This window comes from Xenopus laevis, chromosome 5L (assembly GCF_017654675.1).
Source record: "Xenopus laevis strain J_2021 chromosome 5L, Xenopus_laevis_v10.1, whole genome shotgun sequence".
Taxonomy (NCBI): domain Eukaryota; kingdom Metazoa; phylum Chordata; class Amphibia; order Anura; family Pipidae; genus Xenopus; species Xenopus laevis.
The window spans coordinates 1,938,558-1,999,505 of NC_054379.1; the positions used below are offsets into that span (position 1 = coordinate 1,938,558).

General features: G+C 38.8%; 1 protein-coding gene across 2 annotated transcripts; it reads left to right on the top strand.

Annotated features, from left to right (window-relative positions):
- The first annotated feature begins 20,800 nt into the window (after positions 1–20,800).
- fermt1.L (FERM domain containing kindlin 1 L homeolog) lies at positions 20,801–60,706 on the top strand. 2 transcript variants are annotated; one of them, XM_018262494.2, is made up of 15 exons: positions 20,810–21,098; positions 30,986–31,137; positions 36,436–36,669; positions 46,195–46,335; positions 46,886–47,099; positions 47,872–47,974; positions 49,032–49,139; positions 50,192–50,323; positions 52,758–52,807; positions 53,268–53,392; positions 56,607–56,713; positions 58,891–59,112; positions 59,211–59,335; positions 59,840–59,981; positions 60,230–60,706. In XM_018262494.2, the coding sequence occupies exons 2-15, from the start codon at positions 30,987–30,989 to the stop codon at positions 60,401–60,403; spliced, it is 2,028 nt and encodes a 675-aa protein (XP_018117983.1). In that variant the 5' UTR covers positions 20,810–21,098; position 30,986; the 3' UTR covers positions 60,404–60,706. The 2 variants fall into 2 exon arrangements, with proteins under 2 accessions (XP_018117984.1, XP_018117983.1); XM_018262495.2 differs by lacking the exon at positions 60,230–60,706 and having other exon boundaries at positions 20,801–21,098; positions 59,752–59,887.
- Positions 60,707–60,948: the final 242 nt, after the last annotated feature.

Genomic DNA, 60,948 nt, shown 5'->3' on the forward strand with positions numbered 1-60,948 from the left:
CTGCCAAACGCATCTGCTACTTGGACTTTGTCTGCTTCTCTAACTCCAGTGCTCTACTTCCTTCTAAGCCCTTACTACATGGTTCCAACAGCCCTGTAGCCCTGACATAGTTTTAGTATCTGTATCGGGCATACGAGCAATACATGAAAGCTTAGCACATTTTCCATTAGCACAGGTCAGCACAGACAATTTTGACCTCATGGAGAGCTGACGTAGTCCACTTCCTTCAAAGATGAGAAATATAATGGATAATAGATAATAATGCTAAAGTACTGTATTTGCAACACCTTGTTGCAAGTGATTGCTAAGCTGAAACCCTATCATAGTATGTTGAACACATGGGGATTGATTTCTTTATTTACTTAAGAAAATATCTGAACAAAAAGACCCAATAGGGTGCAACAAACTATTCATTAAAAATAATTTTAATTATTCAAACGTAAGAAAAAAAAGCCTTGGCTTAGAAAGTCAAAGACATCTTGTAGATATGACATTCTGGTTTCACTCTTCCAAGGTCAGATAAACCCTTCATGTTACCCTTGGCAAGCTGTTCCCACTACTCCACAGAAAATATAGCATAGTGTACAGTAACAATAATTGTGATGCCGTCAGATTTCCTAAACATGCTTTATTGTACCTACTTATAAAGAATCAACCATGAGTTTTGTGATCATATTCAAACTAACTGGAATACACTGGTCTCTTCCAAAGAGCTCATGCAAGACCTACATGTCTCTTTACAATCAATGAACTGATTGTGATACATAAATGAAAGCATACATGTGTAAATAGAATCAGCGTCGGCCTGGGGGGATCTTGTCCCACCGAGACTGCGGGGATCGGGTCTGGGCCCAGTCCGAATTTAGAATCGATTTACAGACCAAAATATTAACATTTTAAAAACCTTAAATACTTTTAAATATTATTATAATAATAGAGGTAAGGGATCCGTTATCTGGAACCCCATTATCCAGAACTACAGAAATCCCATCTCCCATAGATTCCATTATTATCAATTAATCCAAACTTTAATTCCAATAATTTACATTTTTAGAAAATGATTTCTCTTTTCTGTGTAATAATAAAACAGTCGCTCGTACTTGATCCCAACTAAGATATAATTAATCCTTATTGGAAGCAAAACCAGCCTATTGGGTTTATTTACTATTTACATGATTTTCTAGTAAATTAAAGGTATGAAGATCCAAATTACAGAAAGATCCATTATCTGGAAAACCCCCAGGTCCCATACCTGTATATTCCATTATATTGTTTCTGCATATAATGTAATAGAAGCTGTAGCTGGTCTAATGTGCTCCATGAATACAGCACTGCCTAAGTTTTCCTGCATTGTATTCATGAAGGGTGGGCACAGGGAGGCATAGCGACATCAACTTCTCCTCCAACTCCATCCAGATCCAGAAGAAATTAGGGAGGCTGTAAAGAGGCCTCTACTTAACCATCTACTGTGGATTTCCAATCCAAATGATCCCTAAGGACCAATTAGTGCTCTAGTACTTCATCTGGGATCATAGTGAATGAGCCCTAATACAACACAAGCCTTTGGACATTAGATGTTGCATTTTATGAAGAAATTGAGATACATCAAGCAGTAAATCAAGTGCTACAGTACACACCTACTGACATTTCTGTACGTTAAAAATCTTTTGAATTGTTTCTTGTAACCCTGCAGATGTAAAAGTAGCATTTGGCTTTTTCTACTCTAGGGTTAGAGTCCAAACGTGCCACCAACGATTTCAGCCTGTTGTTCTAAACTCAATAGCTTGTAACCTCCATCATGACTTGTCTTTTACATAGTGAAAAATGGCCCAGTTAGATTGAGATTTATATATGAGGGAAGTGTTTTATGTGATGTGCCCTCATTTATCAGAATGGGAATAAGACTTGAAAATGATTTTGTAGCAGCTAAGAATAAATAGGAATTGGCAAGCCTGACAAATTACCCTAAAGTTCAAATGATCCCACGAGGACTGGCAAGATGTTTGCACCCGGGCCATAATTGAACCCAAGGGGGACTAGTTCAAAGAAAAGTGAAAAAATGTCCTGTCTGAATTTGTAATGATTTTAACGAGGCTGATCATTAGTGAAGACGAGGAGTAGTTGAAAGTTTTACATGAGAACATCAATTTCGACTTTCATTTCGACGTTCATTAATTTGACAAATGTAATGGCCATTTACACATAGGCTACAAAGAGGAATAATGTCCCATAACAAAAGGGTTTTAAAGGACAGTGATTATCAGAATAATTGTTGGGTGTAGAGCTGGGCCGTCTGAAATGGAAGAAGAAAAATTATCCAAATTCCCCAGGAGAAGCCATGAAGAACACAAAGAAAGCAAGAAAATGTGACAACAATATGGTGGAAGGACGGGCAAAAATTCGGGTCACCCATTTAATAAAAGTATAGCTACAATGAGAGGAGATTCTAAGAGCTTCATTTCAGCAGTTTGTCCAGTATTCGCTTGGCATGACAGAGGTGTAATTTTGGATCCAACTCCCATCTCAGCTTCTAAAGAATTTCAGAAACCCTGTTAACAGGAAGTGTGGACATTTTCATGTTTGCCCGTTCAGGTATGGGATCCATTATCCGGGAAACCTGTTATCCAGAAAGCTCCAAGTCATGGGAAGGCCATCTCCCATAGATTCAGTTTTAACTGATTTCCTTTTTCTGTGTTATAATAAAACAGTAGCTTGTACTTGATCCCAACTAAGATATCATTAATCCTTACTGGAAGCAAAACAATCCTTTTGGATTTATTTAGGGGGTTATTTAGCAAAAGTCCAAATTTATCTCAATATTTTCTGCTACAAACTCCGATCAAATCCGCTCGGGTTTTTTACACTAATTTATTATGAAATTTTCCCGAAAATTAGCTTGGCGGGAAAAAAACATCTGATTTTCACAATTGTTTCGGATGTTTTCATCCGATTTTCAACATTTTTTCAGAATTTTCACCTGAAAACTTCGGGGTATTGCACGAAACCCAGCGCACATCAAAAAATCATTGGGACTTCTCCTATTGAATTATATGCAACCTCCAAATGATATGTCCGATTTTCAGATTCTGACATTTCCATCCTCGGGGTTTAATAAATTATTTTATTTTATTATATTTTAGTTGGGATCAAGTACAAGCTACTGTTTTATTATCACACAGAAAAAGGAAATCTTTTTTTAAAAACTGGAATAATTTGATTAAAATTAAGTCTATGAGAGACGGCCTTCCCAATTTGCATTCATAATTATATGATGAGAAGAGGGTTATTATGCAGTTCATGTGCCCTCCACCTTTAAACACCAAATGTGCTCCATCTGTTACAGCAGTGTTATAGTGAGATCTAATTCTAGTGGGGAACTGAAATAATGAACAGAAAACAATGAGAGAAATGTGTTACGACCCATCTTCCTTTGCTTAATGACTAACAATTTGATCAGTGGATCATTGGAGTATCAATGTTTTTACCCACATTTGCACAATGGCAGAAACATCCTCTGGCACCCGCTGTTTGTATTGTTGTGTTACTGCAAAATCCTATAAACCCTCAAGTGAATGCAGATAATAGCAGCCTACAGCCGACATCACGCAGGAGAATTCATATGGCAAGCAAATGTTCAATGCTAATGGGCCTCCTTGCAGAAACACCTAGAGGCCGTGCTTCAGAGCAGAAGTATTGCCCGGATGAGACAGATCATTATTAATGGCAAAGGCATGCCCTCATTCTACTCTTGGAGGGTGGCAGATAACAGACAAGACATTCAAGTAGCTGACAGAGTAACCTATAAGTGCCTGTCCTGTGCAATCTACTTGTCAGCTTTTCAGTTCAGAGAGGAGACGTGTGCCGGAGCTGTCAGCTTTGTGTCATCTTTCCCCTCGGCCTTTCAGCACATTTGCCTCAATGAAAGGACTCAATGTTATGCCTACAGACTTCATTATTCTTCTACTAGACAACCGACACAAGAATCCATTTTCCATTACATGTACTGCATGGAAAGTTGGGTATAATGACCCGTGTACTTATGGCAAATATAGTGAAAACTGGTTATTGCCTTCCACAAGTTCTGCTTTATTTCCAAAGGCACCTTGAAACAGTGTCGGACTGGTCTGGGCCACCGGCCTAGTCCAACCCTGCCCTCAAATATTGAAAAGCACATTAGTGCCATATTAAACATGAATAAAGTCTTTCAACAACACCCTTGCTTTTGTCATTTAGTCGGAGTCATTCCACCTGCTTTTCCAAACCTGATGGCAGGAATACAGGGTTATGGGAAATAGCTCATAGTACAAGTTGATCCAGGGACTAGTACGATTGCCATTTTGGCGTCAGGAAGGAATTTTTCCCCCTCTAAGGCAAATTGGAGAGGCTTCAGATGGGTTTTTTTTGCCTTCCTCTGGATCAACTGGCAGATAGGTAGTTAATAAAAAAAAAAAAGTTGAACTCGATGGACATGTGTCTTTTTTTCAACCTTACTTACTATGTTACTATGTAAGAACATGTAATGTATTAAAAACTTCTCACTTGCCAGTGGAACAGGGACAGTGGGGTCAGAAGTGAGTGACTGACCCATAAGTGGAGGGGTCTTTATTGTGCACCAAATCTGTTCATAAAACATTTGATTTCCTGTTGGGAGGCACTAGATTAAATAAGGTCTTAAGTTTCCATGAAAACCACAAAAAACCACCACAGAGTTCTTCCTCTTAAAACATGAGGGGAGCTGTGTCCTCTACTATGAGCACAGGACTGGCCTACTGACCATGGCGTTTGTAACTATGAAAGGAAAAAGCAGATAGAAAGCTCCATGGCGACTGGGTCTGAAATGGTTTAACTGAATGAGGTGATTCTCTATGAATAAAGTATAATATACACAGTATCTAGTAGAGTCAAGTCTAAAGCAATTGGACTTTCTTCTTGAAAGTTTTTTTAAGGTTGAACTGAAGAACAACTTGGATGAGGGTGAAACATTTCCAAGACAAGTTCAGTTGCTTTAGACTTAACTCTACTGGATACTGTACTGTATACCGTGACCTGGATGAGTGAAAATCTTCATAGACAAAATACAATCTATGTTTTGCTAATTAGTTTCAGGGTGAGCAACCATTATTTTAAGAGATACCTTCTCTAACCACATACAAGATACTCTTCTAAACTCCCTGTGTGAGAGTCCAATACAATTACAAAACACACAGAATTAAAGACACACAAGTACCATTCTTTTCTATTAATAGGCAACTAAAAGGAAAAAGCATCTGGAGGGACATGGCGATGCCATTGAACTGCCCCTGCTGTGCCCACATGTCTGGAGACAGAGAATATCAGCTATTTAGTTATCATCTTCATCTTTCTATTTATCTTCTATATGTCTATCATCTATCATCTATTTATCATCTATCTGTCTATCTATCTATCTATTATCTATCTATTATCTATCTATCTATTATCTATCTATCTATTATCTATCTATCTATTATCTATCTATTATCTATCTATCTATCTATCTATCTATCTATTTATTATCTATCTATCTATCTATTTATTATCTATATATCTATCTATCTATTATCTATCTATTATCTATCTATCTATATATCTATCTATCTATTATCTATCTATTATCTATCTATCTATCTATTTATTATCTATCTATCTATCTATCTATCTATCTATCTATTTATTATCTATATATCTATCTATCTATTATCTATCTATCTATATATCTATCTATCTATTATCTATCTATTATCTATCTATCTAATTATCTATCTCTATCTATCTATCTATCCATCTATCTATCTATTATCTATCTATCTATTATCTATCTATCTATCTATCTATCTATCTATCTATCTATTATCTATCTATCTATCATCTATCTATTATCTATCTATTTATTATCTATCTATCTATCTATCTATCTATCTATCATCTATCTATTTATTATCTATCTATCTATTATCTATCTATCTATCTATCTATCTATCTATCTATCTATCTATCATCTATCTATATATCTATCTATCTATTATCTATCTATTATCTATCTATCTATCTATCTATCTATTTATTATTTATCTATCTATCTATTATCTATCTATCTATCTATCTATTATATATCTGTCTGTCTGTCTGTCTGTCTATCTATCTATCTATCTATCTATCATCTATCTATCTATTATCTATCTATCTATCTATCTATCTATCTATTTATTATCTATCTATCTATTTATTATCTATATATCTATCTATCTATTATCTATCTATTATCTATCTATCTATCTATCTATCTATCTATCTATCTATTATCTATCTATTATCTATCTATCTATTTATTATCTATCTATCTATCTATCTATTTATTATCTATATATCTATCTATCTATTATCTATCTATCTATATATCTATCTATCTATTATCTATCTATCTATCTATCTATTTATTATCTATCTATCTATCTATCTATTATCTATCTATTTATTATCTATCTATCTATCTATCTATCTATATATCTATCTATCTATTATCTATCTATTTATATATCTATCTATCTATTATCTATCTATCTATCTATCTATTATCTATCTATTATCTATCTATCTATCATCTATCTATATATCTATCTATCTATTTATTATCTATCTATCATCTATCTATCTATCTATCTATCTATCTATCTATTTATCTATCTATTATCTATCTATCTATCTATCTATCTATCTATCTATCTATTATCTATCTATCTATCATCTATCTATTATCTATCTATTTATTATCTATCTATCTATCTATATATCTATCTATCTATTATCTATCTATTATCTATCTATCTATATATCTATCTATCTATTATCTATCTATCTATCTATCTATTATCTATCTATTATCTATCTATCTATCTATCTATCTATCTATTTATTATCTATCTATCTATCTATCTATCTATCTATCTATCTATCTATCTATCTATCTATTATCTATCTATCTATCTATCTATCTATCTATTATCTATCTATCTATCATCTATCTGTCTGTCTGTCTGTCTGTCTGTCTGTCTGTCTGTCTGTCTGTCTGTCTATCTATCTATCTATCTATCCATCTATCTCTCTAATCTATCCATCTAACCTATTTGGATTTTTTTTCCAATAAATCACTTATTTGCACTATTTCCTGATGTGTGCAGTACCTTTTTTTAGTATATATATATATATATATATATATATATATATATATATATATATATATATATAAGCTAAGCATGAACACTGTGTGATAAACATGAACTTTATGTATATTTATCTCTTTAATTTGTTTAGGAAGCACTTTGCCCTTTATAACACATGCTGCATGCATCCAATTTATTACTGACCTTTTATCCAATATTAAAGGATACAAGTTGTCTTTATAATCTCTAGATTGAGGGTATGGATTGACATTATAGCTCATGGGGTAAAATTAGTATGGTTTTTATGTGCATTATTATATCATTATATCAATACACTGTATAATCATTACACGTGCTTCAATATATATGTATATATATATATATATATATATATATATATATATATATATATATATATATATATATATATATATATATATATATATAATACACAAAAGCCATGAATATCCTGTAAATTATATCCTTATAAACGGTAAGTTCTGATGTCATCAGTTATAAACGGTGAGTTCTGATGTCATTTCTGTCACATGACTCACTGAAACTTGTGTATTATAATAAATAAAGTTCCCCCAGTTGTAAAATATAAGGATATTAGAAGTTACCTCGGAGTTCCATGACCTGTATAAAAACACTCAGCCTTCGGCCTCGTGTTTTTATATGGTCATGAAACTCCTCGGTAACTTATAATATCCTTATATTTTACAAGAGGGGGGTACTTTATTCACTAGAGGGGGTACTTTATTCACTATATATATATATATATATATATATATATATATATATATATATATATACGTGTATGTTTGCAAGTGCAGTGAGCAAAGTACAATTTCTGAAATAACCAGTGTTTCACTTCTTTCTGCCTCTACTTTAGGTGCAAGTGGAGTGAGGGGATGGGTGCACAGCACTGCGGGGACCCTGGTTCAGAGATGGGGGGTACAATTATATGGAAGTGCACAGGCTCTTTAATGAAAGAGGTTTTATACAACAGACTGAAGGACAATTGCACCTGTGGACATACATGAGCCCTGTTAGAACAATGTAGAGCTCTTTGGTATTCTGAAAGACTCACTTCCAAATGCAGCCGCAAGTGCAGTTGTGCTACAATGGATGCAAATGTTTCACATATTGATAATTCATTAAAAGTCCTTGCATCCAAACACACTCCTTGCACTAAGCACTAATGCATTCGCCCCCCATGATGAATCCTGAGCTTGTGCACCTATTGGGGAGCGAGCATCACTGTAATAGTGGTAAGAGGCAATTTGGGAGCAATCGCAGTGGATGAAACTCATGTTTGTCCACAACAGTCCTGGAATTTTGAGAAACAAATATTGCACTGAAGGAAAACAACTGGGTGATTTGCATCTGTGAGTTACACTTTGCCCGTTGTACTGCTTTTGGAAATAACATTTTTATTCTATCAGCTTTATTTATCATCATCTATGGAAGCACCTTGCTGCAGCCAGAAAGAACAGCAATACAATGCATGTGGTTTCCATAGCATATAGGGACTATTTATTAAAATCCGAATGCCAAAAACTCAAAAAAATTGAGGGTTTTTTTTACAATAAAATTCGAACTTTTTGTGGGAAAAAACCTTGATTTTTTTCGAGATTTATTATACCCCGACGCTGCAACAAGTCTGAATCCGAAAATCCAGCATCTCACACCTACTGAGATTGTATATAAGTCAATGGGAGAGGTCCTTATCCTATTTGGAATTTTCTGTGGTCTGCACTGGAATTAGGCCAAAAATCTGACTATTTTGGACAAAAATCCAAAAAATTTGTGCTTTTCGGGAAAAATCCCTAAAAAATCGAGCGATTCTGGAAAATACTTGCTCAATGTCTTCATGTTTGCCCCCAATCCAATTAAATCATGATTTTTTTAATCATAAATAAGCTCCAATCGTGGATTCTAGTTTGGTCAGACATTTTTTATTAAAATACTTCGAAAAATTGGGATATTGATAAAAAAAAGGCCCATAATGTTGTTTTAATGCAAATAAAATAAACCTTACCTGATTATGGGCTTTAGACGTTAAGCTTGAATGCATAATGACTGAGCTCAAATAAAGGGACTAATGGTCCTTGACCGAACTGTATAAATATTTTGCTATTTTTAACCTGTTGTTTTATTTTTTGGGGGCAATGAAGATAATGACAGTGATTATTTGAGCTAAATACCCCCTCTCCAATCTCTCGCTGTCATTCCCCCAAGTGTTTCTGCTTCCCCTCAGTGACAATGTTTTGCCTTTGCTGCTCCCATATATTATTTCAAAGGCAAGAAGAAAAAAACAAGAATACCCAAAGCTCTGTAATTACCACAACTGGGATAAGAAACACGCGGCATCAAAAAATAGATAAATTATCAGAACATTAAGCTGATAAAGCATATTTAGAGCGTTAATCTGGAGTGTTTGTTATTCAGGCCTTTGCCTTTTAAGATGACAGCATGTGATCAATTGCTTCCTTAAAGGTTGCCAGCTCTCCTGCACCCGCATTTACATTCTTTTTCATGTCCTCGGCTTTGTGGGAATGTTTGTGAACTACCGTACGGATACAGAGCCATGATTAAAATAATTTGTGCATCTGCTTATAATTAGAGAGGCGCTTGCAGGTAACGACAAGCTTATCTGAAGACTGGCAGAGCTAACCTCTCCTGGAAAGACCGGGGGTTATAATGTATCACTTGGATCGTGCGTTTCATCTCCTCGTTTCCTCAACACTGGACAATGGTGCTGATTGACATTGTACCTGTGGGCATGGTGGCAATTTTACAAGGACAGGTCAGGTGGAATTTGGATTGGTAGAGCAAATAAATTTGTTGTGGATCTCTACTGGGCCAAAACAAAGAATTCATTATCATGACACAAATGAATGATAAACTTTTAGAAGAGGCCCAGTCCAGAATGAAGATCATTTGAGGTGAGATTTCTGCTTAGTTTGTGAGAAATTTGAGGTACTCAATATTCTTTGAGCTATGGCTGACTGGTTGATGAGCCTATTTATGTCAAATCACCCAATGAACTTATCAGTCTCCCCAGAAAAAACATTTGAGCCAAAGAATATTGACAAGAACGTCTTCCACTTCTTCCACTCCATTAGACATTGATAGGATGTAGAGAACTTCAAAAACGTACTTCTGAGAAGCTTATTGAACTTTAATGGATTGTTCAAGCCACATGAATTAAGTAAGATTAATCTTTATTTGGCCATTAACCAATAAATGCGAGACCTGGGAATGCAATACGCCATGCATTAAAAGTCCAGTTACCTGAGAGACCAAAGACAATGAATCACTGGCTGAAAATCAGGGACAAATGGGCCAACTCAATTCAACTCTAACCTATAGAAACCTCTCATTTGTTCCTATCGGAGGAGGATTTAGTGTGGTTTGTTTGTGAGTCAAGTAGGGTTCAACCAATCCAGGATTCAGGGCCGCTTCTGCCATGAGGCAAGGTGAGACTGTTGCCTCAGGCGGCAGTAAGCGGCTAGTTACAAGGGGCGGTATAAAGCCACCTCTTGTAACTTTAAGAGCCGAACTTCTGGGTTTTAACCTGGAAATTCGGCTCCGCTAGTGCAGAGAGCGCTATTGCGCTTAATGCACTAGCAATACTGCCCCCTTAGACCTGCTCCGACGCTAATTTTTAAGCGTTGAGCGGGAGAGGAGGGGGGCGGCATCTGGGCTGCTGCCTCAGGTGGCAGCAGCCCTGGAATCGGCGCTGCCAAGATTCAGTCAATCCGGGATTCAACTGAATTGCGCCACTTTCTACAGGGTTCAGATTTGACCAAATCCTTCATGTTCAACCAAAACCCTTAAATTAATATGAAGATTCTTCTCAGATTTGAATACATAAACTACTGGTTTGAATCTGTATTCGGCCAAATCTTTTATGGAAGGTTTGTTATATTTCCATATAACCGATCTCTAGGAGCTACCCATAGTGCAATGAACATCTTACACCTAGAATCAGATTTATAAATTCTCCCCCTTTTGCAGGAATTATACTTTGGCTAATTTCATTCTAAAAGGATCTTTATGTTTTGGCTGTGTCAACTCATGTCATTTAGTTAGTCATTAATGCCATTTCTGAGAAGCTGATATTAATTGGTAATTAATTCACTGCTTATTTAAATACTGATCCTTGAGTGTGATGGGCTGTGTGCTATATTTCTTATACAGTGAAACCTCAATTTTAAGTCCCCTGATTTTAAGTTTCTCCGTATTTTACATTTCTTATTTGTGGTCCCACCAATTTATAATGCATTTCGATGGGTGCATATTCCTGATTTTAAGTAATGTTTTACCAGATTTTGCATAAAAATTTTTTTCCACTGTGAATGTTATGAGTGAAATAGAGGTTTAAAATACTAACCAGGTGTATAATTACCATGGTTCTGCCTGTAAATGGTGAATTGCAATGCTGACTTAGAATATGATCCATAAAGCTTTACTAAAAATGAATGTAAACAAGGCTCCAGGGCCTGATGGCATACACCCCCGGGTTCTATGAGAGCTTAGTTCAGTTTTACACCGGCCCCTATTTCTGATTTTCTCAGATTCGCTTTCACCTGGTATGGTACCTATGGATTGGAGCAGGGGTGCCCAAACTTTCGAATTCGAAAACTTTCAAAAATTCGAATATCAGAGGATTATTCGATGGTCGAATTTCGAAGTATTTTCCACTTCAAAATTTGACCCTTGATAAATCTGCCTCTAAGTCTACTAGAAAATCATGTAAACATTAATTAAACCCAATAGGCTGGTTTTGCTTCCAATAAGAATTAATTATATCTTAGTTGGGATCAAGTTTTTTAAACATTTGGATTATTTGAAATAAAATTAGTCTGTGGAAAACGGCCTTCCCATACCATAGCTTTCTGAATATCAGGTTTCCAGATAATAGTTACCATACTTGTTTTATGTAAAAGAGTGATTATTAGCCTCGCTGTGAATTTCAAGGAGTCTATTTCTAAGCATCAAATTGCAAAAATGGTCAAAATTTGAAAAAACAGGTATGGGACCCATTATTCAGAAAACTGTTATCCAAAAAGCTCCAAATTACGGGAAGGCTACTTTCATAGACTCAATTTTATCCAAATAATCCAAGTTTTAAAACTGATTTCCTTTTTCTGTGTAATAATAAAACAGTAGCTTGTACTTGATCCCAACTAAGATATAATTAATCCTTATTGAAGGCAAAACCAGCCTATTGGCTTTATGTAATGTTTATATGATTTTCTAGTAGACTTAAGGTATGAAGATCCAAATTACAGAAAGATCAGTTATCTGGTAAACCCCAGGTCCTGAGCATTCTGGATAACAGGTCCCATACCTGTAATAATAAAACAGTAACTTGTACTTGATCCCAACTAAGATATAATTAATCCTTATTGGAGGCAAAACCAGCCTATTGGCTTTATTTCATGTTTATATGATTTTCTAGTAGACTTAAGGTATGAAGATCTAAATTATGGAAAGATCTGTTATCCGGAAACCCATTATCCAGAAAGTTCCGAATTATGAAAAAACCATTTCCAATAGACTCCATTATAATCAAATAATCCAAATTTTTAAAAATGATTTCCTTTTTCTGTGTAATAATAAAACAGTCGCTTGTACTTGATCCCAACTAAGATATAATTAATCCTTATTGGAGGCAAAACCAGCCTATTGGCTTTATTTCATGTTTATATGATTTTCTATAGACTTAAGGGATCAAGATCCAAATTATGGAAAGATCCATTATCCAGAAACCCCCAGGTCCCAAACATTCTGGATAACAGGTCCCATACCTGTATTAATAAAACAGTCGCTTGTACTTGATCCCAACTAAGATATAATTAATCCTTATTGGAGGCAAAACCAGCCTATTGGCTTTATTTCATGTTTATATGATTTTCTAGTAGAATTAAGGTATGAAGATCCAAATTATGGATAACAGGTCCCATACCTGTATCACAAATCTTGTGAACATTTGTCTATTTATAAAACTTTATCTTTGAGTTAAATGGCCTTGATGCAAGGTCAACTTTTTCCGATATTTTGAGAGCCTCCCTAACAAAAATATTCCGTACATTTGTTTGTCAGCTCAGACCTCAGAACATTCCATTATTTGCCATGGGAGAGTGAAGAAATTAAAGACTTGGGTAACTTCCTAATTCCGGTCCTCCTTAAAAGGGATGTTCACCTTTAAATTAACTGTTAGCGGCAGATTTATTAAGGGTCAAATTTCGAAGTGGAAAATACTTTGAAATTCGACCATCGAATAGAATCCTCCGACATTCGAATTCAAAGTCGGAGGATTTTATTCATCGTACGATCATATTCCAATCGTAGTACGATTGTACGTCGAATCGTGTGATTCGAAAGATTTTATCGTACGATTTTCCTTCAAATATAATAAACTTTGAAAATTGCTCTGGAAGTTCCCCATACATAGCACTTCGGCAGGTTTAAGTTGGCGAAGTATTGAAGTCGAAGTTTTTTTAAAGAGACAGTACTTCGATTAGCGAATGGTCGAATAGTCGAAACGATTTTTACTTCGAATCGAAGTCTAAGTAAATTTGAAGTCGTAGTATCCTAGTCGATGGTCTAAGTATCCAAAAAATCACTTTGAATTTTGAATTTTTTTACTTCGAAAATTCCCTCTAATTCACTTCGACCCTTGATAAATCTGCCCCTTAGTGTGATGCAGAGAGGGATATTCAGTGACAATTTGCAGTTGGTTTTCATTATTTATTATTTGTGGTTTTTGATTTATTCAGCGGCTAATCCTAAAAGTGTAGCCTTACAGAGCACTTGTTTTTTTAGATGGGGTCATTGACCCCCATTTGAAAGTTGGAAAGTGTCAGAAGAAGAATGCAAATAATTCTAAAAACTGTATATAAAAAAATTAAGGCCAATTGAAAGGTTGCTTAGAATGAGCCATTCTATAAGATACTAAAAGTTTATTTAAAGGTAAAACTCCCTTTTAAAATATCTGAAATAATAGATTTTAAAAGCAAATATCCACAACTAAAGAAACAACTACTTGAATGTCTGATGGAAACTTTTGAAGCTTTATAAATAGACATTTCCAGCATCAATAGAAACTGGCAAATAGTAAACAGCGTTCCTTCTGTGCTGTATAAACAGAGCCCTTAGTGTATGTACCAATTGAGACGTCTGAATAAAATCCACAAACTCTGATTTAAAGAAACCATTGGTTTCAACTGTTTCTCACATGACTGCTCGAATGTGCTCTGATTTGTGTTGTGTAGTGTGTGAAGAGCAGTACTCCACTGCAGTCTGTGTATTGTTATATGAGGTCTCTACTACCCTTAAACAAAAGGTAAAATCACTCCGTCGGCTGAAAATTAACTTCCTGAGAGAGAAAGGAGTTGAAATATCAGATGATTCTTCTCTGTGCAGGACTAATGGTACAGCACAGCAGTAGAAATGCAGAGAAGTAGACTGAAGCCCAGCCCAATCAATTTTTTCGCTACATTTTTTTTATTTTTTATGAAGTTGTTGAATGTTGGCAAGTAAAAGCAGTTGAGGTCCTATTGGTGAGTTATTGTGAGTTTTGGAGGTTTTTGGATTATTTATTTTTTGCTAGTGCATCATTCATCCTTTATTTCATTTGTGATTTTTGTGTTTTGATCTTTTGATAAATGATAAGGCATTTGTGATTTTAATGGTAGCTTTAAAAATCCTAAAACCACTAAAATAAGAATGTAGATAAATGTGTATTAGGGATAAGGTCAGTTCTGCAGGAAAAAGTTCCTGGGCCCCCAAAAAAAAGTATTTCTGTAAAAAGCGGTGCTATCGGGGGGTCCCCAGTTAGACCCTACCAAGTGTGAACCAGGGTTTCCAAATGAAACAGAAACATAAATAACATTTTCTAAGCAGAGCAGCATCTGATTTATTCAAAAAAATCCATTAGTAGATTAGTGTAGCCATCCAACATGACCAGCAGGTGGCAGTGTTATATGGAATTCATTAAGTTACAGTTCATCATCATCATCATCACCATTTATTTCTATAGCGCTGAGAAGATACGCACTGCTTTAAAGGTACAGTTCATCATGATTTGTCATAAAGGCCTATGTATATGTAGGAAATAAAATTTACTGTTCATTTTTGCAGTTTGATGCCATTTAGTATTTCTTAAGGTGCAAAAGGCAAATCTACCCTCCTCCTGGGCAAGTGAATTCCCAGTTTACCTGCTCCAATCCCAGGCACCTTGTCAATATTCCAATAATATTCAGTGACAGATGCTCAAGTCACAACAAGTCACAACTGAGCCCAGTGATGTTACTCAGCTCCGACATGGTTCTGGGGAATTAATAAGAACAGGGGATACACTTTTATGTGCAATAAGGGTAAAAAAGAAACACAGAGCTGCTCTATCTACTGAATATAGGGTTAAGTGCGTAGAAAGTGCAGGTTTGACCTTCTAAGAGAACTATTGAGCCAAAAGACTGATATTAGCAGTTACAAACTGCTAATATATCACAAACCACTAAATATATGAAGATTTTTACATCAGTTTATTTTTTAGGTCCCCCTTTAACAAGCATGTGCCCCCAGGCTTACAGGCAACTGCCATTGAAAGGAACGAGGGTCGAGTCTGAGCGTTGTGTCCCCCCTCTCTCACTATTAATCAGTGCAAGCGACAAAGTCATCAAAATCACCCCATGTGACATTCCTGAAAATTATATCAGCACTTTTCAGTTGAAACCCCCAAAGCTGCATCACTACTACTGCCTAGTGCTTATGTGTAACAATTGTTTATAGGAGCTTAATGTCCATGATGGATTAGTCTATCCTACTAGGGATACACCTAATGATGGGCGAATTTTTCCCATTTCGTTTCGCCTAAAAATTTCGTGAAAAAAATTTGCTAAAAAACGTCAACAAATTCACGAAAAAGTTGTGAAACGCGAAAATTGACGCCTGTGTTAATTTTGGACAAATGTCTGAAAAGTCACTTGCATCAGTTTTGATGGCAGCAATAAAGTCAATTAAATTTAGACTCCGGAGAATTTATTCGATGATGGCAAAACGTGGAAATTTGCCACTAATTTAAGCCACGCAAATGTATTCGCCCATCACGAGATGCACCAATTCGGCTGAATACTGAACCGAATCCTAATTTGCACATTTTTTACTTGCTTGTTTCACACGATTTCCCTCCCGCCCATAATTTGCATATGCAAATTCGTATTTGGTTCGGCCAGGCAGAAGGATTCAGCCGAATCCGAATCCTGCTGAAAAAGTCCGAATCCTGGCCGAATCCTGGATTTGCCGGTGGTGAAACACGGAAATTCGCCGCCATTTCAAGCCAGATGAATTTATACGCCCATCACTAGGTGCACCAAATCCACTATTTTGAATTTGGAATGTAAGGAGTGGATCCATTGCTGGGAATTAGCCCTTAAGTGAAGGGGTAACAAAGAAACCCTAACTACTAAAGTCATCAAACTTCCAATAGAACCAGAGTTATTTTGCATTCAGAGTTATTTAATATATATATGTGTGTAAAATATAACGCTTAGGGGCACATTCACTAAGCTCGGGTGAATGAATAGAGGGAAAAAAAGCCAGAATTTCGAGCAATTTTTTGTGCTCCTCGACTATCGAATTGGCGTAAATTCGCCTGAGTAGAATGATTCGAATAGATCGAGCGCAAAAACGCTGCGAATATTCGCCCATTCGATAGTCGAAGTACTGTCTCTTTTAAAAATCATTCGACTGCCTACTTCGCCAGATTAAACCTACCGAATTACTTTAAAAGTCTATGGGAAAGTCCCATAGGCTTGTTTTCTAAGTTTTTGATTGAATAAAAAAAGGCATTCGATCTAATGAAAATCCTTCAATCAAATATTCGATCGTGCGACTATTCGCCCATTCGACTATTCGCCAGCGCGTAAATTCGCCTGAATTCCCTATTCGATTCTATTCCCCAGTCGAATTTCGAGGGATTTAACCCCTCGAAATTCGACCCTTGATACATCTGCCCCTTAATATCAGTGTCACAATATTTAGGTAAATATAGTTGTTATACTAATCATGTCATTACTCATCTGAAGCAATTTTTTATGGAATCAGTAGAATTTAGTAATGATTTTAAAATCAATGGCTCCACCTGCTGGCCCTTGGCTATATCTGCCATGTAATACAGGTATATTCATCACTCCACAACTCATTCATATAATAATGCATGGGATGTGTTACCCAACTGCTTGAAAGATTCACTTCAATGTTTCTGTTTATTCCCACAACCTTTCCTAAATGATCGACAGACATGGGATCTGTTATCCAGATAATGGGAAGGCCGTCTCCCATAGACTCCATATTATCCAAATAATCCAAATTTTTAAAGTATTTATTGGGTTTATTTAATGTTTACATGATTTTATAGTAGACTTAAGGTATGAAGATCCAAACTACAGAAATATCCCTTATTCAGAAAACCAGAGGTCACAAGCATTCTGGATAACAGGTCTCATACTTGTACTACACTTATATATAAAGTTTAAAGGTTCCGCATCTTTATAGTTATAATGATCCAGGCCTTCAAAGTTGTCATAGGAGTTTCCCATCTTAGATTTTGTTAGAGTTAGAGTGTCAGTGACACTGCACATGCTCAGTGGGCTCTGGGAGGCTGTTGAGAAGCTTAGCTTAGGGGTTGTTGCAAATTATGCAGCAGAAAATGAGGTTTGACTATCATATAAGCTCATGCTACTGGGCTGTCTTTTAAATTCTGATGCTGGTTACATTCTTGTGCTGGTTTCTGAGCTGCCATGTACCAAAATTATGAATTGCAAAATTATAAATAGCAGTGCAGAAAGAATTTTAATTTTCTGGCAGCAGTATCTCTTCAAGTTCGAGTTTTCCTTTAATATCTGTAACGTAAAGGGAATGTGAACCCCCAAAAAACATTTTTTGATAATAAAAGAAAACATACAGTAATTCTAAGCAACTTTGCACTATACTTGTATTACATATTTTACATAGTATGTAAGTTTTTTGTATATAGTATATATATATTTATATGGAAAGCAGTGTCTGCCCCTTTCTCTGCATTGCTGGTTCAGACTGTTGATACATTGTAAGACAAGGCAGCTGATTAACAGACCTGTCTTTGCTGCTGGGGAACTAAGACTTTTGCAACATTGTTTAAAAGCAGGAGTTAAAGGAGACATATAGGATACATGAAAAACCCCTAATAGTGTAGGCAGTTATGAGTAATATATGGTGTTGCTTTTAAATGGTGCTAAAAATTAATATTATCTTTACAAATAACCCCTTTATTGGAGCTATAGATATTCTCTGGTCCCTGTTTCAAATCAGGGGTAGGTGTGTCCTATTGGTACCTGCCAGAAGCACAATAGGAGGGAAACAGCCAATCACAGCCCTGCAGTCACACAAGCACAGACAGGCTTCAGTTCCCTATCAGGTCCTGCTAGCTGCTGATTGGTTCCTGTCCTACAGTGCAGTGAGCTGAGTGCACAGCCTGGGAATTCAGGGAGCAGCAAGCGGAAGAGAAGGGAGGGATTATTAGGGTTTTTTGCAGAAATATTCAATAAATCAGCCTGAAATACTACTTTTTTAAGCACAATTCATCTGTATTTAAATGAGTATAAGACCGGTACATTTGTATTTTTAAAAAAATTCTTCTTTAAGTAAATACTGCTTTCAGTATCAATTGTTTTTACTAATAACTTTAAAAGCACTGACAATTTTTAATAAATGTATATTAGAAAGTTGCTTAGAATTGTGTTTTTTTTTTAATTGGGCACATTTTCATTTTGAGGTTGACTTGCCCTTTAATGGAGGAAACATTTTTGGTTGATAACTTTGAACCCAATGGAAAATGTTCTATTGGAACACTAAATGCTGGTCACATAACAAAGCTGTGAGTATAGCAGGAGGGGAACCCTTGGTACAGCATTTTGGCTGGAAGCGCTGCTGGAATGTGGCACTGGCATGTACCTGAGACTGGGAATTTATCATCTTACCCTTTACAAAACACCCAGTAGGTGTCAGCATAATAACTTGGGTTTTGTGCAGCAGCAACTGGACTTCATTTCACCAAGCGCATATACTTAGTGGCCCATTTATTAAACCTCAAATTTATCTGGTCATGATTTTTCAGGGGAAAACTTGAATATTTTGTAAAAAGATTTTTAGAGATTTATTAATAAAATAAAAATCTGAACCTGAAAATACGCCATCTCAAACCTGTTGAGTTCATATAGAAGCCACTGGCAGATGTCCCTGAAGTTGTTTCTTGACATCGTGATCTCTGCTGGATATTTCGAAAAGGTCAGGGTTTCGTCTGATAATCCAAAAAGTTGACTTTTTTGCAGTGAAAATTCAATAAAATTGAGTTTTTGGAGCGTTAATTGTGCTACATGAATCGGCGCTCGATTATGTTTCAATGTTTTGTTGCTCCAACTTTTTCGAGAAAAATGATTGATAAATGACTTCAATTCGTGGAAGGGAGTTTGTTCGACTTTGTTTTCATAAAAAACTGAATTTATTTGAGTTTTAGTAAATAAACCCCATAGAGTGCAGTGTCACACTAGCAATAGGTTGTGAACACTCTACTGTGATTTAGAAAACAGAAGAATCGATATGTTTTGGGGGTGCTTGTACGTATAAGGGTTGTTGGGGTTACAAACATATCTGGACCCCAATGGCAAAAATAACTGGAGGTTTCAGCAGAAAGGGAAAAAGAATAAGTGAGGGGCTCGGCTGGAGAGAGAAGGAGCTTTACCAGCGCTCTTTTAAAATGCATTTTCAGTGTTTGCCTTTTTTATAACAAATATAGAAGTTATATAAGGAACAAATTCTAATGCAGACACTCTTGCCATTTAGAAACTCTCCGTTTCACTACAGAAGCACAGACTTTATAATAATGTAGATCCACTCAAAACATAAAACCAGCTCACAACGTACGCATACTTTTTAGGAGCTCACAGTTCCACAGTCACACAGTTCTGTGGTTCTACTGTAAGTGCAGTGATTGTGGCACCAGCCTGGTACTTCTGTCCCCCTGCACCTACACACAACTGCCTCACACACCTCTTTGCCCTCACACACAACTGCCTCACACTTCCTCCTGCCCTCACACCTCTTTGCCCTCACACACCCTCCTGCCCTCACACACAACTGCCTCACACACAACTGCCTCACACACCTCTTTGCCCTCACACACAACTGCCTCACACTTCCTCCTGCCCTCACACCTCTTTGCCCTCACACACCTCTCCTGCCCTCTCACACAACTGCCTCAGTCACACAACAGTCAGGTTGGGGCCAAATCAGTAGAAATGTCATGTAAAGATTCTCATTCAAGCCTTGTGAATGAAAATGGACTTGTGAACTCAGGACTGAGAAAATGAGTCGGCCCTCGGGGCGTTTGTTTTCCCTGGGCCTCCGGGCGACTATTTCCTTGAACACGTGACTCACTGGCGCCTTGTCGCGCCCCAAATCCCTTCCCCGCCGCTGGTAGAAAGAAGGAATGCGCCGGGATGAACCATTTACCTGGACACACGGGGGGAGGTGTTTGTGTATGGCTGGGAATTAGGGAAGTGGCGCAGGGATAAGGGAGCGTCACGCACAACTGCTGCTTCTGCTGCTGACAAGTTTCTACCTGCGCTTCTTATCAGTCCCTCCCTCCGGTGCCACACAGACTGGGCGGGGCCCCATTGTACCTCAAGCAAAGTGAGTCTCCGCCCCCTCGGCCTGATTCACGTTTCGTCGCTGACTGACTGTAGTGGGCGTGGCTTGAGTTCTTGTGCTTCTCCTCCTCACGCGCTTTTACTTCTGTCCATTACTTTTTTATCCGGCGGGGAAGCAGGTGCTGCAGAAGCGCATTCCTCTCACACAGAGACACAGGTGAGACAAAGACCCTCAGCAGCAGCAGCAGCAGCAGCATTATTATTATTACTATTATTATTATTGTATCATTACTATAACTACACACTGATAGACTGTACAAGTCTTTGTTATTGTTCCTATCACTTATTATTCCTCACACACAGACTCTTATTTATAGAGGACTTTATATTCACTGTTACTGTGTAATACACTCACCTCATCTAAACACCCGCCCATTGCTCTTTATTATTTCTTTTTTATACTTTTATTTGCCTCCTTCTTCTTCTCACTCTTTCCAACTTTCAAATGGGGGTCACTGACCCCATCTAAAAAACAAATGCTCTGTAAGGCTACAAATGTATTGTTATTGTTACTTTTTATTCCTCCTCTTTCTATTCAGGCCTCTCCTATTCATATTCCAGTCTCTTATTCAAATCAGTGCATGGTTGCTAGGGGGATTTGGACCTTAGCAACCAGATTTGTGAAATTGCAAACTGGAGAGCTGCTGAATAAAAAGCTAAATAAGTCAAAAACCACAAATAATAAAAAAGGAAAACCAATTGCAAATTGTCTCAGAATATCCCTCTCTACATCATACTAACAGTTAATTTAAAGGGGAACATCCCCTGTTACTATAACTGACTGGAAATCATGGGGGTTATTCCCTAGTTTTCATGACACACACAGCACTGACCAGTGGGGGATTATTAACTTGTTCTTATAATTAACTAGTTCATTATAATTCACTGACCAGTGGGGGATTATTAACTAGTTCTTATAATTAACTAGTTCATTATAATTCACTGACCAGTGGGGGATTATTAACTAGTTCTTATAATTAACTAGTTCCTTATAATTCACTGACCAGTGGGGGATTATTAACTAGTTCTTATAATTAACTAGTTCCTTATAATTCACTGACCAGTGGGGGATTATTAACTAGTTTTTATAATTAACTAGTTCCTTATAATTCACTGACCAGTGGGGGATTATTAACTAGTTCTTATAATTAACTAGTTCATTATAATTCACTGACCAGTGGGGGATTATTAACTAGTTTTTATAATTAACTAGTTCCTTATAATTCACTGACCAGTGGGGGATTATTAACTAGTTCTTATAATTCCTGGGGTAATATTTACCAGTTACTGTCCCTCATTGCATTGAACAGAAATGATATTTTGTAACTAGTTTCCATCACTCATTCCACTGAAGTAACTGGTTATTGTTTACTAGTTGGCAGGAAGAATGGCGCAGCACAGGGTACAATGTCATTATGGGTGGGTAATGTGTTGCTGAATAGGTATCAGCTCAGAATAGAGTGGCTATTATAAAGTATTAATATCTGTAGAAATAAGTCAAATCAACTTCACTAGTCATCCAACTAGCATTCTCAATTTAGAACGGGAAAGTCACTTGGATGACTTGTCCAGTTGATTTGACTTATTTCTACAGATATAACATGACCTGGATAAAGGAGAATCTTCTCAAACATGGGAAGTATTTATCAACTGAAAGGAGTAGGTGTTGCTGATTCCAAATCTGGCAGCACCTAAAAACACTCCAAATCAGTGAGTCTAGTTAAACACAGTGGGTGACAGTTATACACAATGGCTGACAGTTGTTATACACTGTACCAGTTATACACAGTGGGTGACAGTTATACACAGTGGGTGACAGTTGTTATACACCGTGGGTGACAGTTGTTATACACAGTGGCAGTTATACACAGTGGGTGACAGTTGTTATACGCAGTACCAGTTATACACAATGGCTGACAGTTGTTATACACAGTGCCAGTTATACACAGTGGGTGACAGTTGTTATACACAGTGCCAGTTATACACAGTGGGTGACAGTTGTTATACACAGTACCAGTTATGACAGTTGTTATACACAGTGCCAGTTATACACAATGGCTGACAGTTGTTATGCACAGTGCCAGTTATACACAGTGGGTGACAGTTGTTATACACAGTGCCAGTTATACACAGTGGGTGACAGTTGTTATACACAGTGGGTGACAGTTGTTATACACAGTGCCAGTTATACACAGTGAGTGACAGTTGTTATACACAGTACCAGTTATAGACAGTGGGTGACAGTTGTTATACACAGTACCAGTTATAGACAGTGGGTGACAGTTGTTATACACAGTGCCAGTTATACACAATTGCTGACAGTTGTTATAAACAGTGCCAGTTATACACAATGGCTGACAGTTGTTATACACAGTGCCAGCTATACACAGTGGCTGACAGTTGTTATACACAGTGCCAGTTATACACAGTGGGTGACAGTTGTTATACACAGTACCAGTTATGACAGTTGTTATACACAGTGCCAGTTATACACAATGGCTGACAGTTGTTATGCACAGTGCCAGTTATACACAGTGGGTGACAGTTGTTATACACAGTACCAGTTATTCACAGTGGGTGACAGTTGTTATACACAGTGCCAGTTATACACAGTGGGTGACAGTTGTTATACACAGTGGGTGACAGTTGTTATACACAGTGCCAGTTATACACAGTGGGTGACAGTTGTTATACACAGTACCAGTTATAGACAGTGGGTGACAGTTGTTATACACAGTACCAGTTATAGACAGTGGGTGACAGTTGTTATACACAGTGCCAGTTATACACAATTGCTGACAGTTGTTATAAACAGTGCCAGTTATACACAATGGCTGACAGTTGTTATACACAGTGCCAGCTATACACAGTGGCTGACAGTTGTTATACACTGTACCAGTTATACACAGTGGGTGACAGTTGTTATACACAGTGCCAGCTATACACAGTGGCTGACAGTTGTTATACACAGTACCAGTTATACACAGTGGGTGACAGTTGTTATACACAGTGCCAGTTATACACAGTGGGTGACAGTTGTTATACACAGTGCCAGTTATACACAGTGGGTGACAGTTGTTATACACAGTGCCAGTTATACACAATGGCTGACAGTTGTTATACACGGTGCCAGTTGTACACAGTGGCTGACAGTTGTTATACACAGTACCAGTTATACACAGTGGGTGACAGTTTTTGGCAGTGCTGATTATTTCTATTGATTATGTGAATGTGGCACAGAGAAGGGGGAGGCCTAAGCACATAATGAATTGCATTGTATTACTACACATATTCATGTACATATTACACATATTACAGTATAGGTATGGAACCTGTTATCCAGAATGATCAGGACCTGAGGCTTTCGGGGTAAGGGATCTGTCCATAATTGAGATGTTCATACCTTAAGTCTACTAGAAAATCATATGAACATTAAATAAACCTAATTGGCTGGTTTTGCTTCCAATAAGGATTAATTATATCTTAGTTGGGATCAAGTATGGGACCTGTTATCCAGAATATTTGGGAACCGGGGTTTTCCAGATAATGGATCTTTCTGTAATTTCGATCTTCAATACTTGGGACCCGGGGTTTTCCAGATAACGGATCTTTCTGTAATTTGGATCTTCATACCTTAAGTCTACAAGAAAATCATATAAACATGAAATAAAGCCAATAGTCTGGTTTTGCCTCCAATAAGGATTAATTATATCTTAGTTGGGATCAAGTACAAGCGACTGTTTTATTATTACAGGTATGGGACCTGTTATCCAGAATGCTTTGGACCTGGGGTTTTCCGGATAATGGATCTTTCCATAATTTGGATCTTCATACCTTAAGTCTACTAGAAAATCATATAAACATGAAATAAAGCCAATAGTCTGGTTTTGCCTCCAATAAGGATTAATTATATCTTAGTTGGGATCAAGTACAAGTTACTGTTTTATTATTAAGGCTCTTAGTGACGAGCGGTTGAAGCTGCGCTCCCCTGCGTTCCGTTTTTTCTGCGTTCAGCCGCAGGGGAGCGCAGGAATAGACGCATTTAGCTTTTTCCAATGGGGCTGTACTCACACAGGCGTGTTTAGGCACCAAACGCAGCATGTTGCGTCTCAACCTGCGCTCGGCGTCTACACGCGCCTGTGTGAGTACAGCACCATTGAAAAAAGCTAAATGCGTCTATTCCTGCGCTCCCCTGCGGCTGAACGCAGAAAAACAGAACGCAGGGGAGCGCAGCTTCAAGCGCTCGTCACTAAGAGCCCTTACACAGAAAAAGGAAATCAGTTTTAAACATTTGGATTATTAGGATAAATGGAGTCTATGGGAGACTTTTGGTAATTTGGAGCTTTCTGGATAGCCTATAACAGCTCCCATACCTGTACACATATTACATTCTGGAAAACAGGTCCCATACCTGTATTGAGTAGTAATTAACAGAAATTGGCCCATTTGCTGACTGATAACATTTGTGCAGTGTTGGTATTTTTTACAAGCTCCTGGCACTGGGCTTAAAGGGCATCATTCATTTGTTACACTGATTAGAGTGGGTATCATTCAGTAGCTTTTAACCCTGGCAACACTGAGCAGAGAGGCCATACCTCCCAACTGTCCCGTTTTCAGAGGGACAGTCCCTCTTTTGACAGCTCAACCCGCATTCCCTCGTCTGTACTGAAAAGTCCAGACTTTCTCTGCACTGTACAGCCAGAAAAAGAAACAAAGTTTCTAACTGAATTGGCTTTTGGCAGAGAGCCCAGAATAGCCACAGCAGCAAAAAAGATACTGTTGTAACAATTTTGAGATAAGCAAATAAGTTATTGTAACAATTTAGATAAGGAGGTCCCTTGGGAAAAGTTAGACTCACCTTCATAAGCAAAACTGTAATAACTGGAAAAAAAAACACAGAAATATGTTCAAACTTTCATAACCTGCTAAATTTTGTAAAATGAACATGGTAATTAGGGGGTGTGGTCACATTCTTTTGTCCCTCTTTTTATTTCCAAAATGTTAGGAGGTATGAGGGCATCTATTACCCACTTAATTGGGGGGCGTGAAGGGGGTTCTATTTGGATTACAACCTGTTTAATTTGTGCCCAGCGTCCCTGGCAAGGAGAGACCTGTGCTGATGAAAACACCGTTACCCATGGGCAGCCCCTTCCTATGAATTTGCCAGGCAGATGCCAGTGACATCAGGAGGGCATTGATCTAGAAAGCAGAATGTATTGTTTCCAGAGTCCGGCATAGGCAATGAATTCCCCATTCAAGTGAACAAAAAGCAGTGGGCATGGCCCTTTTAATAACCATATTTTCCCTAAAAGGACAGCACTGATTCAAATGTAAATACATTTATAATATGAAACTCTCCTTTCTTATTGGCCCTTTGAATGGAATGCTGTGCAGGTGAGCAAATAGGACTTTTTTTTATTGGAACCAAATGATTGTACCTGGCCACGTTGTGAGGCTCAATAAATTCAACGAGATGCAGGAGAATGTGGGATAAAGGGAAAATATAGTTTGTTTATGAGTGTTCCTCGTGTCCTATAAATGGTAAATCAGGCCAGACCTATGACAACGCCCATTTATATGTTACATGTATGAAGAGGCAGAGAGTGGAGCCAACTGGGTTTACTCACTAAATCATTAGCACTCACCTTGATTATGTCTGGGCTGCTGTACTGATCACCAGCTACAGAAGCCCAAAGTCTTTCCCACCCCTATCTGCCTCCATACGAACCCCGTACAGTAATGTCATGCTCATGTCTCCATCAGTACACAATGGTAACCTGCAACCTGAAGCGCTGCCCCAGCCCATGTGCTTCTGCATAGAGGGGGGAGGTTGCAGTAAAGCAATGAGCATAGCTTAGTCTGCATAGGACTACAATACCCAGAGATAGGAACATCAGCTATGTCCATAGTAGTATGACATTTTCCATAATACATAGTAATATAGTAAATTAGGTTGAAAAAAGACACACGTCGATCAAGTTCAACCTTTTAAATTCATATAAAACCTAAAACTGCTAGTTAAAGGGATTCTGTCATGATTTTTTATCGTGTAGTTTTTAGTAGTTACAGTAAGTTACACTGCAAATAATTCACTCTACCATGTAACATTTCATTCCTGAAGCAGCCAGTGTATTTAGTTGTAATGTTGGTGTGTAGGTGCATCTCAGCTCATTTTGCCTGGTCATGTGATTTCAGAAAGAGCCAGCACTTTAGGATGGAACTGCTTTCTGGCAGCCTGTTGTTTCTCCTACTCAATGTAACTGAATGTGTCTCAGTGGGACCTGGATTTTTACAACTGAGCGGTGTTCTTATATCTGGTTACCTTCCCATTGTTCTGTTGTTAGACTGCTGGGAGGAGGAAGGGGGTGATATCACTCCAATTTGCAGTAAAGAGTGACTGAAGTTTATCAGAGCACAAGTCACGTGATGGAGGGCTCCTGGGAAACTGACAATATGTCTAGCCCCATGTCAGATTTCAAAATTAATTATAAAAAAATCAGTTTGCTCTTTTGGAAAACAGATTTCAGTGCAGAATTCTGCTGGAGCAGCACTATTAACTGATGTGTTTTGACAGTATCCCTTTAATGAAAGCAAAGGGAATTCTAAGCATGTTTCCAATATATATTCATTACTATCCTATTACTAATGTACTGTATTATCCAACCAGAGTTCTGGCTCTATTAGCTTGCACCTCTGGTGGGGTAAAAGAAAAGGGGTGACTGTATATATATATATATATATATATATATATATATATATATATATACAGTATATATATATATATATATATATATATATATATATATATATATATATATATATATATATATATATATATATATATAAATTTTGCTGCTGACTTTGGCCTCTGATTTTTCCTGGCTCATTCCTTATTATTTAGTTATAAAAAAACAGTTATATTCTGCGTCTCTGTTTCTGTACAATAGATTCTAGACGTTGGAACTCTGCAGTAACTTATTTTGTTGGGAGTTGTAGTTTGAGAACAGCTGAAGGGCCACGGCTCAGCCCTCCTACCTGATATCAGTATTTTCTTTGTTGTCCTGCAGTGTGTGTGTAAACCAGTAGAAGCGATTGCAAACGTGGATGTTGTTATTGTCACTCACACAATATTACACTCAAACATTCTAAACAAATCATTTTCTGATCACACTACAACCAAACTGTACCCGTGACTTATAACTGCCCCTTCTTTAGCTTCCTGATACTTTTGAAGTTGTTGCCCTCAGAGCTGTGTGATTTATACAACTAGAGCGCTAGCTTCTGCCCCACAAGCCGGAACTTGCTGCAGAGCTGCCTGTACAAAGTCCTCTCCCTGAGGAAAGGGATCTTGGGAGCTGAGCAACAGGAATGCAGCGCAACCTGATGTGGTGTTGAAGATTAGCTCTGAAATTCCAAATATTGATGTTTTCAGGAATCATCTGCTGCCATGCCTCACAGTTTCATGCACAATGTGAAATGTAATCTTTCTTTGTTTTACACAAATATCACAGGCATCTGTAGTGGCTAGGGGCCAGAGTATTTATATGGTTATAATACACAAAAGCCATGAATATCTTGTAAATTACATCCTTATAAACGGTGAGTTCTGATGTCATCAGTTATAAACGGTGAGTTCTGATGTCATTTCTGTCACATGGCTCACTGAAATTTGTGTATTATAATAAATAAAGTACCCCCTGTTGCAAAATATGAGGATATTAGAAGTTACCTCGGAGTTCCATGACCTGTATAAAACACTCGGCCCTTCGGCCTCGTGTTTTTTATATGGTCATGAAACTCCTCGGTAACTTATAATATCCTTATATTTTACAAGAGGGGGTACTTTATTCACTATATTATTAACATCTATTGGATAATACTTTGTGCTATACCTGCTATCCCACAGTCACACTCCCTTCCCAGAGACTATTATCCACTGTTACTATAGGCACCATCTCTCCCTACTATACCTGCTATCCCACAGTCACACTCCCTTCCCAGAGACTATTATCCCACTGTTACTATAGACCATCTCTCCCTACTATACCCTGCTATCCCACAGTCACACTCCTTCCCAGAGACTATTATTCCACTGTTACTATAAGACACATCTCTCCCTACTATACCTGCTATCCCACAGTCACACTCCTTCCAGAGACTATTATCCACTGTTACTATAGACACCATCTCTCCCTACTATACCTGCTATCCACAGATCACAACTCCTTCCAGAGACTATTATCCACTGTTACTATAGACACCATCTCTCCCTACTATACCTGCTATCCCACAGTCACACTCCCTTCCAGAGACTATTATCCACTGATTACTAATAGACACCATCTCTCCCTACTATACCTGCTATCCCACAGTCACACTCCCTTCCAGAGACTATTATCCACTGTTACTATAGGTACGCAGATCTCTCACTACTATACTGCTATCCCACAGTCACTACTCCTCCCAACAGACTATTATCCACTGTTACTTATAGGCACCACTCTCCCTACCTATACCTGCTATCCCACAGTCACACTCGCCTTCCAGAGACTATTATCCACTGTTACTATAGACACATGCTCTCCCCTACCTTATAAACCCTGCTATCCCCACAGTCAGCACTCTTCCCAGAGACTATTATCCACTGTTACTATAGGCACCAAATCTCTCCCTCTTACCTGTTATCCCACAGTCACACTCCCTTCCCAGAGACTATTATCCCAGCTGTTACTATAGGTACCATCTCTCCTTACCTATACCTGCTTTATCGCCACAGTCACAACTCCCTTCCCCAGAGACTATTATCCACTATTACCTATAGACACCATCTCTCCCTAAACTATACTGCTAAATCCACAGTCAGCACTCCCTCCCCAGAGACTATTATCCATCTGTACTATAGGCACCATCTCCCACTCTATATCTGTTTTATCCCACAGTCAGCACTCCCATTCCCAGAGACTATTATCCACTGTTACTATAGAACACCATCTCTCCCTACTATACCTGCTTCCCAGAGACTATTATCCACTGTTTATTATAGGTACCATCTCTCCCTACTATATCTGTTAATCCCACAGTCACACTCCCTTCCCGAGAGACTATTATCCACTTTACTATAGGCACCATCTCTCCCTACTATACCTGCTATCCCACAGTCACACTCCCTTCCCAGAGACTATTATCCACTGTTACTATAGACACCATCTCTCCCTACTATACCTGCTTCCCAGAGACTATTATCCACTGTTATTATAGGTACCATCTCTCCCTACTATATCTGTTATCCCACAGTCACACTCCCTTCCCAGAGACTATTATCCACTGTTACTATAGACACCATCTCTCCCTACTATACCTGCTATCCCACAGTCACACTCCCTTCCCAGAGACTATTATCCACTGTTACTATAGACACCATCTCTCCCTACTATACCTGCTTCCAGAGACTATTATCCACTGTTATATAGGTTACCATCTCTCCCTACTATATCTGTTATCCCACAGTCACACTCCCTTCCCAGAGACTATTATCCACTGTTACTATAGGCACCATCTCTCCCTACTATACCTGCTATCCCACAGTCACACTCCCTTCCCAGAGACTATTATCCACTGTTACTATAGGCACCATCTCTCCCTACTATACCTGCTATCCCACAGTCACAGTGCCTTTTTAGAGGTTTCCCAATTCTACTGTAGACTCTGCTGAGCTGTCGGCATCATTAAGAGATACATTTGTGATGGATTATGTAGCATTCCTATATATTCCTATGCCTCTTTGTGCCCCATGATATATTGTGTTGTGCTAAACATTGATCACTGATGCAGCCAACTGGTAACGAGGGTACCATAACAGACTATTGTCACTGTAAATGATAACAAACTGTATGTATCAAGCTCTTTTCATTGGCCAGTTCATTCCTGCTCTTGTGATCTGGCTAAGGTACATACATTTCTTTTCCATAACCATTTAATAAATTGCCTTTTTGCTAAGAAATTCTCTTACCTAACCAGCAACGTCTCCTTTGTCTCCATTGCCAGAATGAGCCATACAGCAGCAATAGGCCCAGCCTCTTGGGAGCTCTGTGTTAAAGTGGATGAGCAGAATGGAGTTGAGCCCCAAGAGATAAAGATAAGAGTATCTGGAGATCTGCACATTGGTGGGGTCATGCTTCGACTTGTAGAGCAAATCAGTAAGTTACCATTGACCTGAATACAGTTTTCAATGTAAAAGCTTTACCTTAATATTCACCGCAAATATTTATTCACTCAAGTAACATACAGGCAGGTTAGTTGGTTCCTTATTGTGTGTTGCATTGTGTGAGTGATTTGACATTATGGGGCAGATTTATTAAATGACGATTTAAGAAATTCAAATTAGAATTTTTTTTATGGTCTAAATTGTCAAATTCGACTTTGGAATTATCCAATCTCGATTAGAGCTTTTTAAAAACATTCTAATTCAATTTTTGAGATTTAGCATACTCTGGCCCTTTAAGAATTTGGATTCGACTATTCACCACCTAAAACTGCATAGATCAACGGGAGAGGTCCAGTGAGCAATTTGGAAATGTTTGCAGCCTTCAGAGAAAAAAACTGCGTTTGATCGAATTCGATTTGACTCTGTGAAATTAGTCCGAGTTTAATAATAAATTATTGAATATTTGAATTTCGAGTAAAATCTTATTCATGTGAGTTAAAAAAAAACCATGAATTTGAATATTGATAAATGTGCCTCTATCTGTAAAGCACTGCATTTCGTGCCAAAATTGTATCAAGGTTAAAGGATTACTTATCCACCAGAAAACATTTTCCATTTCTATCTAAGAAATTAACTTACAAAAATCATGATATAGTTTCTTTGTGTTTATATATAACCTAATATCTGTAAATCATGCGAGACAGAAGTGCTGTTATATTACCGACATGGAATCTAATTTTAGCAAGGATTATTGTGGTTATCCCTCCAATATCTTAATCACAGCATCCTTGTCACAAGCCTGGCCTATCAGATTTATTGAATGTGGCTGTCGGGGGGCCTATCGGCTCCCAGTGGAAGTAGTCTGGCCCAAGGAGGAAGCCCAGGGGTCAAAGTCCAAGTTCGCAGTACAAATAGGGTTCAAGAATTGTTGTAGTCAATATCCAGGCAGACGTTCAAAAAGGCAGGCAGATAAACAGCAAAGTCCATAATCAGGCAGGGTCAAAGTCCAGAAATGAGTACAGCAGGAATAGTAAAGCACCCAGGAATGTTTTGAACCCATGACCTGGAAGGGTTTTTATCTTTGAATTTCGCGCAAAGCGCGTGACATCATTGCGTTGGCGTCGCTGATCCACACGTGTTGGCAATGGGCGCCGCCATCTTGGATGCGACACTGGAGAGGACGGAGGCGCCAAACGGGATTGCCACGCTAAGCGGTCCTGACAGTGGCTTACATTATACTGAGAACAAATACGGTAAAAACGGTTGTTACTGATCTGATAGGTCTGAAATCTGTGTTGGATCACAATACATCTCCAAGCTTACTTCATCCAACTATTGGACATTAATACATTTTAAGGGACATTATGGTTATCATATCTGCAAGTGTTTCTGCTATATTCATTCAATTATAGTATGTGACATAATCAAAAGAATGATGTCAAAGTCAGTTGAGTCTGTTTTTAAAATCAGTTTTCAAATGTTTTCAGATACTGTGGGGCACATTTATCAAGGGTCTAATTGAAAATTCAAATTTTCAAGTTTTCAAGTTTTTTAAGAAATCAAATTTGACTATTCGCAACTAAAACATGCTGACTTGCTGTATAATTGGGAGACATCCTGGGATCAATTTGGAGTTGTTTGCAGCCTTTGTGACATTCAAGTTTTTTCTCTGAAAAAAACTTGAATCAAATTCAAATTTGATTTGAGTTTTCGGGTCAATCCGTTGGAGTTGTTTGCAGCCTTCCTGACATTCAAGTTTTTTCTCCAAAAAAACTTAAAACAAATTCAATTTAGATTTGAGTTTTCGGGCTGATCCTTATTCATCTGAGTTAAATACATTTCAATTTTCATATTTCCAGTTCATGGGAGCATTTAAAAACTCACATGAATTAGACCTTTGATAAATGTTCCTCTGTGCGTTACACATTTATAGGAGCAAAATACACCCAGTCAATAATTCTGTTTCTGTATTAATTGTACTTTTTGCGTGTTCACTTTCTCGTTCCTTCTGTGCTGAGTATATTGCCTTCGGGTCAAATTGAAAATTGGAAATTTAAATTTTCGAGTTTTTTATGGCCAAAACTGTCAAATTCGACCAGGGAATTATTCAGATTTGATTTGAGTTTTTTAAGAACTCAAATTCGATTATTCGTCACCTAAAACCTGCTGGATTGCTATTTAAGTCAATGGGAGACATCCTGGGATCAATTTGGAGTTGTTTGCAGCCTTCCTGACATTTGATTTGAGTTTTCGGGTCGATCCTATTCACCCTAGTCTAACAATTTTGTTTTTATAAATTTCGATTTGTCATGTTTCGAGTTCATGGGAGTTTATAGGAGTATTTAAAAAGTCACATGAATTCGACCTTTGATAAATGTTCCACATTTATAGGAGCAAAATACACCCAGTTAATAATTCTCTTTCCGTATTAATTGTACTTTTTGCGTGTTCACTTTCTGGTTCCATTTGTGAGTATATTGCCTTCGGGTATCCGGAAATGATTTATTTGATGCTTTGTTTAGCTCCAAGAGTGAGAATAGCCCCACTGGAATCAGAGACACAAAAGAAATCAGTGTAGTGGCAGCTTCTTCAAAGCAAACTATTGTATCTTCTCACATTTCACCTATTCTATTTCACCTTTCTCCGCTTCACCTATTCCCCATTGTTATTTTAAGTCGTTTCCCATCAGTTCACAGGATCAAGTTCACGTGTTCATAATGACTTTGATGCTGCCATGTAGGTCAGAGATGTCAACTTAGAGGCATTTTTGGGGGCTGCTACTGGGTGTGGGTTTGACACCCCTTGTCTATGTTATTCACTAACACTGCACATAATGACGGATGGAAGACAATTATCTCACCCAGTCAGTCCATGTAGTTTCTTTTTGATGCTAAAGTGCAGTGAATTGTTTCCTTTCATATCAAAACTGGTGCACGAACAGGATTAATGAGAGAAAACACTAATGAACATATTTCATTACTCTAGTGAAGAATCATCTACAAAGATTTGGAGGATAGTGGAACGTATGGAGTGTAGTTAGGGTGCTGTTACCTGTTGCTGTGTGTGTGCGTCTGTGCATGTTTGTGCCTATGTCTGTGTGTGTGTGTCTGTGCATGTGTGTGTGTGCGTCTGTGTGTGTGTGTGTGTGTGTGTCTGTGCATTTGTGTGTGTCTGTGTGTCTGTGTGTGCGTCTGTGTGTGTGTCTGTATGTGTGTGTGTCTGTATGTGTGTGTGTGTATGTGGGATGCTGTTCTCTCCCCTCTTTTTCTACTCTTGAGAAACATTCCAACAAGTTTCAGTTGTGCTGACACACGTGCTTCTCTTTTTTACAAAAAAAAATCTTTCATTTTTTTTAACATGGGATCCTACCCAATCAGCTGTAAAGGCGTGCTTCACCTTTAAATTAACTTTTAGTATGTTATAGAATGGCTAATTCTAAGCAACTTATCAACTGACCTTCATTTATTCTTTTTTATAGTTTTTCAATTATTTGCCTTCTTCTGACTTTCCAGCTTTTCAGAATGTAAAAAACAAATGCTATGTAAGGCTACACATGTATTTTTATTGCTACTTGTTATCATTCAACTAGATGGCTGCAATTGCAAACTGGAGAGCTGGTGAATAAAACGCTGAATAGCTGAAAAACCACATAATAAAAAATAAAAACCAATTGCAAAATGTCACTCTCTACATCATACTAAAATTAATTTAAAAGTGAACAACCCCTTTTAATAGGTATTATTTCCTCTCATATCAGAATTAATACACTTGTTTTTCAGACCACTGCTAGAAACCCCAGCTGGTAGGAACCCCATGGGGGTCTGTGTTAACATAGTAACGTAGTAAGTTTGGTTGAAAAAAAACACATGTCCATCAAGTTAAACCTAACTGCCAGTTGATCCAGAGGAAGGCGAAAAACCATATTTGAAGCCTCTCCAATTGCTTCATAGGGGAAAAAAAGGTTTTTTGCTTTTTTTTTGCCAGCTGCAGGTAGAACAATGTTTGCTATGGATTACTGCCCAGTTGCCAAAAAAGGAAAAGCCTGACCTGCACATCACTAGTTTAGTAATACACAAAATAGAAATGATAAAATTCAGGGGCCTATTCACTTTCAACAAACCACTTCAATTGGGCTCATTTATCAACACCGGGCAAATTTGCCCATGACAAGTAACCCACAGCGACCAATCAGGGATTGGCTTTTTGTAGCCAGCTGCAGGTAAAACAATGAATGCAACTATTTGATTTGGTTGCCATGGGTTACTGCCCATGGGCAAATTTTCCCAGTGTTGATAAATGACCCCCACTGGACTTTTTCTATACATTATACAGGTATAGAGTCCACTATCCAGAAACCCATTATCCAAATTAGAGGAAGTCCTTTCCTGTAGACTCTATTTTAATCAAATAATCCAAATTTGAAAAAAACAATTATTTTCTGTGCAATAATAAATATAAAATACCTTGTGCTAGAGTCCTTCAGCAGGTCGGGCACCCACGGGTTACCCGCAAAAAAAGCGGGCATCCTGCGGAATGTGGGGAGGATTTTCAGGTGCGGGTGTAGATGCGGGACTGTGGGTCGCGGGTCGGTTGTGGGTCTCATCTAAATATCTTATCTTATGTAATATTGTCTATATTTTACTCCTTTTAAAGTTTTACAAAATGTGTTTCTGGCCCCGTCCATTTTTGATGACGCCACTCCCGGTTTGCAGAACCATCACTTCCTGTTTGATGGTGTTTGGTGGGTTGCCAGTTGGGTTACAGATAAGGCAGTTGCGGGTCCAGGTCGGGTAGCGGATCAAAGTGGGTAAATATGCGGGTTGCGATTTGGGTCGTGGGCTGCGGGTTGTGGGTTCGGGTCTTAGAAATTGGACTCTACCTTGTGCTGGATCCCAACTAAGATATAATGAATCTGTATAGGAGTCAAAATAATCCTAATGGATTTAATTCACGTTTAAATATTTAAATGACATATGGTATGGAGACCCAAATTAGGGAAAACCCCAGGTCCAAGTATTCTGAATAAAAGGTCCCATACCTTCACATCCTGGCACATCATGTCTCCCTTTCAGTGTGTGTTTTAGCATTTGCTCTTTACTGTTCTTTATTCTGCAAATATTCTGTATAAGAAAATGCTGATACATGTTTGTGCCTACTGTTACCATATGTAAGTGCACCTTGAACATATACTAATAGCTTTATTCTGAAATACATTGTACATACTTTAATCTCATATATTGTCTTCCATTTTGCTACATCTGAGCTGATTGTCATTATTTTATCTTTCTAGGGGTAACCAGAGATTGGTCAGACCATGCACTGTGGTGGGAACAAAAGAATTGCTGGCTTCTTAAAACCCACTGGACCCTGGATAAGTATGGGGTGCAGGCCAACGCCAAGCTGTTGTTCACCCCTCAGCACAAGCTCCTGCGTCTCCGTCTGCCAAATATGAAAACTGTCAGACTGAAAGTTAGTTTTTCAGCGGTGGTGTTCAAAGCTGTTGTTGAGATCTGCAAAATACTGAGTAAGTAAAATCAGCCACAGCAAGGAATCATATGGTGCAATGGCTGGAGATATTGTTCACAGCTGTGTTCCATATAAAATAATAATATTATGTATATTTAGGGGTCCATTTATTAGACCTTGAATTTATCTGGTCAAGTTTTTAAAGGAGAAACATTTTGAAGGAAAAAAAACATCTTAAAAAAAAACCTCATTTATTATACACCAGAGCTGCTAAAAATCCAAATCAGAAAATACTCCATCTCAAACCTGTCGAGGTCATGTAGAAGTCAGTGGGGTATATTTATCAATAAGTGAAGTTACAGATCGCCACAGTTGGCTGAAGTGAAATTCCGCCACTCTCCATTCATTTCTATGGCATTTTTAAAGGCGTATTTATTAGAGGGTGAACTTTCACCCATTGATAAATACTCTTTAACGGAGAATTCAACCCCTTCGGCGCTAATATCCTTCCCCCTCCCCTGTGTTGCTCCTCCCCCTCCCCCGGCAAATGCCCTTAACTTGTTACTGACCCCTCCGTGTTGTTCCTCTCCTGGCACGGCAGCCATGTTCGCCCGTGCGCTCTTCCTGTATTCGCCGGCATTTGGTGGCACATGCGCAGTAGAGGGATTTATCGGTAAGGATCTACTGCGCATGCGCCGAAAGTCACGAAGTTTCCGAAAAAAGAAATAGGGGAGGTGGGGATTTTAGCACCGATGGGGTTGAATTCTCCTTTAAGCCCTAAGCAAATCAATTGCACAGTAATTTGTCTGGAGTGCATACATATATATTTATGGGATCTGTTTTCCAGAAAACCATTATCCAGAAAGCTCCGAATTATGGAAAGACTGATTATAATCAAATAATCCAATTTTTTTTGATTTCTCTGTAATAAAACAGTACCTTGTACTTGATACCAACTAGGATTTAATTAATCCTTATTGGAGGCAAAACCAGCCTATTGGGTTTATTTAGAGGCCCATTTATCAAAGGTAGAATTTCGAATTCATGTGAATTTTTTTAAAAATTCGAATATACTTACAATATGACTGGGATGTTATTTAAGCAGGGCCTGATTTACATAGTGAGAGCCCCTAGGCCCACTGCCGTTCCTCGCCCCTGTCCCCTCCAGGGGGACAGGAGCAATGGGGATTGGTGCGCGGGAAATTTAAAAAATGATTGTATCTCCAGCACATCCCCAGTTTTTTTGAACCAATGTGGGTGTGTTTGGGCAGCATGTTGCCCCCCTAAAATCCTGCCGCCCTAGGCCCGGGCCTATGTGGCCTTTCCACAAACCGGGGCCTGTATTTAAGAAAAAATTTGAATGGCTAAAATTCGATCGATTGGGTCTGACCCAAAAATTCAAATTGTATTCAATTCGTATGAATCAAATGTTTCTCCCGAAAAAAACCTTGAATGTCAAGAAGGCTATTAACATCTCCAAATGGCTCAACAGACCTCTGCCATTGACTGACTGGTTCCATGGTCGAGTAGTGATAAATCTCACATTTGAATAGGGGGATTATAATTCAATTTAAAATTTGAAACTTGAAAATTCGAATTTACTATTCCACCCTTGGGGGCAAATGTACTTATGGTCGAATATCGAGGGTTAATTAACTCTCGATATTCGACTGCCTAATTGAAATCCTTTGACTTCGAATATCGAAGTCGATGGATTAAGCACATTTCCTACGATCGAACGATCAAAGGAAAAATCCTTCGAACGATTTTAATCCATTGATCGAAGGATTTTCCTTCGATCAGAAAATTGTTAGGAAGCCTATGGGGACCTTCCCCATAGGCTAACATTGGCCTCAGTAGGTTTTACTTGCCGAAGTAGAGGGTCGAAGTTTTTAAAAAGACAGTACTTCGACTATCAAATGGTCGAATAGTCGAACGATTTTTAGTTTGAATCATTCGATTCGAAGTCGAAGGTCGAAGTAGCTAAAAAAAACATTCGAAATTCAAAGTTTTTTTCCTCTATTCCTTCACTCAAGCCAAGTAAATGGGCCCCTTAGTAAATCTGTCCCTTAATGTTTATATGATGTTCTAGTAGACTTATCTGGAAAACCCCAGGTCCTGAGCATTCTGGATAACGGGTGTAGCGCTATAGTAAAATGAGTGTACCGTTCTCTAACTATGATCTCCACTCCCAATACTGTTGCTCCGGATGAGACCTTAAATCTTAGGAAGTAAGCCCTTGCAAACGGTGTGGAGTCAGGGTGTAGTGTAACTGTAACTTAATGCAGGGTGCAATAATTGGGCACGAGTGGTTCTTATAACTTAACCAATGAACATATTTATTGAACAAGAACAATCCTCAATGGAGTGCACATAGAGCAAACAGGGTCATACATCAACAGTGGATATATACTCACAGCACCTTTGGTCAGTATCTGGCCCCACAGGGAAGAGAACATACACAGCAGCTGCTCAAGGAACCTGAAGGGAATCTCTACATCCCTAGGTCTGTACACTTAGGGGTAGATTTATCAAAGAGTGAAGTTAGAGATCTCCTAAGTCTGCAGAGTGAAATACCGTCTCTCCATTCATTTTTATGGGATTTTTAAAGGCGTATTTATCAAAGGGTGACAGTGAAAGTTCACCATTTGATAAGTACGCCTAAATAGAAACGAATAGAGAGAGACTGTATTTAACTCCCCTTAGTTTCTATTTCTGGGCAATTAGTACCCGGGATCCTAATCCCTCTGACTCTCCTCATCGGAGCCTTAAGCTGCTCAGCTAACCTGTCTATCTGTCACTTCTAGAGTGACCTCTTAAAGGAGAAATCAACCTGTAGGGAAAAAAAACTCTGTACCCCCCACCCCAGGTAGACCCTCCTTCCCCCAGGCTAACTACGCCCCGGGGAGATGCCCCATACTTTGTACTTACCCGTCGGCACAGATTCTTCCAGCGAAGTTCTACAGGTCCATCTTCTGCGTCCTCTGTAAGCTGACTGCGAGATCACTATTTCTGTGCATGCGCAGTTGGAGCAGTTTGCCGGTTTGCGCAACTGCGCATGCGCGGAATTACACGGAAATTGCCATCAACTGGTCACTATTGTGAACACCAAGGAGCATAGCTGTAAGCAGGAATAGGAACTGTATTTTAGGACACAGTTACACTAGGGTCCTGCCTGCTAAATAATACTGGGAGAATATAGATATATTGCTTATATATCATTTGCAGTCAGATGAGCATAAGCTCAGTTTCTCTTCCACTCCCCCCACAATAGCTGTATTGTTATTTCTTGGCTTGTGTGGGGGAAATGCTAGTTTTTAATTGGCCGTGACTGCACAAATACCTTCTTGCAATGCAAACTTTGCTCTTTTAAACCGCATTCCTGAGCATAATAAAAAAAATAAATAAAAATAATAGGCCATTGTAAGGCTGACACAACCACTGTCATCGTTAGATAGTTACAAATGCCAAATCCTCCTTAAAATTAAACTCGTTAGGAACTAAAGGTTTGAGGAGCTTGTTCTCCCTGTGTATGTGGGGTTTTCTCTGGTTTACTCTCTCATTCCAAAAACATCTATGTACATTAAACTGACCATATTGTGCATGACCTTAGATTGTGGCAGAGACTGGGGGGCACATTTAATTCGCAAGAGTGAAGGATTAGAAGGAAAAATACTTCGAATCTCGAAGTATTTTTTTGGCTTCTTTGACCATCGAATTGGCTACTTCAACCTTCGACTACGACTTCGAATCGAACGATTCGAACTAAAAATCATTCGACTACTGTCTCTTTAAAAAAAACTTTGACCACCTACTTCGCCACCTAAAACCTACCGAGCACCAATGTTAGACTATGGGGAAGGTCCCAATAGGCTTTCTAAGTAATTTCTGATCGAAGGAAAATCCTTCGATCGATGGATTAAAATCATTGGAATCGTTCGATTTGAAGGATTTATTCGTTCGAACGATTTTTCCTTCGGTCGTTCGAACGAACGAATTGCGGTAAATCCTTCGACTTCGATATTCGAAGTCGAAGGATTTGAATTCGATGGTCGAATATTGAGGGTTAATTAACCCTCGATATTCGACCCATAGTAAATGTGCCCCTAAGTGATATATAATCTCTGTGAAATGGTCCAGAATGTAAAAATACACATACATACAATATGTCGGCTCTATATAGTGAGGGATAATAATAAATTTGAGAGTACCTCTTTAATATATCCAGATATATGCACCTTCAGCTGAATTCTTTGTGGCGAAATTATTACTTATCATCATCATCTATTTATATATCGCTGACAAGTTACGCAGTGCTTTATTACTTATGATATTAATATTATTTTTATTTATTATGACGAGAAACTTCAAATACAAAAAAAAAATCGTATTTGTAACTTGAAATAATTACTTTTATATGTGAAGCCCCACTAAAATGTTCAAGAGGAAACCCTAATTTAATGCTTTTTTTGCCTGACAAATCCCACCAAGTGATTCCCACAATGGGAGAAAGGTCGAAAAAATATTGTTAGTAAATCTTTTTTTTTTTTTTTAATTAATAAACCAGTATGTTTATTCTGTTGGGTTTGTTCCGCATTTCCAATGGAATATATTCAGTAGTCATGCCTGATGAATACTTGTAACAAATATCTTCCTCTGTGAAAAGCAGTCGCCTGGAATCTATAATTATTTATATATTTAGTGTTTTCCACTGACTCTTTCCTGTCTAAAAAATAACTTTTATACTGTTGTAAATCTGGATATTTTCGCATGTTCTTTTACCAAAGTTTAATGAACCTCAACTGTGCACTTTTTTTTGGAAAATTAACATTTTACATTTATAAAAAGTAAAACAGAAGGTATTGTTCCAATTTCCCTATTGTTTTTTCTCCACAGGTGACAAAAACTATTTTATTTTTATTACTTATATTTCTTTGAGGGCCCTCTCCTATTCATATTCCCTTTTCTTGCTCAAATCTCTGCCTGGTTGCTAGTATAAACAAATACCCTAGCAAACTGATAGCTGCTGAAATATGATTGGTCAAAGCTCGAATTTGAGATTTATCATACCTCGACCTGGGGAACAACTCAAATTCGATAGTATGCCACCGAAAACCTGCTGAGTTCATGTAGAAGTCAATGGCAGAGGTGCAGTGACCCATTTGAAGATTTTAATAGCCGTCCTGACATTCAAGTTTTTTTAGATTCGAGTTCCGTCGAATTTAATTTGAGTTTTCAGGTCGTTAATATTTGTTCCAGTTTAGGCGTTCGAGTTTTTTCTTTCGAGTTTCGAGGTCATCCGAGTTAATTCAAGGTTAAAAAAAAGTCTACACAAACAATACTACAGATATGGGATTCCTTATCCAGAACTCAATTTATCCAGAAAGCTCCAAATAACAGAAAGGCTGTCTCCGATAGACTCCATTATAATCAAATAATCCTAATTTTTAAAAACTATTTTCATTTTTGATGTAATAATAAAACAGTAGCTTGTACTTTATCCCAACTAAAATATAATTAATCCTTATTGGAGGCAAAACTATCCTATAGGGTTTACATTTTCTAATAGACTTAGTATGGAGATCCAAATTACAGAAAGTGGTTTTGAAAGCGTGAACTCTATTGCATCTTCTAGGCAAAAGGACTTAACTTTCAATCAAAATCAGACTGAGAGGGGTATAGTGAAGAGTAACTTGATTTCAGGTACAGAAATTGTAATTGATTGATCATATTTAGATTTTTTTATTTCAATATGTGAAGTTTATATTACATTTTTATCTATTCGCCCATTATCAAAATCCTGAATAAATGGTGAGTTTCAAATAGCACAAAAAGCTGGAAATTTTCTTGGGAAACGTATGGGATATATACAGTTATGCAGTTCACAGAAATACCTTGTAAATACTTGTACCATGCAGAGAGGTGCTCCTTGAGGATGGATATTAAACTATTTCAGGTATGTCCCTGGGTGATTTAGTTCTGTTTGTTTAAATGAGACGGTAACATACAGTATCTGATAATGTTGAACATTAAGATGGTTGTCTATAAAGAGCAGAAAAGCAACACTAACTCAATGCAGATATAATTTAACTTTCTGTGTTCCAGTTTGGAATTTAGGCAATTGTCTGGTTTCTAGGGCCCAATTAACCCTAGCAACTAGGCAGTGGTTTTAGTGAGAGACTAGTAAACTAGCCTCACAGAGCAATAGTTTTTTGACTGCCAGGGTCATTGACCCAAATTTTTATATCTGTAAAGAAAAGTCTCAGGGTCTTTTTAATAAGGGAGAATTCAATCCCTTATTAAAAAAAACCCCTACCCAACAAAGACCTACCTCCCTCCTCCCCCCAGCCTAGCTGCTACCCCGGGTAAATGCCCCTAACTTTGTACGGACCCCTCGGTGCAGATTCAGGACATCTGAGTTCATGGCAGCCATCTTCTTCGGTAATCTTCGGGTCTTCTTCTGACGCTACAGCAATTTCTGTGACTTCCGGCATATGCACAGTTGTTCAGGGCCAGCAGACTACTCTTACTGCAAATGCCCCGATATGGCACTTACTTCCCGATGAAGTCCGAAGAGAAGAAGATGGCCGCTGGACAGAATCTGCACCAAGGGGTAAGTAAAAAGTTAGGGCCATTTACCTGGGGGCAGCTAGGCTGGGGGGAGGAGGGAGGGAGTCTATGTAGGGGTAGGGGGGTAGGTTTTTTAATAAGGGGTTGAATTCTTCTTTAAATCAGATCTCTAGTCCATTTGATTCCCCCACTACACATTAACCTTACTGCAGAGCAGCGTATGTGATAGAATGTTATATCTAACTGCCAATGATAGTTCTGTGGTATCAGGGAATGATATCAGCAACATGTTATTGATTAAAGGGCTAGTGTGGGCTTCATCTGAAGGCCAGTCAAGGCAAGAGATGGCTGTAAAGTCTTACAGTATGTACCTATATGTATATCCCCTGAGATAGAACATATTCATGTGTCTGTATACATTTTATGAGCCGACGTTGAGGGGGGTGCTCAAATTGTGGACTTTAAACAGGAGCCTGAAACCAAAACTTGTCTTTAGACTCCTCTATTCAAGCCCTCTTGAACTATTCACCCAAAATCTGTCCCCAGTTAGCCTTGAGTTTGTGATTTCTCCTCTCACCCATAGCTGCTTTGGGTCCTCAGGAGAAGACAACTTCACAGTTGAGTTGCAATGCTGCTTTACCTTATGAACAATGTACAATAAATACTGTATATATTTTGCCAGATTCCCAGTCACCCGCACAATAGAAATAATTACTGTCAGATGCCAAAACCATCAGTTTCACACTACACACCTGCTAGAAGCCTATGCCTATGGATACAGATAGCTTATTGTATGAATCAAATAAAGCTCATTGTCTTATAGAAATCGTGGTCTCTTTGTTGGCCCAGTATCAGCCCAGAGCTTTATTACTGTAGCTGTGGAATGTCATAGTTGCAGTCACACCAAACAAGACCGTGCATGTGGCCTTATAAATACTCAATGAGATCTGTTCCAACATGGCACATGAGTGAGAGCCGTCCTATATCAGTCACACACTCAGCAGAAAGCCTGGCAGTTTTAACAAGCCAGAGAAACAGCATTATTGTTTTAGAATATTATTCTTCTGATTATGCTGGTAAGCTTGTACATTTTCTACATTCACATGAGTTTAGTTTGCATTTCATCGGCACAGAGTTTGCAGGTAATGCTGGCTAAAGCGGGCATCTATTAAAGACTATTTGCTTTAAAGTCAGGTAGGGTGAGATCTGGGGTGAATATGACTTAGATATACTTGAAAATAAGAAACTAATACACCAATATTTTCATATGTCTGTACCTTTGGCCCTAACCAAAGTTTGGACCTTCAAGCTGAACCCTGACCAAAGGCTGGACCTTCAACTAGGGCTGAAATTGAAAACATTTGACAACCTCTGCTCGACAGCAGTGTAAGATTCATGTTCTTTTATTAGTGCAGCTGCAATGAATAGTGATGAGCGAATCTGTCCCATTTCGCTGCAAAATTTGCGAAACGGCTAAAAATTAGCAAAATGATTTGAAGTCAATTGATTTGAAGCGCAACCATTTTGATGCAATCATAAATTTTTCTACGTGCGACTCTTTTGTCCAAATGCATTAAAGCCAATGGGTGTCCGAATAATTTGACGTGTGACAATTTTGAAACGCAAAGTTTTCCAAGGTGACACAAAAACTTTTGCAGTCTGCAAAGTGCAGAAATTCTCCGCGGATCCATGCCTGGAAAATAAATGTACCCATCACTAGCAATGAAGTACACCTTCTCCTGAGAGGCAAAAAGTCTATCATGCAACTTGCTACTAGTCACCTACAAATAGCAGCTTGGATAATCTACTCTAAACCTTGCCATACTCTTAAATATCTACTTGTTTGGTGAGATTGACAAATAAGCATATCTTTCCCCCGATATACCTACCTTGAGGTAGTCAATATCAAGTTGATCTAATAGTAGGGCCCTTGGGCCTAACAATGGGATCACAATGACAGTAAACATGAGCTACGGTAAGTGATGGGCAATAGCCTAGTTGTTTAGCCTGCCATGTTTTTTGCATTGAACACACAGGGGGTCATTTATCAACACTGGGCAAATTTGCCCATGGGCAGTTACCCATGGCAACCAATCAAATTGCTGCATTCATTGTTATACTTGCAGCTGGCTTTAAAAAGCTGATCACTGATTGGTTGCTATAGTTAACAGCCCATGGGCAAATTTGCCCAGTGTTGATAAATGAGCCCCTGTGAGTCTTCTTGCCTGAAATCACTCCACACCGTCTTATTGCTGACAATGGCAATCGCATCAGAACTCCAGCAAAGTCAATTGTGATGTGGTTCTTACCTAACATTCCCATGCAGTTTTATCAAGGGACCTTATAGCATTATGTAATAGAAGACAAAAAGCATCTGAAAATATGAAATGTGTTGTTGCCTTCTTTGTTTCAAACCAGACATATACTAAAAACTAATCTAGTCAGAGCCTGTTTAAAATCCTGTGCAGTGTATAGTGTGCATATATAGCCCTGCTATATGTGTATATATGTGTATATGTGTATATGTGTACAGTATATGCTTTTATAGTAGTGATGCACCTAATACAGGAATTGGTTTGGGATTTGGCTGTATCTGAGCCTTTTTCTAACCAAATTCAAACCCTACAAAGTGTGAAAAATGTACCACGTTTCACTCGACATTGCTGGTTTCCCCCAAAAAACGATCCACAAATGATTTTTATCTTTGCTCATTGGCATGGTTTCCACCTCTAAGGCTCTGGTTTAGACCTTATACTCATAGATTGTTTGGATCCAGTTTTAGTCAGAGCTGTTGTGTGAAAAAATTCCTGTGTGGTAGAGTGATTAGGGTAATAAGGCTTTACAAGGCCCCGCTGAATTGCATCAGAAGAGCTATGATTTAGTAGCCCAGGACAAACTGAGATTTGAGTATTTTTGCTATATAACTAAAAGATTCAAAAGCATGGGCCAGTACTTAAGAGTAAATGTGAATTCTGAAACTTGTACCTAATTTGCACCTCATTTTTGCCTGCAGACATCAGAAGGCCTGAAGAACTGTCTCTAATAAAACCTGCAGATGATTATTTTAAGAAGAAAAAGAAAAAGGAGACTAAAGATACTGTGCTAGATGAAGTTATCAATTTGGAGAGCCCAAACAGTAATTCTGGATCCTTAGGTAAATATGGTACATCCCTGGGACAATTGTACAGCTCCTCACATGCTTATAGGGTGACTAAATCATGACTGAGTACTGAGTACTGCATCTTCTCACCAGTCCAATCATGCTGTATAACTTATCAGAACTGCATCAAGTAAGTTTTATTTAGAATTTTATAGATGGCAGAAATGTATTTATTAGAATAAGTGCAGTGGGGCATTGAAAGGTCAGCAACCTTGTGCAACCTTGTGCTAGGCAACATCTCGAAGACCCCCAGTTATCATTCGAGTGTCAGACTGGGCTTTCTAGGGCTCACCAGAGAACCCTGCATCCAGGCCCAAGCTCTGATATATATATATATATATATATATATATATATATATATATATATATATATATATATATATATATATATATATATATATATATATATATATTACATTTTTATGAAAAAATACATTTTTAAAATGTATTAAAAGCCTTTTTATGTTTATATCCATATAAATTGTTGCTTTGTCTTTGAATAAGTTGAATATTAGTGAAACCATGGTACTGTTTGGTGTTGCAGCAAGCCCGGGGTTATACAGCAAAACCATGACTCCTATGTATGATCCTGTGAATGGGACTCCTGCCTCTTCAACAATTACGTGGTTTTCTGATAGCCCACTGGCCGAGCAGAGTTGCAACATCCTAGCCGCCAGCCAGCCAAACACATCGTTAGATATACTCGCACAAATGTACCAGCCACGGACATTGATGGATAAGACGAGGTTGAGTTCAGGGTGAGTATTCCTTTATTTCATGTTTCATGGCATAACATGAGACTGAACTGGTGACAGTAGAGAGGGTAGAGCTGAATTGACTTCTGATCCCGATGCCGGGCATCGTGACGTGATTCTTGGGCGCCAAAATCGAATCCTTGGCGCCAAATCCCCATTAAAAGGCCAGTCCACCATTTTTACAATGCCTAAGCTGGTTCCAGTTTTACTGTTCCTGCCGAAGCGTTTATTGAGACTTTGAATTCCTGGTTTTTGACTTCTGCCCGACCCTTGACTACATTCCTGCCGCCTGCCTTGAACTTTTCGCCTGACTTCAACTACGTCTTCTCTAAATCCTTGCCAGTACCTCGCTTACGGACTTGTTATGCACCTTCTTGTCGGCTTCCGCAGCAAGGGCGACGGTGAAAACAGGAACCCACAGGGGTTACTTTTGCTGAACAAGGTTCCAGATAACATGGTCGTTACAGTAGCAGTGTAGTAAACAGAGTATATCATACAATTTGTTTTTTATTTTGTGTTTTACAAAACAATTAAAACAAAAGAATGAACAAAGCTGGTTTCGGGGGACTTGATTCCAGGAAGGGATTGGAATTCTTTAGTGTAACGGATGATTTCTGTCCAATACGCTGGAAATCCCATATCAAATGAAGAAACCCAGCATCTCCCCTGTCACATTTTACACAGTTGGCTCTTTCTAGTCTTTCCATAGCTTTTAAGCCTCGGGGGTGTAATATAGATTTTATCATACAATGATTTTACTTCTCTGCTCTTGTAGATGGTTGGATTCCTCCAGATCCCTAATGGAACAAGGCTTCCAAGAAGATGATCACCTTTTGCTGAGATTTAAGTACTACTCCTTTTTTGATCTAAACCCTAAGGTAAGAAAGGGTTTCAAATCTAATTTGCACAAAATATATACTATAATGGGAGCATTAGCAAGACAATATGGCTGCTTACAGTGTCTAAATCTTTGGGCTTCCAGCAATACTTATCAAAACACACATGTTGCAGTTCCCTATTTTATATACAGAAAGTAGGTATTTTAGGTGTAATTGTTTGTAGGAGAGATGCACTCATGGGGAAGTAGCTTTTTAAGTTTGAGAATTTAGCCCTATTTCCAATCCCCTCTGCCACTCTTTTTACAGTGAATTCATTGTATAGTATTCCTGAGTGTACAGGCAGCACAGATATGGATGAAGGTGAGTTCATTTTAGGCAACTAGAAGGACTTATACCCTATGCTTGTCCCTGCAGTATTCTCTTTAGAGGGATGTACAAATTTAATGTTCTCCAGATGTTTCATTTGTAAAATGTAATTTAGCTTGCAGGTTATTTTAATGGAAACCCCAAAGTGAGGGAGATACTGATACCTTTATGAATGGCAAGCTCCCCACTGGATTTATATACACCATTTACAGTCATGTACATAAAAGTCATAAACCTAACCTTTAATGAGAAACAACCCCTGATACATTTCAGAAGTTATTCAATATAAATGTATTTTCATCCTCTTTTTTCAAAAGCTGTCACGCAAGGGTCATGTACATGTGCTGCCGTGGTTGTGCTAAGATTGACACAAATGTTGCTTTATTAACACTCTTTGTTAGTTGTAATAGTGGGGTCCCCACAGTGGGGTGTGTTATTAGGCACAGCAGACTTGCACCACAACATTATCATCTATAGGCTCCTATGAATCAGAGCTCTCCAGTGTTCATATCATGAAAAATGGTAAAAACATGGGCCATTCTATGTCTAAGCTGCTTTTGGCTGCACTTGTCTTTACATGGGTGTATGTGAGTATTCAAGGCCACCTACTGACCATCACTGCTATAGGTGGACCAGCGCAAACAAAACCATTTATTGATGGTTACAAGGACCTGTGTGTTATTGTGCCACTCTGAGATATACCATAAACATGTTTGTTTCCATTACTCAGTATGATGCAGTGAGGATAAACCAACTGTTTGAACAAGCGCGTTGGGCTCTTCTGCTGGAGGAAATTGACTGCACCGAAGAAGAAATGTTAATGTTTGCCGCATTACAGGCAAGTATCCGGCATTATTCTAACGATTTGTGCATTCAGCAACCACTATATGGCCTCAGGGCACATCTGCTTTGAAGCTTTTATATTTTTGGGCAGCCATATATTGGCCATTATATTAAAGCAACAGTTCAGTGTAAAAATAAAAACTGGGTAAATAGATAGGCTGTGCAAAATAAAAAAAAATCTAATATAGATAGTTAGGCAAAAATGTAATGTATAAAGGCTGGAGTGACTGGATGTGTCAGAAAGTCAATAGTATTGTAGTGTTTCCACCGCACACCCGGAACTTTACTCACTTTCGCTGCTCTAGTGGTGCTGGTTATCCGCCAACCCGACAAGGCCCCTCAGCAACAGCAATTCAACAATTATGGATCCCCACTGCAGAAAAACTGGTGTGTGCGGATCCATAATTGTTGAATTGCTGTGACTGGATGTGTAACATAATAGCCAGAACACTACTTCCTGCTTTTCTGCTCTCTAACTCTGAGTTAGTCAGTGACTATAAGGGGGGCCACATGGGACATAACTGTTCAGTGAGTTTGTAATTGATCCTCAGCATTCAGCTCAGATTCAAAAGCAACAGTTATGTGACCCCTCAAGTCACTGATTGGTTACTGCCTGGTAACCAATCAGTGGAAAGCAAGAGAGCTGCAAAGCAGGAATTAGTGTTCTGGCTATTATGTTACACATCCAGTCACTCCAGCCTTTATACGTTACATTTTTGGCTAACTAACTGTATTGAAAACATTTTTTATTCTGCACATTCTGTTTACCCAGTTTTTATTTTTATAGGGAACAATTCCTTTAAGGAGACCCACTTGGCTGTACCATAAATACAGAAAACTCCTGTCTGTCCTAAATATTTCTGTGCGCGTTCTGTCTCGCATCACTTTGAATACAATAATTTATATTGCACATACTTTCTGAGCAGCAAGTCACCTCCAGTATAACAGTTTGATTCAGTGGCAAGGTATATTCCTTTCATCTTAAAGGGACTGGGCAACAGTCCATGGAAATAGAAAACTGACGTGTCCCATTGTTTCCAATTATAGTACCATATCCACAAGTTGTCATTATCAGGTGATGCCTTTGAGTCAACAGCAGACGGGGAAACAGATGAAATTGAAGCTGCTCTATCAAATCTAGAAGTTGCACTAGAAGGAGGGAAAACAGACAAACTACTGGTAATTATATTTTTTGGGAGCAAATGCTAATTATGGAACTGATTTCACATGGCTAGCTGATAGAACTGGTCTATGAAAAGTTATTAGTGAAGTTCTGTACAAAGGCATAACTTTAGGGCCCATCCCAGTGAAAAGAAAAATCTGGGTCCACCCTGAACCCTCAATGTGAGCAGAATCTCTGGTCACTAAACATGTCAATTATGGCTCATGGGTATTTGCAGTCTGGGTCTCTCATAAATGTCATACCCAAAGCAGAAAACGATCAGTTGAATGTGATTGATGAAACAGAGTAAGTCGTGTGGCCATCCCTCTCCTGCCCCCAAATCCTGAATGCAGGAGGGCAGGTTGTGGCTAGCACCAGCACAGTGTTGCATACAATATCTTTACATCAATTCCAGGTGAATGAAAGCCCCTAGCTATGGCCAACTAGGGGGCAAATTCACGAAGCACTGAACGCTAGCGTTAATTCGCTAGCATTTGGCATTTTCGTTACTGCGCAAATTCACTAACGAACGCTGGCGTAGTTTCGCTAGTGTTACTTCGCACCCTTACACCTGGCGAAGTTTCGCTAGCGACGTAACTACGCAAATTCACTAACTTGCGCAGTGTATTGAACGCTAACTTTTACGCTAGACTTCCTTCGCCACCTCAGACCTGGCGAAGCGCAATAGAGTAGATAGGGATTGTTTGAAAAAAAGTCAAAATTTTTTCTAAGTCCCAAAAAACGCTGGCGTGTTTTCTACAATATGGGTGATAGGCTGAAAAAGATTGAAAATTTTTTTGTGGCTCCCCTCCTTCCCCCCTACATTTCCTGACTCATGGCAACTTACCTAGACAGTGGGCACATGTGTAGGGCAAAATAAAATTTATATTTGCTGGTTTGAAGGTTTTCTAGGCATTTGTAGTGCTGATACGTATTCCTCCATTGAAATTTGAATTTCGCGCCGTATGCAAATTAGCCTCCGCTAGCGCAACTTCGCTTTACATAGCGAATCAACGCTAGCGCAACTTCGCAACCTTACGCTACCCCTGAGCGCAACTTCGGATTTTAGTGAATTTGCGGAGCGCTGGCGTAACTACACCTGGCGAAGTGCGGCGAAGCGCCGCGAAGTTGCGCCTGGCGAAACTACGAATGTTAGTGAATTTGCCCCTAGGGGTCGCCACAGTGAAATGAACAAAGAGTAGATTGGTGCTGCAAGAACTGAATGCATATTATGGGAAAATGCTTTTATTTAGTAGCATATGAGAACAAGTACATGGGGCATATCTATACTCTCTCTCTCTCTTCTCTCTCTCTCTCTCTCTCTCTCTCTATAGATATAGATATAGATATATATATATATATATATATATATATATATATATATATATATATATATATATAGATATATAGTTCAAGTATTTGTTTATTGCCATTTGTACTAGAAGTACATAGGAATTTCTTGTGCAGCATAAGGCAGTGACATATTTCTACATATTTTTAACATTATTATTATTTTTTTTTTTACAGTATGATATAGAATTGCAGAGTGCAGGAATAATAATAGAGTACAATGGGTTCAGTGCAATACATAGTTGCTATGTATGGTAGTAAGTGCAGTGAGTACATATAAGTGTTAAGGTGGCCATACACGGGCCAATAAAAGCTGCAGACAGACCGAGTCGGCAGTTTATTGGCCCGTGTATGGGGCCCCCTGACGGGCTTCCCCGATCGAGATCTGTCCGAAAGTTGGCCAGATCTGGATCGGAAGGGCCTAAAAATCCCGTTGGATCGCGGCTGCATCTGTTTATTGATGTGGTCCCACGATGAGACCGCCCGTTAGGCATCGTTAGGATCCGATCGTTGGGCCCTAGGGCCCACGATCGGATTAGCCCGATATTGCCCACCTGAAGGTGGGCATATCGGGGGGAGATCCGCTCGTTTGGCAACATCCCCAAACGAGCGGATCTCTCCGTGTCTGGCCACCTTTAGACTGATGAGTTTATGAGATAAGGTGGACTCATTTGCAGTTGGTCCTCTACTAACAATTGGGCTTATTTGCGGTTAGTCTAACTGCTCTTGGGAAGAAGCTCTTAAATAGTCTCTTGCTCCTGGTTTTTATGCTTTCAGGCCTTCTGTGTCTGAGCGAGTAGTTGGGCTTGTGCCAGATGAGTAGTTAATGTCCCGGATGACTTGAGTCACTGGTGATGGATTTGATTTTATTCTTGCATCCAGCCATGTGTAGGTCAGACAATGATGGAAGTGAAGTGGTGATGATACGTTCAGCAGTTTTTACTTCTTTCCTGCTGTGTGATGTTACTGTACCACACTGCTTTATTTCAAGTTAGAATGATTTTGATTGTGGCTCCGTAGAAAGTGATTTTTGCAGTCTGATTTATCCTTTGTGTCACTGTATAGTATTGGTATTATCACTGTTCTTGATCTCTCTTCTAGGAGGATATCACAGACATACCAAAACTAGCAGATAATCTCAAGCTTTTTAGGTGAGTAAATCATGAAAGTACACAATGAATTTTTCTTTAAAGCGCCAACATCAGGGTGAGACTGACCTCCAGGGACACAGAGAGAATTGTGGGCCTATGGAGCAGAGCTGTGTGCAGTGACATTGAACAGTATTGGGAGGCGTTTGAGAGATTTAACACCACTCTAAATACTGAGTGATTGTTTGTGTGCACTCTTTAAGTTATAAACCCTCATACATTGCAGTTTATTGGTGCAGCTAGACATTTCACAATGTTTCAGTGTATTATAGCCTGGGGCGACCACTAAAAGACGGCTTATTGTTACCTTGTTTGCCTTTGTGTTGGGTGGGTGCTATTTCAGTAATAAAAAAAAAAGCTTGGTTCTGCTGAATGTGGTAAGCAAAACTATATGGTGAAATGCCTAGGTATTGTACCGTTTGTCTGCAAATCAGCTGAGTGAACTTTTCTGTTTATGTTTCAGGCCAAAAAAGTTAACATTAAAAACCAGCAAGCAGTACTGGTTTGTTTTTAAGGACACGTCCATATCTTATTTCAAAAATAAGGAAGCAGCACATGGGGAGCCTGTAGAGAAGCTAAATCTTAGAGGTAAGCGAATGCGAAACATCTGTTTAGTAACTGGTAAAACAAAACCTGCTTATCCGAGTGTTTATTAAAAAAAGACTTTCCATCTTACAGCCTGTTGTTGAATTTCTACTCCCACTACCTACAGACCATAGCCACTGTCCCTCACATACACTATAGACACATCTCTCCCTACTATACCTGCTATCCCACAGTCACACTCCCTTCCCAGAGACTATTATCCACTGTTACTATAGGCACCATCTCTCCCTACTATACCTGCTATCCCACAGTCACACTCCCTTCCCAGAGACTATTATCCACTGTTACTATAGACACCATCTCTCCCTACTATACCTGCTATCCCACAGTCACACTCCCTTCCCAGAGACTATTATCCACTGTTACTATAGACACATCTCTCCCTACTATACCTGCTATCCCACAGTCACACTCCCTTCCCAGAGACTATTATCCACTGTTACTATAGACACCATCTCTCCCTACTATACCTGCTATCCCACAGTCACACTCCCTTCCCAGAGACTATTATCCACTGTTACTATAGACACCATCTCTCCCTACTATACCTGCTATCCCACAGTCACACTCCCTTCCCAGAGACTATTATCCACTGTTACTATAGACACCATCTCTTCCTACTATACCTGCTATCCCACAGTCACACTCCCTTCCCAGAGACTATTATCCACTGTTACTATAGACACATCTCTCCCTACTATACCTGCTATCCCACAGTCACACTCCCTTCCCAGAGACTATTATCCACTGTTACTATAGACACCATCTCTCCCTACTATACCTGCTATCCCACAGTCACACTCCCTTCCCAGAGACTATTATCCCACTGTTACTATAGACACCATCTCTCCCTACTATACCTGCTATCCCACAGTCACACTCCCTTCCCAGAGACTATTATCCCACTGTTACTATAGACACCATCTCTCCCTACTATACCTGCTATCCCACAGTCACACTCCCTTCCCAGAGACTATTATCCACTGTTACTATAGACACATCTCTCCCTACTATACCTGCTACCCCACAGTCACACTCCCTTCCCAGAGACTATTATCCACTGTTACTATAGGCACCATCTCTCCCTACTATACCTGCTATCCCACAGTCACACTCCCTTCCCAGAGACTATTATCCACTGTTACTATAGGCACCATCTCTCCCTACTATACCTGCTATCCCACAGTCACACTCCCTTCCCAGAGACTATTATCCACTGTTACTATAGGCACCATCTCTCCCTACTATACCTGCTATCCCACAGTCACACTCCCTTCCCAGGTTTGTCTTCATATGGCAATATAGCATCAAAATATAGAAGTGTCTCATATATAAAAATGTAGTCTGACTACCCCAGGGCCTCTCCCAGACTCTGGTCCACTACAAGGTCAGCACCCTGTTACTCACAGTTCCAAGTGAGCTTCACTGCTGTACTTTCATCAGCTCATTCAGCCTCTCTTCAGTCACCAGTCCCTTGGCACTTACTTTCTCAAACGCCGCTATTCTGTCTCTCTCTTTATCAGACCCTCTCTGTGTCTCAGGCTCCACAGGCCCCTTGGTCTTCTCTCAGGCATTTGTTCCCACACCAGGAACCCCCAGGACAGTGTCTCTCCCAGACATCCACGGAAAAGCCCATAGGTATAGGAGCGCTCCCCTTTTACCTGCAGTAGCAGCTCTGCCATATAATTACTTGATTGGGGGAGTATTAACCCTATCTGGAGTAGGAATTCCCCTTCAGCCCATATCATACAGCTTCAGCATGCGTTTCTGTACATTTTCATGCAATACAGATGGGTTTTCTAAATACACTATATATATATATTATAACAAACAAGGGAAACTTGTGCTCACCACTAATTTATAAAACCATTAGGCGGGGGTGCAATGAGGCTGTGACCACAAAATACATATAGACAAATACAAGAGTCCTCTGCACTCAACCCATTATCAATATATTTAAGACAGAGACATTTTGTGCATACTGCTACTAAAAAATGCCTTACCCTTTAAACAACACAGGGATTGTTTGTCCATATATTACAATATATTTAAGCTGAACAACTAAGTCACACTCATCCCATATCTGGCCAGTCCTACGCTCAATTCGCTGTCTTAAATATATTGATAATGGGTTGAGTGCAGAGGAATCTTGTATTTGTCTATATGTATTTGTGGTCACAGCCTCATTGCACCCCCGCCTAATGGTTTTATAAATTAGTGGTGAGCACAACTTTCCCTTGTTTGTTCTAGTTATACAGGAGCAGTGACCAGCTCTATGTTGTAGCTCCCACCCTTCCCAGCTATAGTCAGGTGATCCCACTGGTGTCTAATAAAAGGGCAGCCAAGTATGGGGGTTTTACTTTGAAAGCAGCAAGTAAGTTGCAGGTAAAACTTAGTCCCTGTGTAAAATGTATAATGAAGCAATTGAATTGTTAATGAATCAGATGAAAATTAATTGTAGGACTGGCCAGATATGGGATGACTTTGACGTAGTTGTTCAGCTTAAATATATTGCAATATATGGACAAACAATCCCTGTTTTGTTTAAAGGGTAAGACATTTTCAGTAGCAGTAGCACAAAATGTCTCTGTCTTAAATATATTGATAATGGGTTGAGTGCAGAGGACTCTTGTAGTTGACTATATGTATTTTGTGGTCACAGCCTCATTGCACCCCCGCCTAATGGTTTTTAAAAAATAGTGGTGAGCACAACTTTCCCTTGTTTGTTCTAGTTATACAGGAGCAGTGACCAGCTCCATGTTGTAGCTCCCACCCTTCCCAGCTATAGTCAGGTGATCCCACTGGTGTCTAATAAAAGGGCAGCCAAGTTTGGGAGTTTTACTTTGAAAGCAGCAAGTAAGTTGCAGGTAAAACTTAGTCCCTGTGTAAAATGTATAATGAAGCAATAGAATTCTTAATGAATCAGATAAAATTGAGTGTAGGACTGGCCAGATATGGGATGAGTTTATTATTAAATATATTGCAATATAAGGACAAACAATCCCTGTTTTGTTTAAAGGGTAAGGCATTTTTCAGTAGCAGTAGCACAAAATGTCTCTGTCTTAAATATATTGATAATGGGTTGAGTGCAGAGGAATCTTGTATTTGTCTATATATATATATATATATATATATATATACACACACACACGTAAATATAATATAACAATTTGTTTATTTATTTATTTTCTGTCAGGATGTGAGATTGTGCCTGATGTCAACATTGCACAGAAGAGATTCGGTATTAAATTATTAATCCCATTTGCAGAAGGAATGAATGAAGTTTGGTTAAGATGTGATAACGTAAGCACAGAAGTACCTTATTACATAAGGGTTCATTAATGAAATACTATTTCTTCTTCCCAGATCACTGGAATTGTAAGCTTTGCAGTGCAACGTGTGCCATGCTTTTTTCTTACAGATGCCCAACACTTAGATCCTAGTATATATGTTAAGGTTGCCATTTCCTAGTGTCATTTCATAGCTTCTAGTTGCATGATCATATTTTCATCAGTTTTCAGCCAAGGAGATTGATGATATTTACAGTCATGTTTGTGAAAAGTAAGTTCAATACCCCAAACTGGTTTTGCACATTGTCTGTCCCGAGTCCCACGTGTTCTCTCCTAAGCCGCCTTCCCTCCTTCTCTGTGTCTTTCATATTCTTCATCAGATTGTTTTAGCCAATGCTTCCAGCTTCAGCTTGGACATGACATTGTGTATATAGAACATTTCTTATACTAGAACTAGTCATGCGCCCAAACCTAACCCTCCCTCAACCAGCGCTCTATTTAAATACCCACTTATATATGTGACATTGGTGGAGAGGGGAAGGCAGAGCAGGCACAAGTATATAAATAAGTATATAAATAAGTATATAAATGAGTATATAAATACGCTAGAACAGATATAAGCAGGAGAAATAGAGGCACAGACAGGGAGGGCTGTGGGCTGAGCCCTGTCCCTCTTCTCCATTCAATCACTTTTTTGAGCAGAGCAACATCATCAACAAACTGAGCAGTAGGTGTCGCAATTGTCTCAAATCTATTATATTAGCAGTGTAAAAATGACAGCTCCCCGAAAACTAGAAAGAAAACAATGAACGTCAAGTACTCGAGGAATTCTCTGTAAAATAGAAAATTCATTTGTTTTGAGGTTTTGTATGTACTTTTCAGTAGTTTTACATTTATCTGTAGTTAGTTTTGAAAGTAGTCTCTGTCTGTCCGTTTCTGCATTTCTCCCCCTTTCTGACTGTTGAAAAAATGCAGCAAATGCAGTTCTGCTCAAGCAAAGACTCCATGTCCCCCGTGTATTAGTGATGTGCGGGTCGGGATTCCTGCATCCGACCCTAACCCGTCCACGACTTCTGGGTTCCTTTAATAGACCCGGCACAGACCCGCCCTGATGATGACATCACAAAAGAGGCGTGGCTTGCAGGTGCGCGTCTATAAAAGAGGAAGGCAGGGGTGTAAGGTGGCGGGCGGGGAGAGCAGGAAGAAGTGCTCAGCCTGGAAGTGCGAGGTTATCCCGACCCACAGGTATCGGGCCAGCCCACACATTACTACTGTGTATGTCTCATCACTACCGTGTATGTCTCATTACTACCATGTATGTCTCATTACCACCTTGTATGTCTCATCACTACTGTGTATGTCTCATTACTACCGTGTGTCTCATCATTACCCTGTATGTCTCATTACTACTGTGTATGTCTCCTCACTACCGTGTATGTCTCATTACTACCGTGTATGTCTCATCACTACCCTGTATGTCTCATCACTACTGTGTATGTCTCATTACTACCGTGTATGTCTCATCACTACCACGTATGTCTCATCATTACCCTGTGTGTCTCATTACTACTGTGTATGTCTCATCACTACCCTGTATGTCTCATCACTACCCTGTATGTCTCATCACTACTGTGTATGTCTCATCACTACTGTGTATGTCTCATTACTACCGTGTGTCTCATCACTACCCTGTATGTCTCATCATTACCCTGTATGTCTCATCACTACCGTGTATGTCTCATCACTACCGTGTATGTCTCATCACTACCCTGTATGTCTCATTACTACTGTGTATGTCTCATCACTACTGTGTATGTCTCATCACTACCGTGTATGTCTCATTACTACCGCGTATGTCTCATCACTACTGTGTATGTCTCATCACTACTGTGTATGTCTCATCACTACTGTGTATGTCTCATCACTACCGTGTATGTCTCATCACTACTGTGTATGTCTCATTACTAGTATGTGAATCACCTGATTTTGCTACATGTGCAGTAGGCAGAAGCAGCATAGACTGACGGTTACTGCTTTCCATTTCAGTTGAAATTTTAGGAGCGATCCTAGGATATCTTCACAGAATTCCTCCTGTTTTCATTACACTTATCCACATGATATTTACCCTGGTACATTTGGTGCACATAAATACTTTGTAACATTGATGTTAATTTATGTGACTTCTCGCAGGAATCCCAGTATGCCAAATGGATGGCGGCCTGTGTTCTTGCTTCCAAAGGGAAAACAATGGCAGACAGTTCCTACCGACCTGAGGTCCACAATCTACTCTCATTTTTAAAGCTGAAAAACACAAATACTAATTCTCCAGTTCCGTCTGGTCTAGAAAATGTGGACATCAAACCCGAGTGCTTTGTTTCACCAAGATATTCAAAGAAATACAAAAGCAAACAGGTTTGGCCGAATTATTGGCTGTTACTGAAATATGTTGCAGTTTGTTTTAGAATTTATTTTAATTTCCCCCATTGATATATCCCTATATGTTTTTACAGCTGGCTGCTCGGATTTTGGAAGCACAACAGAATATAGCACAAATGTCTCTCGTTGAAGCCAAATTAAGGTTTATACAGGCATGGCAGTCTCTCCCTGAATTTGGGTTGGCCTATTATATTGTAAGGTAAGTGAAGTATGTTACATTACCTTATGTTTTGCTTAAGTTCCCTTTAAGTGTCTGTTGAATTGTGTATGGCTGTGTTAAAAAAAATACAAATATATTTGTTTATAGCAGTTCACATTTCAGTGTTATTGCACATTTTATACATAAGCTCAGCTGAGTGAGCTCATCTTAAAAATTGGGGTATATTGTCCCCGTATGATGTAAAACATAATTTCCTAAGCTATGGGTGTAATAGCAAGTGGAGAATTTGATCCAGGTATAGAAACAACAGCAAATCAAAAGGGAGGATGCACTAGATCCCTAATTCTGAACCCTAACTATCAGTTACGTTTTAACCCCCTGGAAAGATGATGAACAATTTTTCATATGCTGCAATTTTTGTAGAAAAATGTTGCTCATTTGCATATGTAAATTAGGGATTCCATTCCGTGCATCCCTGGGATGTAACAGCTGGAAATCAATTAGTGTAACTCCCCTACGTTACTCTATGTTCTTCTACACGAGGTTCCGAGGCAGCAAGAAAGATGATTTGCTTGGCGTGTCACATAACCGACTGATAAGGATCGATATTGCAACAAAGGACCCAATCACAACCTGGAGATTTTCCAGCATGAAACAGTGGAATGTAAACTGGGAAAAACGAGAGGTAAGTATTTTCTATATTCAGGAAAACCCATCTAAGGAAACCGTAGTCCTACTCCTCTGATCCCCTTAGTATATATAATGGCTTCATCATGGACAACACCTAGTCCAATATTGCCGGGAATAACTCTTCAGTGTAGAGTTTCCATAATCCTGTTCTCCTTACAACTTTGTTTTCCATTTGTGGAGACCGTGGAAGTCCCCTGCCTATTGCAATGCCTAATAAAATCCTTCTTTGTTGTTTCACTATAGGTTGCCATTGAATTTGACCAGAACATTTCCATTGCATTCATGAGCCAGAGTGCAAATTGCAAGATTGTGCACGAGTACATTGGGGGATATATCTTTCTGTCGACTCGTTCTAAAGACCAAAATGAAACCCTGGATGAAGAGCTCTTCCATAAATTAACTGGAGGTCAGGAGTAAGGAACATCACTCCAACTTAAAAGACTTGCCAAGTAATGAACATTTCAATGTAATATATATATATATATGTTACTGCTCCAGCACCGCAAATTTTAACTTTCAGATTTTGATTTCACTACTTTGTTTGTAGCAGTGGCTTCGCTCCAGAGCTTAACGAGTCCTTGAGTCCCAAGGAGAACTTGCAGGGTTACATTGGCAATTATATACGAATATTTCAATGGTGACACATTGTGGCAGAACTTAAAGTGATACTGACACTAAAAAATGAATTTTAGCATATGAATGTACATTAAATGTTACCTATAGGTCATGTTGATCATTTTTTGCTGAGAGGTTTGTTTTTGTATATAATTGTTATTAGTTAGAAGTTCCTAAGCCTGACTCTCTGACATTCTGACTTTGCCAACCTGACTGTCCCATCTCAGCCTGTTAGTTACAGTTTCTAATGCTAACGGACTCCTGCTGCACAAACATGGCAGCCCCCTCATACAAGAACATGGGGGATCAGACAGGTAATGTAAAAGCATCATGCAAATATTTTATGG

What these genes read in the sequence shown, in the direction of transcription:
- fermt1.L (XM_018262494.2), top strand. Translation starts at nt 30,987, where the DNA reads ATGAGCCATACAGCAGCAATAGGCCCAGCCTCTTGGGAGCTCTGTGTT. An exon ending in GGAAAACAGACAAACTACTG is followed by an intron (nt 50,324 to 52,757) that starts GTAATTATATTT and finishes TCTCTCTTCTAG; the next exon opens with GAGGATATCACAGACATACC. An exon ending in TTTGGTTAAGATGTGATAAC is followed by an intron (nt 56,714 to 58,890) that starts GTAAGCACAGAA and finishes GACTTCTCGCAG; the next exon opens with GAATCCCAGTATGCCAAATG.